Source organism: Glycine soja, chromosome 3 (genome assembly GCF_004193775.1).
Source record: "Glycine soja cultivar W05 chromosome 3, ASM419377v2, whole genome shotgun sequence".
In the NCBI taxonomy this organism is placed as follows: Eukaryota; Viridiplantae; Streptophyta; class Magnoliopsida; order Fabales; family Fabaceae; genus Glycine; species Glycine soja.
The window spans coordinates 4,621,998-4,694,086 of record NC_041004.1 but is presented as its reverse complement, the minus strand read 5'-3'; the positions used below and the strand labels follow the sequence as shown (position 1 = coordinate 4,694,086).

Genomic DNA, 72,089 nt, shown 5'->3' with positions numbered 1-72,089 from the left:
GTCAGACCTACCTCTAGTAAATTTTCAATTACTAGTGCATGGTTATTAGGAATTACCATTTTTTTTTCAATTTAATCTTTAAATTATTTTTTCCTCACTCAGTCTTTTCCTTTCAAATCGGTTAACTCACTAACTAGTTTTTCTTTTATAATTTTATTTTTATTAATTCATTTCATTACTAAAAAATATGCATTTAAAAAGTAAAAAGATATTTTTAAAATCAAATGAATTAAAATATAACCATCCCTATAAAAGAAATCCACAAAAGTGTGTGCTGATTACATTGTTATTTTTGTATGAATAACTTACTTAGTGTCCATCACCTTACACAAATTTGTATATATAAAAATAACACTATACTAGTATAAATTAATCATAACTTTCAAGAATCGGTTCAAAAAATAATTTTAACATTAAATGTTAATATAAATGAAATTTATAATTGATGTTGTACTTTGACCCCTCTGAATATCTCACCCAATGTTTTGTGGTACCATCTTCCTCAATGTTGTGAGTAAAACCCTCATCCTCCATTAAACAATCATGCAAAATAAAAACCCTGATATTTAAAGACAAGTGGGAAGACGAAAGCAGGGACAGCATATAAGACAGTATTATATATAGTCTATATATGGCAATTCATATCATGTCTTTAACTTTTATATGGATATAATATAAGGCATGACAGCTCAAATTAACTTTTAACGCTATCTTTCCCCCATTTATATTAATGATTGAAGTTTCAAAGGTTCTAGTTTTAATGTGGTGTCGAGTATAGAGAGAATGACATATCCCTAACAGAAGGGTTTCAGCAGTGATTTCCCAATGAGGTACGTAGCATGCTACTTAACTATATATAGTACCATATTTGTTGCATTATTGTAGGCAATTTTTTTATTATTTATAAATGCATTATTGTAGGCAATGTCAAAACATAATATACATTAGTTGATGACACAAGATAATTTGTGATTTGACCTTGATCTTTAGTCATCTCAACACTGCTATAGTTCCCCTATTCAGTGAGAAAAAGAATAAGTAAGTTTATCGTTTAAGTTGTACTTTTGAACAAAAATATTTGACTTATTCTATATATAGAACAATTATTCAGTAAAAGAGATGAAATCATGCTTTCCTTAGGTGAAATAAATGTGTATATATAAAATTACTCTACTAATGATGCGAGTTCATTACTCATACTTCAACACCGTATATAAAAATCACTAGAATATTTAGTTTGTTTCAACCAGTGATTTGAAGTTTAAGTTTTCAGTATAGTTAAGTATAACATTCTTCTTCATGATGATTCTATTTAATTTAAACAAAATTTTCTTTCAAAAAATATATATACGGTCTCTTTAAAAATTATATGTCAGTACGAGTGACAAGGAATTTGATCTCTTTAATATGTATGCTTTAGATATGTTTCAAAAATCATTTTAATTTATACGTAAGAGTGAGGAAGCGACATACACTATTAACATAAATCTCCGCCTTTAATGCTGGATCCCATGAAATTAACATGCCACCTACCGTATATTCATTTTAAGCAGTAGCAAAATCTAATGATTTATAAATCATAATATTCTTTTTTCATTTTTATCTTCTTTTCTTTTATAAAATAAAATTATTAAGAAAATGCTTGATTTATTTTTTTTAATGAAAGAAATTATCTTTAGAATATAAGTTCATATAATTTAATTTTGAAGAAATTTTATTTTTTAAGGTTTTGTTTATTAAAATATTATTTTATTTTTATGAAAAGAATTTTAAACCAAACAGCTAGGTAAATGTTGGGTCAACAGAAGACAGAATTTGTTCGAACATTCAACAATCCTAGCTAATTTAACTTCCCTGACGTCGTATGTATGGTGTTTTTCTTTGTTTTTTTATTGAATTTTTTTTTTTTTTTGCATGGTCTAATACGTGTGGTGTTATATATTAAACGAAACGTGTAGGAAATACAGTGTAGGCATATAATAATATTAGGGTGGTGAATGGTAACCAATTGACATTGGGAATCCTCAACCGTAATCGTGTCTCTTTAATTTTGCTTTTCCTACCATACATATACCAACCCAAAGGAACAAGCAAATAGATTAAAAAAAATATTTAACTACCTTCGGTTTTCTACCTACTGACCATTGACTTGTTTTTCTGTATTTTTAATTTATTATTAAACTATCTTTTATAATATTTGCATGAATAGCTTCTTAATTGGATTTTTTATAAAGTCTCTCACAATATACTCTACTAGGGGTTATATATATATATATATAGGAGAGTCGTTCAAAAGGTTTAAAGTCTCATTTTTTTTTTACTTCACATGTTATTAAGCCTTTATAAATTATACTTTTGCCCTGTTTAGATAAATTTATCATTTGGTATTTATATCAAAAGAAAATAAATAATTAAAACTTCTTCTATAAACTAAAATTAACTTATACATAAATTTTATAATAAATTAATATATAGTTTTCTTATTTATATAGCTTCTTCGATAATTGAATTTTAATTATGCATAAACTAATTTTGAGAAAAGCTTAATATATTTTATCTTCTTATTTTTTTCATAAGCTCGTATTGAGCAGTTTATTCAAATATACCTTTGTTTAGAGTTTACAAACAAGCTAGTAGAGGTGTGGTTAAACAACCTAGTCCTAAGCACAATTTTTGTGAACGTGATTAGTAGAGTAACTCTACAATTAGTAGTATGATCATGTTGTTGAGTTTTTTTTAAAGAACAATGATAGTTGTCAATTTGTTAGTTTTTATAGGTGAAAGATATTTGAATTTACAATCTCTCTCCTCCCCCCCCCCCCCCCTCATTCTTTCTCATTCTCCTTTCAACCACCAAGTCAACATTATAATTCCTCACGCTATTGTGTGATTTGTATAATTAAATGAACCAAAACTCCATTTTCAAGTGAGAATTAGAAAAAAGGATTTTCATGAAAATTGTAGTTCTATATGTTAGCTAATCAATGACTTTCATCTCACTCAATGTCTACAACTTTAGAAATGATTAAATTAGTAAACAAAGATCAAGTTGTAAAATAATTGATAAAAGTTGACTTTATCCATAACTTTAGGCATAATGGTGTGCTTCAAAATTAGATCTTAGGGAAAATATAAGAGTTGTAGATAATCTTCTTAACTTTTAAATGGGGTAAGAGGCGACTTAATTGAGCTAATATAACACTAGATATTATATTTTTAATTTACAAAAGTCATAGACACATAATAAAAAATGAAAGAGATAGTAATCCAAAATTTAATTTTGATGACCATAAATATCAAGTGAAAAGTTGTTATAATTTAGAGTGATGCATAATTATCATACATTAATTTGGTCTATGATTTTATTGTTGCTGAGAGAGAGATTCACCAAATTTTTTTAGGGGACCAAAACACTTAAATAATATTTATATGCTCAAAATTCAAAATTACATATAGTTATTGTAATTTATAATTATAGTAATTAATCACAACATCACAATTTGCAGAACAATATATTAAGGCAAACACAAAGACAAACTTGCAAAACAAAGTACATAGTTTTGGTAATAAATAATCATCAAACTTATTATATATATATATCTAAATTATTAGTCTAATATTATATATGTTTTCATTTTCTTACTATTGAATTTTCAATAATTAATAGATGACATATCTTTCTTACCGTTAAAGTCCACTCTTTTCTTTCGGTTTCTTTTTCACGGTAATAACTTAACCACTTTAGCTTTTTTTTTTATCAATAAATATTATATATTAGTTTATTAACTTTTTTTATAGCATATTTCTTTCTCCTTTAATTTTTTTACCATCAATCTTATATCGTCTTAACTTTAGCCTTCTTTTTTTTTTTTTTCTCTTCACAGGGTGCAATTCAATAAGCTCTCTTCTCTCATTTCTTCACAATGGTTGAAACTTGAATGTGTGAAACTTTTGAAAATTAATTGACTATCAAGTGTTCCGTGCGAATAACTTCTCGATGAAATTTCTATCCAAGGTTCCGGAATTTTTGTCATGCATTTCTTAAGAAACAATAATTATTATATTTAAAAATATATTACAAAAGCTTTGCCACTAAATATTACAAAAGTTTCAAAATACAGATTACAAAAGTTGTGCCACTTTTGCGATTGCTTCTTCATATATCATGATCCTCTCCTGTACTAATTCATATAAGTTCCGGTCTCTTATATATCTAACATTCATATCTAATTCTATTTACAATGAGAGGGGCATGTGTAAAAAAAATACATATATGCATACCTAGTAATAAAAATAAAATAGGGGGACGACTCCCATGCATGTCCCAAAGAAGATCTGCCACTAATCTTAATTAGATGTATTTTAATAAATTTGTAATTATAATTTATTAACTTACCCCTTCTAAAATTATAATGCTTAATTATATCAATAATTCAATTCTTGTTAGACCAAAGTTATATTAACAAAAGTAATATTAATGTTGAACATTTTTCTTATATATATGTATATATATTTACATTTTAGGTTACTGATTTGAATATATTCATTCTTTAATAACATACTAAAAAATAATAAAAGGATGATAAGACGTTTTCTGGCAAGATAAATGGACAAAGGACGAATGTCTGGCTTAGGTTTTCCAATTAAATTTTTTTTGCTAATTAGCATGGCTGAGACACGAAGAAGAGATTTGGCAGAGACATATAGGATCCAAAAATATTAGTTTGTAGGGCGTGTACGTGTCTGAGAGCCGCAAGAGGGGACTTTATCACAGGACAACTCTGACCATAGTTTGATTATTCAACATATAACACATACATGATACATGTATTTATATTTGTATATGGTCGAGTGACACAAAAAAAACATTATAATTATAAAAATCCGTAGATTCTGGGTTTGGTTTTGCTTTCATTTCTCTGTGGCCATGTCTCTCATTCATTTCATCATCTGTGGATGGCTGTGACGGTGAATGAACCACACACGCAGACGCAGCATGCAAATCAAGACAGTACTACTTACCAGAAAACCAAAAATAGAAAATAGTAAAAAGAAAAGACAATATAGGTGCATGTAGCTACTAGCTATAGAATATTATAGCTTTTCTTGGTATGGTAGGTATTAAATTTCTTCTACCAGCTTATTAAAATATTAATGCTTTTCAATTATTGAAGTTTGCTTTGCAGAACATGTCACGACGAAAATCCTGCACGTGTGTGTGTGTGGCTCCAGCTCTTGCCCTACATTTGTTGCACGCTTGATAATTCCGGCTTTGGCCACATTGCAATAAGACAAAATTAAGATTTTTCTTTGTGCAAGTTTTCTCGTGTGTGTGTGTGTGTGTTTTTTTTTAACTTTGACTGGAATAAAATGCATGTAGCAGAAGTTGTGTATTTTATGTGATTTAAAATATATAGTGCTTGTTAAAGAGACAGGGGCACATGTAAATTTTAATTTTGTCAAAACCCAATACGTACGTAATGGGAAAACAAATTTAATTAGCATTAAATATAATTTGTGTTTTAGCAACAAAGTTGAACATAGTTGATAAACAAATTTTTTATTAGAATACATAAAATTATATTGTTTATGATATTTTTTGTGTTCTTCCATATTTTTATAATAATTATTTTAGTTTTTTAATTTTTTAATTAATTAAAACATTGGTTAATAAGATCCTAAAAAAAAATATAACTCATCCAAAAAAAATAAAAATGTTAATTTAAGTCCTTATATATGGATGGGAGGACTTTGTGCACAAGTAATAAAGACTTGTCCATATCTGGAGAGTTCCTGGACCAAACTCTCTTAACTTTTTATTCACCGATAAAAACCAGTGTAACTTTGTTTTCAAATTTAGCAATAGTACATGAATAGTCTACAAAGTAAATCATGCATAATCAAAGAAATAAAAACACACACAAACAAATTAACATAATACTTATAACGTGGATTATGCAGTGGCCTAACCAGAACCCTGAGTTAGTGGAGGCAAGTTATACAAATTGCAATTAAGGGGTTCAAATATATAAATATAAAAAAATAAAGTACAAAAATATAAGATTTTACTTAAAAACAATTTGTAAAGGAAAAATTTAATTTACTTGTGAATTTATAAAATTGAGGGAGTGCAAGTGCACCCACCCCTGACCTTAATGTAAGTCTGCCGATGAGATTATCTAATAAAGAAATAGAAAGATTTAAATGGAAGTTAAGTTAATCAACTAAGTCTAATTTGGTTAGTTGAATAAAATGTATGAATGGCTATAAATTTTTTTAGTACATTATTTTACTTTATTCTTATTCTTATGGATAAAAAATAAGTGGAAGTTAAAGTGGAAAAAATAAAAGTAATATATTATTACATCATTATAAATATCAAAAAAGGATTTAAAACAAATAAAAATGTATTTTAATATTATTTTCTATAAAAGAAAAGTAAAAATATACAGGAAAGGAGAAAATTTCACCCTCGTATTTCTTCTTTCATCTAAATTCTAAATTAAATAAAAGAAAATTATAATAATTTATTTTTTCCTTCATTCTTTCTAACTAAGCATTATATTAAAAAAAAGTATTTCCTTAATTGATTAATTGTATATATAAGCAATATTTATTTTGTTTCTGAAAATAAGTACAGACCTACATTAATTGATATGTGTGGTTTACATACCCCTAATTAACTTCAAAGACTTTTAGCATTATATTGTCTACACTCTCCGTTTTCTTTTATAAGAAAAAAAATTCTCTTTTAAATTTTAACTCCTTTTACTTTATTTAATGATATTATATTCAAAATATCATTCTTTAATAGGGATTTTATGTTTAATATTAAATTCCAATAAATAGTACTTTAGGAAAAAAATGTTTTTTAATTAGAAATGAAACAATTTAATGAAGTTAATTAATTTTTTTAATAAGAGAGAAATTATTATTATTTTGTTTATAAAAAAGGAACAGAGGAAGAATTATACTAATAAATTTAAGTTTATTTAAACATTAATTCACTTTCACTATCTAATTTTTTTCTCATAAAATAAGAGACAGTATATCTTGTTCTCCTATCATTTAAAGCTTTTATGAGTCTGGCACTATCTCAAATTCTTCTATCCAATAATCAAATAAGAGACATATATCAACCGAATTTAAGAGAGATTCAATATACTCTACTTTGACCAACATGCATTGTACATTGTACAAGAAGTTACAAAGACAATTTACTATCATATCTACTGGAAAGAAAGAAAGAAAAGAAAGAAAAAAAAGAAGGAAATCATAGAAAAAGTTACTTGTTCCAAGTGACAACAAATTCCTACAAATTAAAGCTTGATGGTGATGAAATAAATGGAGGGCTAGGTAGCAAGATGCACGTGCATGCAGGGGACAAAAATCTTGTGAAATCTGAATCAGAGACGTCATTTTATATACAGGCGTATCTGTAATTAAAGGGATAAGATGACTTTCATGTAGCCTGTGTCCCTTTCTGGTTTAATGCTCACTACTACTACTATTCACTGTTAGGGTGTGTTGGTATGAAAAAAAAAAGAGTGAAAAAAAAAGAGATTAATGAATAGTAAAATAACTTAAGATTCATTATTATATTTTAATTTAATTTAAAACTTACATTTTTATTTATTTATTTTTTATTTCCTTTCACTATACCGAACAAATCCTTAATTTCAACCGTTAATGTGGTCAAAACAAAAAAAAAATGAATGTTTTATACTGCATGAAATTAAGGTCCTCATTATTTTCTACACCCACATGAATGAAATTCCGATCCCCTCCAGAACACACTGAAAATGATGTTGAGATCTAGTGGAAAGATCGTGTGCTGAATCATATATGGATGAGTTTGATTTCGGCTGCTAGTGCAGAAAATTAACATGGTGTGCGGGGTACAGTGAAAGCTATAGTATATATATAAGTTTTTAGATAATACCTCAGATTTTCTTTTGTAAGGAAATTTGGATTATGTAATGAGAGAGAAAGAACAAAGTTAAGTTGCCTGAGTGGTAAGGATTTTCACCCCTTAAGTAAAAAGGATTTCCAGCTTTTGACAATATGTACCGAAAAGAGTCTATCCTTTGCATTTCCTACTTCGGAGGAGAATAGGTCCTAAGGTTGGTGACTTGGTGGGAATTGGGGATGGATAGGGTTCATATTGTCTGTGGTCACTACACACTTATTGTGTCTTTTTCTCTCATAAAAAAAAAAAATCAAGTACAGATACTATTAAAAAAAAAACACATTCAATAATAGTCTCAGACGCATGAAGACGATTTTGTATTATTTTAAAGGTAACATCGTGAAATATATATATATATATATATATATATATATATATATATATATATATATCATTTTAAGATGATTTTCAGGTAAATAATCATCTTAGAATGGTACTCTAATCATTTTTTTCTTTTAAAAATAAAAAATAAAAAAATGAGAATTTTAAGACAGTTTTTCAAAATCCGTCTTAGAAAATAAATTTTTTAAGATGGTTCTCTAAAAAATCATCTAAGAATCCTCGTTTAAAAAACTAAAAAAAATTAAAGATTCTAAGACGGTTTTTTAAATAACCGTCTTAGAATATATATTTTCTAAGACGATTTTTTAAAAAACTATCTTTGTCAGTTACTAAGTAATCATGTGAGTCCTAGGGTGAAACCCATGGTTAAATTAATGAAGCTTGAAATTTCTCATACATTCACTATTTAAGTTTACAAAACTGTCTTTTGAAGATTACCATGAGTCCTTCCTTCAATGCCAACACCCTAGCCATGTTAACTGGATCTTCACTGCTAACCTACCAAATAATATAAGTTTCCAGAGACAATTAGGAGAGACAGACAAATGTAATTTTTTCATGATAAATATCTATTTAGAAGAATTAATATTTTGTACTTCAAGAACTTTATATGATGATGACCTATATATAAAATGACAACATCAGAGTTTACAATCTGTAAAGAAAAGAAAGGGCCTCCAAATATTGTAGACCATAGTGATTATTTTGGTTACTTTATATCCATAATTTAAGCCCATTTTACATTTATAATATTTTATCACTTCACTAATGCCAAAAATGAATATCAAAAGTAAACATTTTAGAGACTAGTATGCTCGCCATTTTAATTTTACCTTAGGCTGCTTGGAAGACTGAAAACATAATATTCAAGAAGAAATTATGTACAAAACTATCGCATAAAAAATCAAAGAAAACAAATTATCCTTACCAGGTTTACCACCATTCAGCACATTGCTTTCACTTGGTTGCTCTCCATGAACCTATTGTTTCAAAATGCACTTGCATTCTCATTTGAAGTCAATATATAAATAAATGCACCATTGTAAAAGCCAAGATTTTCATAACTATATCTAGTATTAAACTTAAGTATAATCAAGCATAACAAAAGAATAGTACAAACATAGTTTTGTAGATTTTTATTTCTTAGTAAAAGATTTGAAACAACAATAGTAATTTAGGTTCAGGTAACCTGAGTATTGGTGTTAATTGTTATTCATGAGCTTTTATTGCATTGAGAATAAGTGAAAAAATAGCAATGTGCCTCTAATTTACGATTTCTTTTGTGAAGATTGTAAATATTTTCATTCTTGTATGAATTTATAAAGTATAAACTCCATTTTTGTGAATTAATGTTGAATTTAACTCAGTTTGTAGGCTAAAGAAGAAAAGGTGTGAAATGTTGTTGAAGAACTCGATTAGCGAGACAGATTGGCTAAGCGAGCCTCATTCGCTTAGCGAGGCAGCCAGCTCGCTGAGCAAATGCAAAACCCTAGAAGATGTTAAGCGAGAGAGCAGCGCGCTTAGCGCGCAGCCAGCCCGCCCAACGAGGACTTTGTCTCTACTCGCGCTTAGCACGCCCAGGCTCACTTAGCGGATATTTACTTATTCTCGCTGAGCGAGACATGCTCGCTAAGCGCACCTTTGTGTGCTAAGAAGTCCAAGAGCCTTTAAAACACTGAGTTGGTGGAAAATGAAAAAAAAAAATAAAAATACAAGCTTCTACTACGTGAAATAGAAGGAAGAAGGACCTAGGCTGGAGAGAAAACATTTTCTTCATCCTTTATCATTTTCTTTCATTTAAATACTATTTTCCTCTTTGTATTAAGTCCTCCTTGTTAATGGAGGGCTAGGAACTTTTTTGTTAGGGAGTTATTCTACTGAGCACTCTTAATGTAAACTTCTAACTATCTATTTAATGTTATTTTCTAGTGTTCTTTGCTTTTATCTGCATTTATTTTACATGTTTGTGGCTTGATCATTCATTTGTATGTTTAGTTAGGTTTTTGAGTGTTGGAAAATGTTTGGAATCCTTAGAACTTGGTAGAACAGCTAGAGGTCTGTTTATCTAAGAATAGAATGCAGTAATTTAGTGTATTTTGTATTGTGTGTGTACTGGAACTCCCTTAGAACGAGTTTGTTGAGGAATCAAGAACAAAAAATAAGAGAATGAGGCTCATTCTTGTGAGGAATCATGGTCTGAGTAAATAGGTGGTGCAAGAGCGCTAGAATAACGTTAAATAGAGATAAACCTTTTAATACGGCAAGAGAAAGTTCAGTAGAAGACTCCCCGACGCTTTTACCTTGATATTTGTCACATTTTTTTACAGCCTTGTGTTTATTTCGTCATTTGTTAAGTAGAGTAGTTAATTACAGAAAATCAAATCATTGATGAACCTTTTATTTCATTTCCAAAGCTAAAAGTGTTTACATATTGAATATACAACATCTAAGTGAAGCAAATTCCTTGTGTATACGATACTCGGACTTACCGTTTTAAACACTACTTGTTTAAATTGGTACACTTGCCAATAGGTTAACAATTGGCAGGGTTTGAAAATTGTTGCAACATGTGGGCATTTAGAGTGTTTTCCAAAAGTTCATAAACCTTCTTTAATGTTCCACCCATTCCTTTGGCTGGATTAGTGAGGATTAATTCAGCTCCAAACACTCTCATGGTCACCCTTCTTTCCAAGCTTGTGTAAGAGGGCATGGTCAAAACCATCTTGTTTCCCTTTGTGGCGGCCATAAATGCCATGCTGATACCCATATTGCCTGATGTGGGCTTAATCAGAGTTGTTTGTAACATCAAATAAAGTGAGAAACACAAGCCACACAAGAAATTAAAGACATCACCAAACATATTATATCCCACATTCTTTTGCAGTCTTAGCAATAAACTAAATATTAAAGTTCTTAAAAGAAATTGAAATAGACACTTCACTGCATTTCACCACAATTTCCCTTGAGAAACTTTTAGCCTTTGGACTACTTTTCTTGGGATTAACACTTATACATGTTTAATTTCACTACTAATATATCCACCTGGAATACCATCGAAAGAGAAACAAGTACTTAGCACCTTTCAGAACTATTGTACATGCCTTCCCCATAACAACACCAGAAAAATGAATCAGTTTATCCTTGCCAATCATAATCTCCTCAATAAGGTCACAACGCCCAAGCTTAACAAAATAGTTGATACCATGACAATTATCTTCTGCACCTTTTCTCTCATTTCTCTTTCTGAGTTGCTTCAATTTGAGCAACTCTAGCCATAGAATCAACATGAACTCGTGCACCATATATTTTCACTTTGTCTGTGTCCATGAGTGTGAATCAAAGTGGGGATCCAGCGGAGGCGAAGTGAGTTGGGGGAGAGGAATCCATGGGGTTCTCTCTTCCATCATTGGATATACACACGAGGTGAAGGAGGCTAAGGGACATGGTCAGCTAGTAGGGAAAGCTCATAGTGGTGACAATTTCATAAATAGAGTGAATAGAAATTAAGACGGTTTTATGAAAAATCATCGTCATTTTGAGGTTTCAAAGACAGTTTCACCCAAATCGTCTTTGAAATGTTAACAATATTTATGAAAATGTCATTGCTACCTAAACGATAATGTTTGTTTGACAATCAACTTTAGATACGCATCATAAAAAATACTTTTTTAATAGTGAGAAAAAGAGTTTTATCCGAATAGGTATGAGTCTGGTTGAATTGAATTTGAATCATGATAATTTTTTTTTTTTGTTTCAAATCAAAAAGTTTTAAAAGGTTCAGTTCAAATTAGATTTTTTTTTCTTCTAGATTGAGTTTTACTTGAATTGAACCCATTAGATTATGACTAGATTGATTCGGGCATAGTGATCAAATTTGTTATTAAAATACTAAAAATTGAAAGAAAATAATAAGTTAAGAAATTTTTGCATGAAGTGTGAAATATGAACTACGAACCTAGTGTGTGACCGTGAAAGAAGGAAAAAAATTAAATAAATTGAGCTAAAACCTTAAATTTTAAAAGTTAATGAAAAATATATAGGATCAGTTTATTTAAATTTATTTATTAAAAAAATAACTTATTTTAATAATATAAGTAGCTTTTTTTATTTTTTTAATGTGTTTGTCTAAATTCTGTTTGAAAAACAGTAATTTTTTTATTTATTTTGAGAAATAAATTTTATCTTCTTATTAAATAAACAAATATTTTAAATTTAAAAGAACTTGCCCGTAATTGAATCGATCCAGTTCGTATTTTTTAAAATTCGATCTAAATCAATGATTTGAAGTACTAATCCAATTTATTTTTTTTTTATTTTTTTTTTATTTAGGTTGATTTGGATACATCGGAATATCGGATGAGCCGGACCCTTAGCCACTCCTAATGGGAACACTCCTTACAAAAGAAAAAAAAATATAGGGATAAAGATATAGCACTAATTTGTTGAGTTTTTTTTACCAAAAAATACAAAAAAATAAATATTTATACCTAAAAAATATTTATACCAATGATACATTTTAGTGAAAAATCAGTTTCTCGATTTCTCGAAACTGATTTCACTTGTTTTATATTTTGTTTTCAGTAGTTAAGAAAATTATTATTTTATTTTTTTCTTATACATATTTAGAAATCGATTTATGAGGAATCAATTTCTAAGTGTTCTTTTATTTTATTTTTTTTAAGATTAGGAATTCATTTCATAATTGGTTTTTTTAATGTTTTTTTATTTCTTTTTTGTTTTTTATTTCTTTTATAAAAATTTATATTTTTTCAATTTATTATTTGGGTAAATATTTATTTTATTTTTTTGCAAAAAACTCTTTACTTGAACTTTAACCCTTTATTTGGATTATTAAAAAAAGGATATTTTTAATTGTTTCTATTATATTTTTGTTCACTCAATAAATTAGGAAAATGTTTCAAACTATAAAAAAAGTTATTCCCCCCTTTAATATTAGCATAGGTTAAATGAGGTATTTAAATATTTAGATAATTATATTGTTTATATTTTTGGGATACCTTACTATCATTAATTATTTTTAAAATTACAGTAGAGCAATATGGTGTTTTTTTCATAAAAAAAATTGAAAAAAAACAATTACTCAATTAATATATAATTTGAGTTTAGTAATGTGAGAAGCCTCTTTAAATGTGTTACAAGCTTATCAAGGAGGTATAGTTCAATAGGTTGAACAAGATTTGAAGGTTATAAATCTCTTGATATCATGTTCAATTTCTATGAATAAAAAAAATGTGTTATAAGTTTGAGTTTATTTTAGCTTACCTAAAAAAAACTTGAGTTTAAAGAAAATGTTTTCATTGGCTAAAATAGATTATTTAGTAAGGATTAACCTAGCCAGTACCAAATTCTAGAATAATTTCTGAATATTCCCTTTCAAAATATTCTATTTTTATTTGGGCATTCCAAATATTTTTATGTTCAAAAAGTTAATGAGATATTTTGCTTTATGATTCAACTTAAAAGATAGAACAATTGAAGTATAATATTTGGAATTGATAAAAAATGTTGTTGGCTGAAATTAATTATATGATTATTTTTTTGGATAAATCATACTATTGATTCTTTACCATTATTACTCATTATAAAACAATTACTTCTTATAACATAATCCATAATATTCCTTTTGAAACATAAAAATATGCAATAACTTTTAATGCAATTTATTTCCTTTAATTCAAAATTTCCATTACAAATGCTATTGATTTGAAACATAAAAATATGTAATAACTTTTAATGTAATTTATTTTCTTTAATTTAAAATTTCCATTACAAATACTACTGAGGGGAAAGTAATTATATTAAGATTAATGATCGATGATAATTTGAATCTTGTGAAGGACGAAAGCGAGGAAAATTATGGATGAAACAAGGATGAGTATATATAGGGTTATAAGGAAAGATTTTTTTTAAAAAAATAAAAATAAATATTTATCCCAATAATGCAACCCAAAAAATTAAAAAGGAAAAAAAATAAAAGCCATTGAAAAATACAAAAACAATTTTAAAAGAAATAACAAAAGAAATAGAAAACAGTTATGAAATCCGTTTCCCAACAACTAATTTCATAAATGACCTTAAAAGAATATTTACAAATGGATTTCCAATAACTAATTTCTTAATTACTGAAAAAAAATAAAACAAGTGAAAAATCGGTTCGAATCTATTTCACACTTGTTACAGTAAAGTGTATAATTGGTGTAAAGATTTTTTTTGGTATATTATTTGAATAAATATTTATTTTTTATATAAAAAACTCCTAGTTTGTTACATATTTAAAATGGAAATTTTAATAGCATTTGTAATGGAAATTTTTTTAAAAAAATCCTATTAATTATTCATATTATTCAATTTAATCCACCTCGTATATGTAACAAACTCCTCGTATTAAATTTTATTTATTTTAAAATGTAATTTATTTGAATAATATGAATAATTAATAGTGATATGATTATTCTAAATGTAACAAACTCCTCGTATTAAATTTTATTTATTTCAAAATGTAATTTATTTGCATAATATGAATAATTAATAGTGGTATGATTATTCTAATATGTAACAAATTCCTATTAATCGCCTCTAAATGTAATTTATTTGAATAATATGAATAATTAAATTACAAATAGTGTAGATTAGTGTAAAATTATTTACAGTGAATGATTATTAGAAATTTTGAAATAAATAAAATTTAATTTGTTTGTTATGATTATAAAAATCATTTTCTTAAACAGGAATCTATGATTTTACTAGAATCTATTTAAATTATTTTTTTATTTTAATAAAATTTTAAATTCTTTTTCATTATTTTTGAAATTCTTAAATAAACTCATGAAAAGGTTTTAAAATTAAAATGATTCTTTACAAAAATTATAAGAAACAAGCCTATGAAAGAAATAAACAAAGTATATGAAGAATGTTTAATGATAGTTTAAAAAGATAAAATTTAATTAAAAAAATCATTCTATTAGTTCCTTTTTAACAAAAAACTATTTTTTTAGTTTTTTATTTTTACGTTATATTTTTTTTATTTTTTATGAAACTAAAAGTAGAGATATCTTCTACCCCACTTTGTTTTGCTAATTTGGACAGAAATTTTTCCTTATCAGTTGTGAGTCTATTCATACTTTGATATATATATATATATATATATATATCTTCAGTATTTACATATATAATTGTTTATATATTTCTTAAGATATGTTAATTTCTAGATAAAATTTGTAACTGAATATTATATTTTTGAAAAATTAGATTAAACAAAAAATAAGTCTGTCTATTATTCATGCTTGAAAAGCCACTCTGCAGAGTACTTTCCTTTTGGCACTTCATTCACACTTTGCTGAATTAAGTAACCAAAACCACTGTCAATATCTTTGCCATGTGTCAATGTCCTATCCAGTTCAGTAACATTCACAAGCCTACCCTAAACTAAGTCTATGACGATCCTTCATGACACTCATCAAAACAATTTAAAGCAAACAGAAGAAGGGTGTCGTATCAAATTTCCCTTCCTATATGGTAAAGAAAAAATAAATAAAATTATTACATGGTCACGTGAAACCATTGTCGGAGAACAAATGCTCATCATCATTAATATCATTAATAAATGATCAATTAAGTTGTTTGGAAATTACACTAATTAAATTAAGAATCTCAACCAGTGAAACATAACACAACCGGTTGCTTGTAAAAAAAAAAACATAACCTGTAAATCTTTTGACTATACATAACTGATAATTGATTACGTGAAAGTCTTTTTTTTTAAAAAAAAATTCTGTATTAGAATGTAAATTATGTAATGACTTAACTAACTAAGTAAAATCAAGTAGGATAGATTTTTTTTTTAAAAAAAAATAGCTCTCGATGTATTTTTTTATTTTATTTATAAGAGATGAATTCAAAATTATATTTAAAGAAAATTAAATTTTTATCATTTGAATAAATAAATATCAGTGATTATTACTGTGCTTAGAAACACATTTAGAGGCGTAAATCACATCCATTGAGTAAAAAACTTAAAATTTTCAACAGAAAAAATTCTGTTTGGATGTAAAAACCCACATTGTTGGGACCAAACACACCCTGTGCGACGACGATAGTAAGAGTTTGTTTAGTCATATCTAATTTTTCATTTTTCTTTTTAAGTTCGACACGTCCTCTCTAAAAAAGCATTAGCTATATATTAAATGAATGATGAGTGAGATATGTGTAAAGGAAAAGTCGGAACATTTATTATGTTAGATGCACTCATGTGATTAATGTTGGGCTAATTTTATTTAATTATTTTCCTTTTAAGCTTAAATTCATTAGCCCAGTCAATTGCTGTCACCTACTTATTATTACAAAATCCAAACGCATCATAGCATCTTAATATATTCCTCGTGATAGAATCTACCTAAAGAGAAGTGACCCAATCAATAATGAAATTAGTTGATAATAGTACTATTTTTTTCAATAATAATGTCCTTCGTTCTTGTACGGTGTGGTGTTTTACTGAGTTATTACAGATTAGGTAATAATTAAGATGTGCCTACCGTAATCTTATAGGAAGATTATGAAGAAATTTCTCTCTCTTCTTCTTCTTCATCCCCTCAATGCAAGGCACTACAAGAAATTTCAGTTGTTTCATTGCTAGATTCTAATGGGCCCATCAACTATGACATCCCAACCAAAAGTAATGGGCGATTTTTCACTTCTTTGCACGTAACACTAACTACCAAAAAATAGGTGATAAATATTTACCAACGAAACTTCACTCTTCCCTAACAAGAAATTACATTAGATATATACCTAATCCCACATGACTAATCTCTTGAGAAGGTGCCATTTGACAATGCTTGATTGCAACTTAGTGAACAGGAATATTTGGATAATGAATCATTGCATCACAATAATTAGTCAAATAGCAATGGGATTAGCACAAAAGCTCAACTTATCCTATACTATGTTTATGTTATACATAATATGTTTTCCACAAACACTTGTAGAAAAAGGAAAAAAAAATAACTTTTTCTACATGTTACAATTAATTTGTTTACCTTATCTTTTAGCTAAATAAGAGAATTTCTATAAAGGTTAAACACACAAGTTAATTTTAATTTATAGAACAAAAATCAATTCACTTATTTTTTTTCAAATTTCTTTTTCTATAAATACTTAAATATAAATTTATCCAAAGATGAGTCGTCTGCATAGATTAATTGTTGTTGTTTAACATTTTCGAGTAAACACTGATTTCTCTTCTTTTTCCCACCCCTGTTTTTTCCGTTTCTGTTTTTGAACATTGAAAGGTCCCCACTCTACCCCTGCAAACTCTATTCTTCGTAAATAACTATTTCCTCTACAAGCCCACAAGTACATTCACCATCATCTATTAATGGATACAAAAATTTAAGAGCAACGAACATGAAAGGTGAACTTTACTACTCCAAATCCAACGGAAGATGGTGGCTGTATAAAACAATTTCGGTCAAGTAACGCATTCCGTTTCTTATTAACATGAAATGCATTAAGTTGTATGCATACTTATGTTGTTTATGCACATATCTAAGAGTTGTTCATTTATCTTCACTCAATTTAAATTTGGATAAGGTAGAATCTACATTAATCTATATTCAAAATATCGATCATAATACAATTGCTACCTAGCTTGTGACTTGGAGATTACGGATTTAAGTCTTGTAAAATAGAATTGTTGACCCCCTTTGAGGTGTTTCAAATGATAATTCAAACACACCCTTAAAAATTAATACTGTATTGCTTGCTTCTATGTTGTGATATTTTGTTATGCATCTCAACACGATTGAACAAAAATCACGGATTGATGTTTAAGATTATGTTTGGAAAAGCGTTGGACCCACGTTGAATAGGAAAATCACAAGTTTTAATACAAAATCCTCAAAGCAACTAGACATGCAAAGACCTGATTTGTCTGCTATTCCTTTTTCAGTTGTCCCTGTCCCTTGAAACCCACACAATTTTAAAATTGTATCACAAAATTAAATATTAACATAACTACATAGATAATATAGGGACAACGGGAAAAAGAATAGCAAAGAAGCTAATTTCAGACATACAATTGCTTCTAAGTTAAATTTGGTTTGATGCCTCCGCAAACACATTAACTAGAATTTAAATAGAGAAATAACACACTCTAGTTGATAGATAAAGATTAATTTGTTATTATATGAGCCTATAAAAAATTTGTTATTATATGAAATTGATGCCTATGCTTTTAAGTATAAAATTAACATCAATTATCACTTTAGGCATAAAATTGTGCATTTGAAGTATCTAACTTTTTCACGGTAGACTTTGGAATAGTTATGGAACCAGAATGGATCTACTGGTTCAGGGTACGCTACAACAGTAACTTACCTCGTCCTAAATGAAAAATCTGACTTTTGTGGCTGTGAGTAAGTCAACCATCAACCATGGCATTCACATTTGCCAGCAAATAAGGTAGGCCACATGACTCCAATTACCTATCCTCGGCCCAAAGGTCCCATATGCAAAGTTGTACTCACAATTGAATGAGACTTAACCCAAAAACTTTGTTTTAAACAGTGAGGGGTCTATTTTGTGGACACGGAGACAATCATTGTAATAACACAAATCATTAAGTTTAATTATCTGTTGTGAAAAGATTGCTTTATTGCCAAAGCAATGTGCAATGTGCAATGTGAATGCATTTGAAGTGTTGTATTAATATAAGAGTGTTAGTAACAAAGTCTTTTAACACACTCTTTTTAATATAATTTTTAATAATTATTTCTTTTTACCAGAATACATTTTTTAGCATTATTTAAAATTTATAAAATCATAAGTGAAATTAACTAAAATAAAAAGTGAGTTTTACAAAATCATGTGATTTTCACGATGTTAAACTTTATCATGTCTATGATAACACTAAAGTCGAAAGGAGTGCCCTGAAACACGACATTGCCAACACATTGTCCAGGTAGATCAAACTATGTACTAGAAAAGATCACAACATGGTCAAGTCATATTTATATATACAACATTTTTTTGGGTGTCCAAGGTTTCCGACTAAAAGTAGAGATTGATCCTTTTTAAGCATGAAAATCTATTCAGTATGTGTAGAACTTTGAAACAATGAAATTGAAATTGTTACTTGTGTTTCAAACTGTAATCACTTGAGCCCCTAGAACTACGTCATTTGATAGGATACCCCTTTTGGATCGGACAAAATATTCAATGCTCAAGCTAGGAAGGTAGAAGCAGCATGACTGCAAAGAATCAAAATCTGACCTCTCCCAATACACGTTTCGTTTGATCACAATGTTGTTCGGGGGGTCCCTGTTAAAGTCCTTGGATATGACCTCTTAAAGTAAAGCTAATCACTTTTTCCCCTACCCCATCAAGTCTACTTGCAACTTCACCATATGAATTCAGAATCATATATAAAGCAAGTTAATTAGCCCTCAGAATCATATATATTTAGCTCCAGTAAAGAAGCTAGAGGCAAACAATATAGTAGCATTCTTTCTTCTTTAAACCTCAGCTACCATGTCTATAATCACAATCAAGGTTTTAAAAATTGGTAGCGGTTGCATTGCGATTTTGTTGTGTTTGCTGATATCGTGGGAAATCACAGACAAATGTGGCCGATGCAATCTCAATTGAGGTTGTGGACAGTTAAAAAATCTTAATGTTGCGGTCCAAATAACAGTCGCAGATCGTATGTCAAAAACTTGATCACAATTTCAACCCATAAGTGAATATTCAATGTTGAACCTATGTGTTCTAACATTTTTCTATAACAAACTGAAATTAATTTGTTGGCGGTTGGCCAGATGGTGCCTTTGTAAGTTGTAAATTTGAGACCTTTGACTACCCCTATTCATTCATTTAAACCTGCACTAATTAAATCCACATTTTTTTGTGCTTCATCGTCCATACCTCACATCTTCAGTGTTTGTAAATTTCTACATGGCTATTTATAGGTATGAAATAGGCAGTGTCCGTAGTTGAAAGTTGTAGCAAGCTAGTTGCTACTTGAAAAGATCGGTTCAAAAGAATATACTTCAATTCAATGTTTATAACTCAATTTTCATCATCTTGCATGGTCCTACTGATATAATGCTACTTCTACGAAGAGGACATTCCAATGTTTCAATAGCATCTTAGATCTGCTCTATTATTACCAATCTTAAGGCAGAGTTCTTCATTAAGGATTTTGGTTTTCCCATTTCCACCATTTATTTCTTGGGGTAGAAAATAGAAAAGAAAGCTCAAAGTTTCTTATGCGAATTACTAGATGAGACTCTAATTCTGATTAGAAAATAACACCAAAAGGATATAAGAAACTGCACATAAGTTTGTCACTTTGTCTTATATGTTATACTCCCACTTGCTTCTTAAAAAAGGATTATTTCAACAATTTACAACTTAAATGTGTTACCAAAGTCCTGATCGAGGAACTTGTTTGCTAACATATGAGAACTGAGAATTTGAGAAATCATGGTTAACTTTGGTCAAGTCATATTTTATGCATAGAACTTTGCAAAAATGAAAATGGAACTGCATCAGTTGATAGGAGACCTCTTTTGGATCGGACATAAAATATACAATGTTCAAGGTAAGTACAAGCACAAGGCATGCATGGCTACAGAATGTGTCCTCTCTCAATGCACTTTTTTGTAGTTGGTCCGAGTGGATGAAAAAAAGTGATTGAGAAGAGAAACTCCACTAAAAGTGGTCAGTTAGGTTCTTTGGCGATACAGATTAGTCATCAGTATAGCTGATGGATACTCTGCATCAATGTGTTTGTGACCAAAAAAATTGCTCCCTTCTATAAACCTCCGCTATCCTGTCTATAATCACAATATGAACCTATAACTAAATATTCAGTCTAACTTTTATTTTAAACATGCAGAAATCAATGTGTATACCAGATAGTGCTTGTATAAGTTGTGAATTTGAAACCATTGACTATCCTCAAGCATGCATTTAAACCTGCAGTACATACTGTCATCACTTTAGCTTTCAATGTATTTTTTTTCTTTCATGGCCACATGCAGTAGACTTCCTGTTTCACCTGTGGATCACATGTGCAGTAGGAGGCCACATGCATCAAATTTTAGTTTCCACCTATGCCTCATATTCTCAATGATTATAAATTTGCACATAGATATTTATAGGTATAAAATAGGCGGTGGTGTCCGTGGTTCAAAGTAGCAAGCTAGTTGCTACTTGCAAAGACTATTTCAGTGTGCAGAGAAGATACTTCAATGTTTGTTCATCAATTTTCATCAACTTGGTCCTACAGCTATTATGCTACTTTATGCAGAGGACATTCTAAATTTCAACAGCATCTTAGTTCAGTACTTCAGTTCTATTATTATCAATCTTCATGTTGGATTGGATGGGCACTTGAGCGGATCAAGATTGGAGATTCTTGGATGACTATGAGCTCTCCGACAAGGTTGTGACACCATGAAAAATGAGAAAATACTTATAAAAGACACTCTGATATTCAAATTAATAGATATTCCAATAGAGTGATTATTTTTGTATATATTACATGAGATAAATGCTCCAACTCTAGGATTCAAGGTCTTTTGTGGACAATAATACTATGTCTTGATATAGTTACAAAATAACTTTACTTTAGACCAAAGTATATATCTACTGTTCCCATATGTATAATAAGAGTCTTGTACTTGGTGTTAACATTGGTCAATGTCATTGCTTGTTACTTAGGTTAATCTACTTTAGGACAAAGTGAAACCATTGACATTGTTCAGATTGGCCCCAATCCCAATCCAAAACGGTACTCTCTCCACATAACCTTTGTTTTCACACTGCAACACCCACTTCCAAATTTATGAAAAGATTAAGAAAATCATTTGGTACCTGAAAGGGACTTGGTATATAGCATGGTTCTGTTTTGATCATTGGATTGCTTAGAAGCATAAACTAATTCTGATTGATACTAGATGTTATATATTTCACTGAATTTTGTTTTTCAATCCCTTGAATTCCACAAAAGCAACCAACCGACAATCACAAGATCCAGTGACGTGGCCAAATTTAAGCATTGGCATCCACCATAGAAGAATCACACAATGGATTCGTTTGTCTTCTGCATGAGCTGTGTCCTCCTTGTACTTCACCAAATCTTATCTTTCGTGCTAATCAAAATACTATTTTCATGACTTAGAATCAAGCACATTGAAATAGACTTTCACTTTCAAGAACACTACTAGTCAACATTTTCTTTCTAATGTGTCTTAACAAAGAGTCACTAATTCAACTTTCATCAAACTTAGAAGTTAGAACCAATATTTGTTTCCTTTCAAACACTGCCAAGGTTGAGGGAGGGTGCAACAGAATATCTCCTGGTGCTATCCAACCTACTTTCTGTGCATCTAGTCTAGTTTATCCGAATTTCATTTATGTTCAAACATTTAGTTTATTCTCCTCAGTTTTTTACATGCCCAAAGAGTTGCGAGGGTGCATCATGCCCAGTGGCTAAAATAGGGAAGGTCCATGTCTAATGCAGAGTGTTATATGTTAAGAGTTGTGCCTTTGTTAACAATTTAAGCTTTTGGTATAGTAGTAAGCTCTATTTGTCATACCAGTTTCTATAGTAAAACATCATTTGGCAAACAAATAGTTGGTCTGAAAAAAATTTGGATTAGGTTCGAGTCTTATAAATAGAAAAACATAATTAAAAAAAAGAACTCTATTAAAGGTGGTCAATCAAATTCTCTGTCACAGATTAGTCATTGGGTTAAAAAACATCATTTGCACTGTGTTGAGATCCTAAATTAACTATAAATATGATCAAAGTAGAGCTTATAAAGATTTGGACAATCTACACGACATAAACCCAATCCTAATTCAAGGCAATGCATATTTCAACATGCAAAAGAGAAATATCACAAAGAAAAGTCTTACAAACAAGCAAACATCTCCTAACATAAGCATAGATTAAAATATATTACAAGTTTTACTTTGCAATATTCAGATGAGTCCGTATGGTACACAAATTTTCACGGACATGTTATTTCATAAGGCAATACAATAATTAATAAACACCCCAAAGAAGAACAAATTAAAAAAAGAAAAAGAGCATTGGAACCTATGGAGATTGATGGAGTTTCAGTAAGAAAAACATCCATCTCCTTCTGGATCCTGAAATCCAATGTTCTCAATGGCACCAACCGTCTTGAACATCCTCCTCTTGTGAATCTCTTCCACCAGTGATCGTTGCTGTTGCTGTCTCCTCAGATCGACGAAGGAACGGATCCTGGTTAGCCTGTGCATTCCATGACACCTGTGAGAATCCATTCTCATGTTGCAAAACTGTTTGGTGAAATCAGATTCCATCACTTCTTCTCTAGGACAAAATCTTGTGTACTTTTCATTGCCTTTTGGTGTGTAGAAAAGGTGTTCTGCTCCTAGTGCTAGAGTTGGATCATGCTCATCTTCATTGCCGGGGTCGCAGCAATTGAGATTGAAACACTTGAAGGAGTTCATTGAGCTTTGTGAGCTCGCATCATCATTCATGAATAGTTCATCTGCAAAAATAGTTCAAAAGTTATGTTGAAATCAAATTCTTTACCTGCACTGAAAAATAATAGTAGTAGCATTTCTTGAGTACAACATCAACTATGTCCTAGAAATAGAAATTGACCCCACTAATCAATCGTTGTTATTAAAAGATGTAAATTTAATCATTAATTTTGCTAACCATTAGTTAATTTAGTTTCTAATATTATGAAAAAAACATTTTTATTTCCATTCATTAGTCATTAGTCACATTTTTCTAATGTTAGAGATAAAATTAACTAGTGGTGAGTTTTGGGGATCAAAGATGTTTTTATGTGTAAAGGGCCAAATTAATAGTTGGTTTCAATTTTGAAGAATCAAATTGATGTTTTACTTTCTTTTTATAAGATAAACTTACTAAACAACATTTCAACTCTTAAAGAATCAAAGTTGAAAAGTTACTTGTATTACGAGTTGAAAGAGGAGGAGTACCTTGAGGCCAATCTTGAGCAAAAGGGTAATGATTCTCACGATGGTGGGAACTATTCTTGTAGGAAGAAGAACCAAAAACTGGAAGTGAAGCATGAGAGGAAGAACGAGAAGTTGGTGAGAAGAAAGGGTGGTGGTTACTCATATCATATTCTTCTTCATAGCTAAAACTATGCTGTTTTTGATACTTAGCACTGCCCCAGTCCCTCCATGTTGGGACCAAAGCTGATATCTCTTCCTCAATCATTTCAGCAATCTCCAATGGTTCCAAGTCACTAATCTCCAGTTCTTTAACCATCTCCATTGCCACATCAATGGCAGTGTCGTTTATGGTATCGAATGGAAAGAATATGTTTCTCTTTTGCCCTGCATGCAAAACAAAACTTTGAAGCAAACCACTTTATGTAACACAAAATATTATTAATAGTAGTAGTATCTTGTGTTGAAATTTTATGTGCATACCATTTTTGTTAGAAATTTGTACTTTAAGGAAAACTGTGTCATTCTCTTCATTCATTGATCCAGTGATTGTCATGTGTGTGTCCTTTGTTTGGTTACTCTTTGGTGGAGGTAGCTCTTTGGCTAGTAATGCAGTGAAATTGAGTGTGGGGGTTTGTTTTTTGGGTAATGTTGGGCTAGGAAGTGGAGAGTCTAGTTGTTCCGTGGCTAAAAATGGATCCAACAAGAGCTCCTTTGCTGACAACCTCTCTGAGACATTTGCCAAACATTTTCCCACAAATTTTTGGGCTTCCAAGTCATGGATTCTGTAATACGCTTCTGGCAGCTTCCCCTGTTGAATCAAATCAATCAAGTATGTGAAATGAATCTTTTGTATTGGGAAAAAAATGTATATGATTATTTTGCTTCTAAGCATATAGTATATATCAATATTAGTCTTTAACTAAATTGAATGGCGTGGTATGATTTATGTAACCAACCTCACTCAGTCAGATGAGGCTTTTGCTGTAGTTGACAAGTGATATTTTGCTGGGGTTATTAATAGTGAAAGGACATAACTTTTTTGTTGGGGTTATTAAATTTGATTAAAAAATGTACTTTTAAGTCAAATTTTTTCAAACTTAACTTACTTCACTTTAAACTTTAAACTAAAATTAATTTTGCAAAATCTAGTTTGTAAAAAGTTGATCCTAAACTTATGTGAAGTGGAATTTGATTCTAGCAGGGCAAGAAAAGTTAATCCTAACTTATATGAAATGTAAAAGTTGATCCTAACAGGCTAAGAGAAAAAAAAAAGGTATAGCCTGTCCAATTAATAAAGCCTACCGAAGTAACTTTCTTGTATATCTGAGCAGGGTTGGAGCACTCGCTGTATGGGAACTCAGAAGTAAAAATTTCAATCATGCACATCCCAAAGGAGTATATGTCTACCAACTCATTGTATTCCTCTTCATACAACTCTGGTGCCATAAATTCTGGTGTACCTGAAGGTTCAACAAAACAAAAACTTCAGTTTTGTAGACACATTTTTTTAGCTCAGATTACTAATAATCATTGATAATTTAGGTACCAACTAAAAGAGCAAGAGGAATTGCCTATGACACTGTGTGCATGTTGGGAGCCACGGAGAATGGCTGCAAGGCCCAAGTCACCAATTTTGACCTGCCCCAAATGGCCATTGATGAAGATATTGTCACACTTGAGGTCTCTATGTATGACAGGAGGATCATGGCTGTGCAAATACTCCAAGCCACTTAGAATCTGGCGTGCCCAATTCTTCACTGCTCTTATATCTACTCGCTGGTACTTCTTTCTATACCTACATTACATATATAGTATTCATGTATACATTCATCTAAGAAAAGTAAAATTGTCTATTAAGAGTAATTTTTACATGGATACAACATTTATAAAAACCAATTGAAAATTTAAGATGTATATGAAGGAATTGGATTCAGTGCCGTCAAATGTGCTCACAGTCACAGTATTTGTAACAGTTGGATGAAGATTCGCCGAATCAGATCTTAAATGTGTATTTTAAACTTTTATTTATTGAGATAAAATATGAACCGTTTGATCTTCATCAGACAATTCTAAATTACAGAATGCCTGAAAAACTGAATGTTGCAAAGAATTTGGATTCCAAGAATTAGAATTAAAATAAGAACAAAATTTAGACACAGTTACTTGAATGTTTTTAGCGGTGTTTTTCTAATCAGAGTTAGTATTATTTCATCTCAATGAAATTCTAATTATGATGAGAAAACAGCAAAACAAAATACTTAAGAGACTAGATATTTTGTCTTTTAAATTTTGGTTGATATGCCTTTTGGTGGTTGGTTGTCCGGTGTCAACTTAGTTGGGATCATGACAACCTCCTTTCTACAATATCTTGTCTCTTTTGCTAAAAAAAATTGTCTTTAAAATAAGAATTTAATTATATGTGTTAGTGTAGAGATTTTTACACTATTAACTAATTAAAAATCACTTTAGGTATGAGTTTAATTCCTATATACATACGTAACTTATGTTCTCTAAAAATAAAGTCTATGCTGATGTTATTTTAGTATTAACTTGAAGATTCGATTAAGCACTGTATTCATGTGGAATTGCCCATTAAGTTAAAGGGTTCAAATATATGAAAATATTAACAAGTAATGGTTGATTATATTACTCTCTTAGGGTGCCAGAGGTGAACAATTCGGTGATGAAGTTGAAGGTTCTACAATGGACATCAATCCAAGAATCATGGAAGGTCATGATAGAGTCATGTTCCAAGTTCTTGAGGAGATGAACCTCTGAATAAAGCCTCGGAAGTAGATCTGGTGAATGAAACACATCACCAAGCTTGACTTGGTTCCAAGCCACTTCTCTTCCTAGCACCTCATCAAATGCCCTATACACTACCTTCACTGCTCCTTTGCCTAGAATGTCCCTGAACTACACCAACCAATAAACATAAACATAATAATACAGATTAGTTAATAATTAATAATTTAATACTATTAACACCAACCAGGCAACTAGATAAATAAGATTAATTTACATGTGCCACTAGTTTGCACTAGTGGTCAAACTTAACTGTGGATGTGTAACATAGTTTTGGCCATTCAATTTGGCTCCTTTAAAAATGACCCTTGGTGTATTAGGGAGATAATAAGATAACACTGTGTGTGAGTAAGGTGGTGCGTCACGAAAATAAACCCAGGACTTGGTAAAGGACAAAACCGAACATATGGTGCTTAATTAATTTCTTTATTTATAATAAATTGACTTAATCATAAGACGGCAACTGAAATATTAAAAATTAGGAAAAGAAAAATCTTCCCTTTTTTAAGCAAATAAATAATTAAGTTAAACATTACGTAATTCCACGAAACTGGCCAATAACAAAAGGCACTTAGAGAGTGAAACCAATTTTCATGGGCAGACTAACTTGGTAAAAATATTAAACAGAGAAAATATCAATTTAGTTTCTTGAAATTCCTATATCAACTGTCAAATTAATTTTTGTTATGATAAAAAGGCAAAAATAATCCCCACCTTGATAATTAACAATCATTTTGATTTTTAAAATTAGTATCATTGACCAATTTGATCCCTAACATTTCACAAATCAATCTAATCCCTAAATTTGACAACTATTGATAATCTGATCCCTATATTTGACAACTATTGTTAATTTGATCCAAAAATTTGACAACTATATGTTAATTTGTTTTTTAAGGCAGAGACAAATTGAATGATGAACAAATGAGTAGGAGACTAAAATGGCAAAAAATGATTAATTTTAACGACTAAAAATTCTTTTTTATAATTTCAAGACTTAAAGAATTTAAGAATTAATGATAATATTTAGTAACAAAAAGTACTTTTTTACCATTAATACCGAGATCACAAAAACTTAGTGATATTTTTATAAAAAAAAATACCTATAAATTGTTTCTTCACTAATTTTAATTGTTTTAGTATTATAGGTGATTATAATTTCAAAGTCAAACATGAATGTTTACGCATCTCAATCTAAGTCTAAAACAAGAGAACATCTTCATCAATCTATCAACTCACATATCCCTCCAACTCAATAACCATATTCTGAATATTGGACCAAATTAGTCAGAAACATAATGATCCATTAACAAAACAGGAAGCAGAAATAAGAATCAATGAGAAACACTTACACGTCCATATCGACCTGAAGGGTCAGTTTCAACATATCCAAGCTCAGCCTTGCCTCCAAATCTCCCCTTGTACATGGCTCTTTTTGTGGCTCAATCCACTAACCACAATTCTAACTTAACCGGCACAGATATCTTTCACAGAATTCTAACTTACAACTATGTACTAGTATTGAAAATTTTAGCAACAAATTAAATATTATATGTGACTATTATGTGACTCAACTGAAGGGTGTGTCCTAGATGATCCGAGGCTTCCATTCATGGTTCTCGTAAGAAAAGACACCAAACAATTGCCACAAGAGGCGTGAGTAGTCAACACTAAGCATAATCCAAGCCATTTCAACAACTCCACATGAAAGCTCGTAGAAGTGCTTGGGAACCATTGGTGTTTAACCTGTGAACAAATCTTAGTGTGTATATTGAAGGACTTAAAATATATAGGAAGAGTGGCAATAACAACAAGAGGGTGCCACTCCTTTGATCGAGAGAGATTTTTTTTTTTTTTGTAGTGAGACAAAGGAAACTGTGTTTGTTGTATGGATTATTATTAAAGAAGAACAATGATTATTGTGTGTTGTCCCGCAATAAGGTCACACCAAAGAAAATTGTTGAGTGTTGAGCCAAAAGACTAATGAGTGTTTTGGTTGAAAATTCTTGTGGATGATGATGAAGAGAGTTTGATGAGGGTGAATAGGTTATCAGAAATTGAAAAGACAGTATAAAAGACATGGGCAAAAAACCTGGCCTCTGAATTTGAAGAATCTACGAACATTCTTTGAGAAAAACATTTGTGGATGTGAGAGGATAAAAGTCAGATATAATTAGAAATTAAGAGAGAGAGAGAATCTAAGGAGGAAAAGGGTTCTACAGATTTTGATCTTGATTTTGGAGAGAAAAGATCAGAGAAGTGTAATCTCAAAACCACAATCAAGCTTTGTGGATTTGGTTCTGTGGATGGAGGAAAAAAGAGTGGTTGGTGTAATATAGAAGAGTCTACGCTTGTTAGAATGAATAATTCATTGCAGAGCAGTCAATGTTTGTGTAGTTATACACCAAATTAAAAATCAGTATCAATTATTTCAGGAACATCTTCTTATATATATATATATATATATATATATATATATATATATATTAAATTTTATTAATCTAATCATGAGTTTAAAAATTTGTATTGAGAAAATATAACTTTTATTAAGATTTTAAAACTAATTAGTATTTCATTAAATAAATTAAATTTAATATATAATATATTTTTAAAAATATAAATAAATATTAACTCTAAGATTATATAACTACAATATATATATATATATATATATATATATATATATATATATATATAATTATTGAAAAGAGTCAAAAGAGTACTAATTTCATCAAGATTTACTCTTACCAATAACTTGATCTCGTTTTTACCTTTCTTGTTATATATTGTTATCTTAATTTCGTTCACTTGAAAATTCCATAACTTGCTGCTCATAGACAGTTTTTATAGAATAATTCAGTCGTTTTCTCACACAAAAACTAGAACTGTAGTCGTATCAAGTTGTCAATGCAATTGTTCTAATGATGGTTGCGTAGGTAATTTGAGAATCTGTTTTATTTTTTTCACATATTTGAGAAGCTATACATTATTAAGAACTAACATATATCTTCTATGGAACCCAAACAAATAAAATATTTACTGCGTATGTATAACATTTTTTTTACAGGCATGTGTATATATTCTTATTTTTTTTTAACATGAAATAGGTATCAAATATCTGCTATTAATTTTTTAATAACTAATATTTGTCAGAAAGATCTGACTCACCATCATTAGTGGCTTAATGTCACTTTAGACCACGATGACAATGTTTTATGTTGCAAATACTTTCAAGTGAATTGTTGATTTGTGTATTGTGGATTTTTTGTTTCGCTTACTACATCTTCTCAATTTCTTTTTTCAAACTTTCAAATCCCTTGTTTTGGCATTTTTATACTGTCAAAAAATTTGCAACACCTTAAAACAACTAAAAAATATCTTGAATTGACAATATTTTACCACATATGATTGATACATCAAATTAGTAACCCACATGAAAAATCACATGACTATCACATTATTGATTAACAATAATATTGGATGGAAAGACTAAAAATAATAACAAACATTGTTGATGAGGAAGTAAGATGGGTCAAAATATTATTGAAGGATTAAAAGTGAATTTTGTGATGAAAAGATAAAATATTAAACTGGTCAAAAAATACTAAGAGACTAAAGTAAATTTTGTGAAAAATGAAAAATTAAAATAATAATTTATAAAAAAAAATTATGCAAGGATACCTCATCAAAATAGTGAAGATGTCTCGACTCATGTATGGCTAATGATATGACTATTACATCATCATTTAATGTTGATACTTAAAGATAAAGATAAAAAATCTAAAAGAAGAAAAAGTTTAAAAAGTAAAATTGATAATTTTTTAAAGACCAATAATAGAAAAATTTTAAAAATAGGGACCAAAAACATATAAAATATTATATAAAACAGTTTAATTTTAATTAAAGATATATTATATGAATAAAAACTAACACAAAACCTAATTTTTACTGTATGATATCTTTTAATGTTTTATTTGAGCTTTCTTTTAGAAAAATCTTAACCTAACTTAAGTATCACCCAATACAATCTTGTTTGAAATAGGTAGAATTATTATGAATCATAATTTTTTTTTCAAATTTTACACACTTAAAATTTGAACTTGACAACAATTAATTTGCGTGTTTGATGATATTTTTACTAATTATAATATATATATATATATATATATATATATTCAATTCAATTTTTATTGTAAATTGGCAAAACATGCCTTGGTTACAAATAACATACTATTATTTTTTTTCTTAACGTTTCGATTCATTTGGAGAAATGGACTTTGATTAATTTGGAATTGGGTTAGGAGGTAAGTAAAGTTTAATTAAAAATTATTTTTATTAATGATCAAACTCGCATAATACCTAAACAATTTAATTTTAACTTCAACACATATCAGTCACTTGTGCTGGATCATTGGGTTTTTTTTTTTTTAAGAATTTCACTAATAAGTGCTTTTAGGAATATACTAATTAAATAAAATGTTGTTTATTATTTTTATCAATTACATATGAAAACATTAATAATTATAGATTTTCAAGATGCAGCATACGTGTATTTTTTACACAATTGTTCTTCTTTTTTATTGTATTTTCTGAAAAGCAGGATTTTTATTTATTTATTTTTTATACATCAAGATTTTTATTTATAGTAAAACAAAAGTCTATTCTAGCTAGATTCTTTTCTGTCATATATACACAACTTATTGACGTGTTTAGCCACATCAAGAAAAAAAAAATACATACATGAAAGGATTGAAACTTGAAAGCTACAAGTCACGCAATAACATTCAGTGCCATCGACCTGTAACCAATAATACTCTATTAAAAATTTGGATAATTAGTATGCAGTTTATATATTAGTGCTTAATCATATGTACTATATCATTATTTATAGCATCTCTATTCTCTCTTTTCTTTTTCAGTAAAATCTCTATTCTCTCCTAAATTGATAAACGTACGCTTAAATATTATTCTCTTTGCAACGCATGCCGTAGACCTGGGCAACGTTGTTTTTTGATTTTGGGCGAACTTAATTAAATTTCATTATTGAATTTCTAAAGTGCGACCATATCAATAAAAAAGCAACCAATTAGATTTTATATTGCCAGAATAAAATGCGTTATATATTAACACAGTTAATAAAACTCTGCTTAACAGCCTATCCAAAAAAAAAAGTCGCGCGAAACAAATTTAAGCCAAATATTTTTATAGGAGAAAAAATTGATAGAAATATCATTGGGTTTGTGCATCACACCATTTAATCTATTATAAGTATATGATATAATATGCTAGGCTGTAAAAAAACTAGTATCTGATATAATATTTTTGAAAAAAAGTGTTTTAATTTAAAAATTATTCTAAATCTTCTTAATTACTTTTATAGTAATATTACCAAATAAAAATTATTAACTAAAAGTATTAAATATTTTGTTTTTAATTTAATAAATAAATTTATTTTCATTGAAATACTGTACTTTTGTATCGAATAATAAATATGTAAATAAATTCTTTCAATAAAAACATATATATAATTAAATGGGTGTCATGTACTACAAGTTCAATAAAAAAATATATATATAAATGGGTGTCTAAGAATTGAATTTCACAAAAAAAAAATTGAATTGAATTGACTCTAATATAGAACAAGCAAATCAAGATATTGACCTAAAGATGGTAAATTTTTATGATATTCGTTGATCATCATAATAATTGTCTTATTTAGTGTCTCGAGTTCGGCCGGAAATTATTGTTATGACGACGGTTATGGTATTAAGAAATCCTACAAAAGTGTATTTGGCGACGAGAATGAGAATCATATTCCCCACCTAACGAGAGAAAAAAGGTTACATTATTTTTTTCAAAAAAAATAATATTTAATTTTTTTTAAAAAAATGATAATTTATTATTAATTATTGGCTATTGTTATTTCAATTTCCGGATCTTGTGGAGGCCTGTGTAGAATCTAGAAATGAAAGTAGAAGAATTTTTTTTTTTCTAATGGTGGATATTGGGGACGAAAGTGAGGATATATATAAATATAATGGGTACGTATATGAGAAAAAGGAGCTGAGAGATACTCTTCTTCTCTTCTATATACACAGATTCCTATATTGACCTACATAATGTTTCTAAATTTATCAATCAAATTCTAATGAATTAATGTCAAATACGATAAGAGATAATTGACCAATAATCATATTTCTTTTTAAAATATGACTTTAGCCAAATTTTAACTTATAAAATTGGCTTATTGGTTAAGGGTTGCCCCAATCTATATGCACTATTTTGACCGGTTATATCATTAATTAATAGATGTAGAATTTTCAATGCATCTCCTTTCCATTGAGGGTCGGATATCTTAAATGTGAAATTTTTAGAATTAGATATTTGCAGATGATTTTATAGCAGACTAGTAATGAATGGAATAATAAGCCCAAAAATAATTGTTTGGTAGGATTAAGAGATCGAACCTTAAGTATATGCATATAGATTATGTGGAACAGAATAGTCAATTTTTTATTTTTTAAGTTAAAATGCAATTTTTTTCTCTCTAATTTTTTTAATTTGTGTTTTTTGTCTTCTCATTTTTTAATTGGGATATTTCATCTCCATTTTTAAAAAGTTTAAAATTTTAATTTTTTTATTTTTTTAATCTTGACATTTCATTTATTATACACGTGACAAATATTTTTAAAAATTATTTAATTAATAATGAACTTAATTTAATAAAAAATAAATACATAGCCAATAAGTTTGAGATTGATCAAGGGAATTTATTAAAATTGTACATTTTTTAAAATGAAAGATAAAATGTTTCAATTAAAAAAATAGGAAACTAAAATTATGGATTTTTTAAAAGTGAAAGAAAAAATGTCTAAATTAAAAAATATAAAAGACTAAAGTCGCAAATTTTTTTAAAAAAATGGGGACGAAAATTACATTTTTAATCTTTTTTTTATTTTTTGTATTGTTATTAGTGTGGGAAATATGGCTGTAGGGAGAGATGTAATTAAGTTGAAAACTTGTCCCCTGAGTATTTTTTAATTTTAAATTTTTTAATATCTAACTTTGATAATTTTAATATTTAATTTAATTTTAAAAATTTTCATATATAATATTGTTATATTAATAAATTTATTTAGTGAGATTTGACTTTGCAAATAATAGTATTTAAATGTTATTTTTCCTTTATAGTTTTATTGTAAAAATATTATTTTTTAGACAAATATTCTATTTCTCTTTACTGTTTTCATCATGAAGATGAAAATATTTGAGCATTATTTTTTTTATTTTTAATAGTTTTCCTCTTATAATTTGTACATTGTTATTTTAAAGATTATAAATTATTCATTTGCAATCATATGACTTTATTGGTCTTTGATTTATATTGATTTTATTTTAATTGATTTGAAATCAATTTATTTATTAAGCTTTGCTAATTAGAAAAACTTATAAATATTGTGTAAATGCAAAAATCATAGGGAGGCGGTTGAATTATTATTTAAAAATATATATAATGTTTTTTACAATATTGGTTATTGTGTGATAGACAAGAGACTTTTACAAAATAAAATTTCACAAAGGTAAAATCACAAGTCAAGTGAGTTAAACATATAAAGGTATAAAATCATAACACAAAATTTTATATTGATTTGTCTCTAGTAATAAAATTATATTTAGTTTTGACAATCCATTAAGTTTTCATCAACTTTTAACATAGTTAGAGTTACTTTTTACATAGACAAAATTAAAAGATTTGTTTAAGGTTGGATACACACAAATAAAATTTATAATTTTATAGATGGATTTACAAGATAAGCATTATGTCTTTTTTCTTTCGGCCTTTATAAAGTGTTTGAGAGCTTTATAACTTAAGAAATATTTGAATTAGAGAACTCCAAGGTTGGAGAGAATATTTTGTTCAAAATTCTTAATTTCAACACTTCAACTCTATTGGTGTATATATATAGGCTTTGGCATCAAGTAACCCTAGTAAATGACCTCCTATTTGTATTTGTTGCATCGTCTAGAGCGAGTAAGCATGTGTCTATTGAAGCATTAAATGCAACATTTAATGCTAGTCCACTCCAAGTTAATAATGAACTCTACTTTTCTTTTTTGAGATAATCATCTTTTGTTCAAAACATTTCTCCACATTAGAGTGATATCACGTCTTTTTAGGTGAAAGAAAAAGTTCAAAACTTGACTTGTCTCTTATTTTATTCACTTTGACATATCTTATGAAGTATAATCAAGTATTACATCCATATAGGATAAAACAAACAGAGCAATAAATTGTCTTTAATGTTTTCACAAAATCAATGCTTGTATGTTATCTTTATTTCATCATATATAAGCATATATGTGTAAAGTTTCCATTTGTTGACATTTCAAATACAACTTTTTTAACTTAATATTTATTTGTATGAAATCAAAATTTTTTATGATTGTGATTCAACTTATAATTCAACACATTATATTATTAATAGGATATTTTTTTTAAGAATATCTTCAATTCTCTTCATATAAACAACACACTTTATGACGCCTCAATTTTAAGCAATCTAATTAATCTTTCCTCCCATGAAAATTTTTATTGGTAAATTTTTTAACTCACAGAAATGTTAAGTAATTTATAAGAAATACTTGCTTATAAAAATAATTCTCCCTAATTTTAAGAAATGTAAAATTATATGTGGCACACTAAGATACTATTTTATTAATAAAGATATAATATAGTTAACTATCTCATGGTACGTAGATACTCTAAAAGTTCATAATATTTATTATAAATTCATAACAAAATCTTGGTTGCATATATATAGAACTGAGATTATACTAAATGACTTAGTCCAACATATGAAGGTGATTATTAATATTTCCGAAATTCTTCAACATTAAATAGTATTTTCCTTTAAAACTTGGATTTTTTGTATCTTTATTTCCCAATGGCTACTGTTAACAAATTCCTTGATTATAAACTTGCAACGAGAGGTTAACATTGAAGGCCAACCTTATTTTGACTCTTATTAGGTGCAACAAAAAGGATAATTATTACCAACCGACTAATGGGTGAATTTTTGCATAAGTAATAATACGCGATCTTTTCAACCTCTTTTTCGTTATCTCTCTCTCTCTCTCTCTCTCTCTCTCTCTCTCTATATATATATATATATATATATATGTTATAATTTCATTTTTAAATACGTATTCTTAAAATTCTTATCCATATATTAAAATGATGTTTGTTATTTATTCTATTCATTTAATAATATTAAATTTTTTAAATAATGAATACTTATTTTTCAATATTATTAATATATTTTTTTATATCTTAAACCACGTTGAAAAGACCGTATAATTATATTACAACAGACTACTGGGCAAAACTACTCAGAAATAGTCTCACCCACTTAAGTATTTTATTCTTATCGTTTCTCGATCTGTTTAAAGTTCTTCACAAAATTCAAGCTTACCATCATCATTCTAGTCGTTCAAAGAGAAGTTTTTTTCAAGAATCTTATTGAACGCAGGTTTCTTCATATATAACATATAGTATTTGCACAATATTTATCCATATTTATTTGACTCCATAAATTACTATTGATCTCATAAACTTAATTTTACTTCATGTATATGTAGTCATGTGATGAATCTTCAATTAATAACCAATTTAAGGAATTAAACAACTATTTTAGTCAGTGTACTGCACATAATAATTATTTATTTTATATAACTAAAATTATAATAAATAAATACTTAAATATATAAATTATGTTATAATTAAAATTTACAATAAATATTTTTAACATATTAGTTATATTTTAGGTTTACAATAAATAATTTATATTGTAATACAATGTTATTATCGATTACGAATAGTTTCTTTTAAAAATATTGAAATTCAAGTTAAAACTCTATGTATCAAAACTGATAAATCTATAAGACAGAAGAAAAATTCCTAAAACACTCTTGTTGAAAAAAGCTACTAAAATGTTCTTGTTGAAAATTGTCAGCTAAAAATGTTTTCGTTCAATATGACTATTCTATTTTATAGAGAGAGGTAACAAAATCATTAAAAATATCACTCAAAAATGATTAAAAGATATTAGAGTATAGTAATTCTTGTATGCGATCCATAGTCAGTAATAGATCTAGAATTTTTCTTTTAGCGGAAAACAACAAAATAGTTTATAATGTTTTCACAGAAAAAATATTATAATTTTTTATTCAATACATAATTTTTTTAAAAATATATAAAATAATTAAGTTTTTACAAACGGTCTTTTGTGTATTTTCATATTTTGAAAAGGCTGTATAATGTTTTCATTATCAATTATCAGTACAATCAAAAGCATTTTTCTATGTAAAACATTAATCATTCAATTATTCATATTTCTCCTTTATCCCCTATAACTTTTTACATTCATTTTGAAAAGATGTCAGATATCATGGAATTAAAACCTATATTTTTATTGGTGTATTTTTTTTTTTAAATATAAACAAGTAAAAAGAATTTCTTGCAGTTGCAATTATTCCCATAGTCCTATATACATGGATTCATTTTAAGGAAGGACTCAACTTTGTAAGGTGATATATTATCCGTGAAGGATTTTTTTTAAGTTTATTGGTAATTTGTAATGTTTGTTTAAGATAATGAATATTTGTTGCTAAAAATAAGATATTTTCATAGTAAAAGTTATGAGATTAATTATATTAAAATTTAAAGATTATCAAAATAAATTTCACCTCTTTCAAACAAAATGTTCAAACCTCTAACGGAATAATTAAGAAATCTTACTATCTAACAAGTATACCAAATATTTATTGACATGTTTTGATATACATTGATAAAAAAAATGGCGAACCATACGTTTTCATAAAGTTTTCTCCTATTTCGTTCTTCGTAAGTATATTTTCATTTCTGATCTTTATTGTATGTGATTGCTGCTGTTTGTTTTCAATTGACAGATGATGCAATTTATTGGTATTATAAATTCCTTTAAATCAAAATTAAAATATTTGTAACATCACATTCACTTTGATTAAAAATGTTATAACTGAGAAACAATAGAGGGTACGTTGCTAGCGGGATTAACTATAATATAGTAATAAACATAATGTGCTGGCTGTTTTCTTTGCTTCTTCTTTCGCGTTTGGTTAAATTTCTATGCAGAGAGTGATTAATTATAGATGTCTTTTGCATAGATAGGCTAAAGAAAACATAAACAACATATACTTGTTTTCAGAAGTCCTTGATGACCAATTAATAATGCATATTTTCAAAATCATTCACATTCTCCAACCCAAAAGGAAAATGTCATGTACATTTTTAATTACAATGATTGAAAGTTGAAACACAAATTTAAGCATCATGCTTTGAAGATCTATTCCAAATTTTTCAAGATGATTACGTGGGTTAGCCACGTTGGGGAGAAACGTGGCCCTTCCCTATGCAGCTAAATACATGCACCGAATTGCTTCTATATATACTCTATTCATATTTTTTTTTTATTCACAGTAGAAATAAAATATTTCCATTATCAATGTGACAATTTTATATTATTAAACAAAATAAATAAATGTTGTCGGATTTAGAACTTCTGAAAAAAAAATAATCTAAGAAATAATGCTAAATATTTTGATTTAAAAGATAATATAGAGTTTAATTAAAATACATTAATACTATAAAATCTTTTTATAATATTATCCAACTTTTGATCACGGTTGACATATATGCAAAATTTCTCAATTTTTATAATAACAACTTTAAAAAACTCACCTCAACAATAATTTATAATTAATTAACAAGGTAAAGATTTTACACTTAAAACACATACTAATAAAACTCAATAATATGTCAACGACTTCAGGTTCCAAGAGAAATAAATAAAATTAAACCGTTAATTGTTGTATAAAATTTATCATAAAATTTCTGATTATCTAAAATGTAGCAATCCTTTAGTTTTTTGGAAATATATATGGCGCAGTCCTTGACATGTGTATGCTTCTAATGGACTAGATTACTTTTCTGTAGCAGACTTGGGCCTTTCCATGTTATGTTATACCGTACAATTTTGGCATTAGGCTATTTTAATTTGAGAAATATTTGTAATAAGACAAATGGTTAGTTTGTTTAAGTTTGTATTTTAAAATAAGTGATTTTTTAAATAAAATAAACAGTTTTATGATTTTTTATGTATTTATCTAAAAATTTTATTTATTTAAAATAAACAGTTTTATGTTTTTTAAGAAATAAATAGAATTTATTTTTAAAAAAAATAATGCTTATATATAAAAAAATTTAATTTTAAACAAACTGGTCTAAAGTCTCTATGGAACATATATTATTAGATAATTTGCTGGATAAAATTCATGCAAGCTATATTGAATAATGTAAGTCTCACTTATTTAGTAATTTTTATACAATAATAATGTCTTGTTAAAAAGAGTATATATTAAAAATTTCCTTTTAATTTTTATGGAATCATTTTTCAAGTAAAGTTTTCTTTAGATACTAGAGTTTGCAACTTGATAGCAGGTTTTATCACGTGATTGGATAGGAGAGGGAAATAAAAAGGAAAAAGGAAATTTTTCTTCCTTATAAAAAAAACTAATTATAAATATTAGTTCTTAGCACCAGATTATACCAAGTTATTATATTGGAAAAGATACTAATAACAAAAACAAATGTAGAGAACTCTTCTATATTATATTCACCACTAATTGTAGACTGAACTATAGTTGGAACGTCGTCAAAATCTCAATGGGCTGTGATATTGAGGACTTCATTTTTTAGGTCCAAAGAGGACTCTTCCTTTAGGATAAATGACATTGACATTACTATTTGCATCTCCAAATTACTATTAACAACTCCATATAATTTTATTTTTTGCAAAGATCAAAATATCCCATCTCCAAATTACTATTTGCATTGAAGCTCGCACTACTCCCATTTTCTTCAAAGTCGAGCTCTCTCTCAATCTTAGGTAACATATAATTTGACTTCTTTTCTTTATGATATGACAAAAACTTATTTTCATTGTTTATTCAAACTAGATACACAACAAAAATTTGTTTTCATTGTGTGTCTTTGAGTTGAATTGAAATCCATGCACGCATTTTTAATATGTTGATTAAATTTATATTGATTTGCAAATTTATTATGTTACATACACGATATATGATACACACCAATCAAGTGGGCCCTGGGTAGGGGCATATATGTCCATCTCAATATATATCGATAGTTTCGATTTGTAGGCAGAGAGATATGGTAATACTAAAGGAGTGACAAGCTACCATAACTAATGGTGTAGAGCCCGAGGTTGTTGTTGCACTAGGGTAACAAGGCAGTGAATAATATTTAAACTAATTATTACAAAAGTCAATGTTTCCATACTTCATGATGAATACTATCAGATCATAATATAAAAAAATATTTATTTTGTCAGGGCATTTTAATTAAAATCTTATTCTTCTTATTATTATGAATTACTATACATAACACACATGAAATTTTAAACTCACTTAACAATCATTTCTCACATAAACACTCCTTATGAGGTCAATCTAATAATTCATTTATACATAGTAATAAACTTTATTAATTGTTTTAATATAATTACATATTAATATTTTTATTTTTATTATAATTTTTTAATATATAAATTATTTTTATTCTAATTATACAAATTAATATGCAAAAATACTAATTATTAATTGTATTTTTTTATTAATTTTTTATCTTTATTTTATATAAAATAAATTTTACATATTACAATTTTATTAATATGTAAAAATTCCATTCTTATCTTTAAGTGAAATTTATTTATTAAATATTTTCATTTTTTATATAAAATAAATTTTATATGTGAAAATATTATATTAAAATAAAAATATGCGAAATTATATAAAAATAAAAATAAAAAATATTTAATTTACAGATTTTTATTTTTATACACGTTTACATATTGAATACTAATAAATAAGTTTTTACATATTGTACAATAAAGAAATTTGTCTGATTTATAAATTTGTATAATTAGAATAAAAACAATTAATAACTCGGACAGCAACGATTCATATTATATATTGTTTATAATATGAACTATACAAAATAATTGTCCTAGTGATTTAGTGCATATTCTTTTTACAAGAGGGCGTGTTTGAATTCAGAGATGGGAGACAAAAATTGTGGATTGAAAATTATAAGGGGGAAGAAAACCATTTTAGCCAACAATTTTCATATTCGTAAACAAATTTCAAAATCTCGATAATTTCAACAAACCTAATCTTGTCATCATTCCTCTAACATGAGGGAGGGGAGTTTGCGAGATAGAAAATTACAGGTTGGGCTAAGTTATATTAATAATAAGATTTGAATTCTCTAAGTGATAAGATATATATAAAGTATTACATGCCATTATTATTATAGCATATCCTTCTCCACGGTATTATGTAAGGCAAACACTAACGAATTGTCCGTACGATTAATTAACCTAATCATGTTATTCTTTTCCAATTAATTTTTTGGTTTGAACGTGTTTGCCACCTTTCTGAAGAACCAAAAACTACGATTAATTCTTGCTGAAAAGTATCAACAGCAAAGTTAATTAATTGGATAAACGCACAAATGAATTGTAAAATAAATAATGAAAGGGTATTGATAATAAGCGTCATTTTGATTAAGAAAATAAAAAAAAGAAAGTGTGCATTGTAAAAATCATAAGAAAATAAAAAAAAAAGTCACTCAACATAATTTACATATGTCAACAAAAAAATCTTCTATTAATTTCTTTGTCAATATCCTAAAGGTACTAGTCAGCATATTTATCATAATCAAAAGTAGAACCAATTCCACTTTTTTCTTTATCTTTTTTAAATTATTAAGAAACGGTTCATAACTACTGTATAAACTAAATCTTTGTTCCAATGAGCATTGGAAGCTTTTTGCAAACAGATTAATTAAATCATGACACCGAGATTGGGTACTAAAATTTTAATGTTGGGCAATGCCCAGAAATGCTAGCATATGCTGAAGATCTGGTTGGTGATGTTAAGCATCTTCGTACAGTGGAAATGCTGTTCAATTAACTGGTCCCAACAAATTAATTAAATGCTAATTAACGTGAGGATGGCATATTCTCATGGTACGCATGCATAACTAAAGGTCAAGACCATATTCTTTGAAGAAAGTACACATAAAAATCACTTAACATATAGTGCAGATTAAACTAGTAAAAGGATTATGTGGTCTCGACTTATGAATCAGGAATAGGTAAACCAGAATAGTAATCCACTAAATGCAGCAGGCGAGATTACATTTCTCCCACTAGAATATTTTTCAATAATTATGCCAACCTTGCTAATAATTAAAACCTTCCCAGTTCTACAACATTTAAAATCTATGAGAACAAGTCAATCACATAAACAAAAATTAATCCAATTAACAACAAATACGTTCAACAAGGTGAATTTAATTTTTGTTGTCGATTTGAAAATTTTATTGATAGATAATTTGTAAATATTTCTAGAAACACTTATTGAATCTTAAAATCTGTTTTAACATTGTTGAACTTCCGGAATCTAAACTTTCCCCATAAAAAAAATTATGACAACAACAAATCATAAAAAGAATGTTGCTAGAAAAATTAAAATTAGTAATGAAATCATTTTTTTTCAAGTTTTTTAACAAAATCATCAGTAAAATTTGTGACCCCATGACGAGTAACCAATTTTCGTTACTAATTTTTTTCATTAATTCTTTGATTTTTTTTTTGTGTTATGAATGGTTTGTCAATACTCTTTTTTGGTATAGGCAACAAATATTTTTTAGGTAGATAATCCTGCTCAAGCTAAGTGGGGCAAGTGACAAAGCTCTTGCGTCAATTGATCTACAAATATTCTGTGTTTTTTCAATCATACACTGAGTGACTACTAACATTTTTTTTATAGGCGACAATTTTTATACTATGTGAGGAAGATATGCATGAGTGCAGAGAAGCTGATAGAGGACTGGGATCAGAGAAAAAGGGGGAAACTACAATATGAGCTAAGTTCAGACTTCAAACTTCTTATTATTTCTTTGTTGTTTGCGAATTTATACAAAATGGAATTCTAGCTTAAGCTTTTACAATTTGTTGTACAGGGGAGGGGACTAACGAGATTATTGAGCTGAGATTTCTTATACAACGACTAACACATACTCCTGCAGGTATGCGGGTTTTCTTATGACTTTCCTTGGCCTGTTACTGCTGCTAGCTAATGCCCTGTTCCCCGTTTTCTGATCTTCATCTAGCCTAGCATTGCTATCAACACACCCATCCCCGAAAGCAACCTTGTCCTCAAGGTTGTGGATATGATGGAGCTCGTCTAAACGCTCCCATGTGGATTCTTCCAGAGCGAGGCCTTCCCACTAAACGAGCGCCTGTGTGAATAGCGGTGAGATAGAATGATCAAGTTTCCAGTCCAGAACGTGAAGTGGTGTAGGGAGTGGGTGATTATCCGTGGACGCAGCTGGAAGAGTCGTCGGAATCTCTGGTAGGGGCCCCTTGTGGAGTTTGAGGAGGGAAATATGAAAGACGGGATGGATGCACGAAGACTCGGGCAAAAGTAACTTTTATGCCACCGACCCAATACGTTCGATCACTTCAAAGGGCCTGTAGAAACGTTTACCCAGCTTGTTATATGAAGGGGCCAACGAGGTTTGACGATATGGCCGGAGGCGCACGCAAACCCAATCACCAACAGCAAAGGAAAGATCCCGACGATGTTTGTCTGCCGTGAGCTTCATTGACTCCTGGACCTTGCGAAGGCAACGTTGGAGAGACTCATGCATGGTCTGCCAAGAAGCCAATAAGTGATCAACAGCCTCGACGGAAGAAGAGCCCTGCAAGTATTAGATGATCGACGATGGGGATTTGCCATAGACCACCTCAAATGGTGACAAGCTCGTCCCGGAGTGGATGGCCGTATTGTAAGACCATTTGGCCAGGGATAGAAAATGAAACAAATGGGAGGGGTTCTGATGAACATACGCACGAAGGTATTGCTCCAAGGTCCGATTGAGTACCTCCGTTTGACCATCGGTCTGCGGATGATAAGCGGTGCTCATTCTGAGCTTGGTGCCGGACAATTTGATCAATTCGCGCCAAAAATTGCTAACAAAAATCGGGTTGCGATCCAAAACAAGGCTACGAGGAAAGCCATGTAGCTTGCAAATCGTGTCAAGGAAAAGGATGACGACTTTATACGTAGAATAATACGTTGGAAGAGCACCAAAATGTGCTGCCTTGGAGTAACGGTCAACGACGACCATTATAATGGTGAACCCATGTGAGGAGGGAAGGCTTGTGATAAAATCCAGCGCCAAATCTTCCCTGATAGTCAGCGAAATTGGAAGGGGTTGAAGCAAGCCTACAGGTTTCCTGGTTTCGTACTTTGTTTGTTGGCATACTGGGCATTGAGCCACGAATCGACGAACGTCAGCATGGACTGTTGACCAGTCGAAGTTCTGTCGCAGACGATGAAGTGTCTTGGTCACGCCGGTATGGCCCCTATTAGGTGAAGATTGGAATTCGCCCAGTAACACCTCTGTAAAGGAGCAAGGAAAAGGAATCCAGATGCACCCCTACTGGACAATAAGGTCCTGGTGAAGACCGAGACCGAAATGGTTCTCCGGCTTTGCCTGAATGTCCTTCAGAAGGTTGACATACCGTGGATCATGTAATAGTGAATGTCGTAACTGGTTTAGGAAAGTGAAATGCGGCATAGTCAAAGCGAGGCAAGTGGCGTCTGTCGGCACGATGCGAGATAGAGCGTCAGTAACAACATTAGTGGTGCCAGGCTTGTATTTGATAGTGTAATCAAATCCAAGAAGTTTAGACAAATATGTTTGTTGCTCCGAAGTCTGAATGATTTGCGTCATGAGATCCTTCAGGATCCTATGGTCCGTGAGGAATGTGAATGAGGTTCCTAACAAGTAATGTCGCCATTTCCTAACAGAGGAAGTAATGGCGTGGAGTTCCCGGATGTAGGCCGAATCCTTTTGCAAGCGTGGGCACAAGACTTTGCTATAAAAAGCAATAGGATGATCCTCCTGGAGTAACACGGCTCCCAGTGCCGCCACCGATGCGTCTGTTTCTATAGTGAAAGGCAAAGAGAAATTGGGATTAGACAAAACCGGGGCACTTACCATCGCCTGTTGGAGAATGGTGAAGGCTATGTGACCTTCTGGTGACCAGCATAACTTGTCCTTGTGAAGAAGGGATGTGAGAGGAGAAGCAATGACTGTGTACCCTTTGATGAATTTACGGTAGAACCCTGTTAGTCCCAGGAAGTCGCGAAGGGCCGTCGGAGACAATGGTATCGGCCAAGCGAGCATGGCGGAAATCTTGTTAGGGTCAGGGGCTATACCGCTAGACGAAATGATGTGACCCAAATAATTGAGTTGGTTTTGGGCGAATAGGCACTTTGATTGCTGGAGAAGAAACTGCCTTTCCGATAAGGTAGCTAGCATTGACTCCAGATGTGTGACATGTGAAGCCAAATTGGAGCTGTAAACGAGTATGTCATCGAAAAAGACTGCGACATACTTCCTCAAGTAAGGGCGGAGGGTATCATTCATGGCGGATTGGAACGTTGACGGAGCGTTACACAGGCCAAAAGGCATGACTCTGAATTCGTAATGACCTAGGTGGGTTCGAAAAACCATTTTATGTATGTCATCTTTCGCCATTCTTATTTGGTGAAACCCTTGACGCAAGTCAAGCTTCGAGAAACAAGATGCCTGGTCCAGATCATCCAGTAATTCATCTATGGTTGGCATCGGAAAACGGTCTTTAATGGTGACCGCGTTCAAGGTCCGATAGTCTATGCAACATCACCAAGACCCGTCCTTCTTTTTCACTAAAAGAATGGGAGAAGAGAAAGGGCTATGGCTAGGTTGGATGAGATTAGCATCACGCATGGCCAAAATCTGTTTCTCTATTTCCGTTTTCTGGAAGTGTGGATATCTATAAGGGCGGACGTTGACGGGAGTGGTTTGGGGAAGAAGATGAATGTGATGTTGAATGTTTCATGGAGGAGGCAATTGAGTGGGTTCTGCAAAAATGTGCGGGTAGCAAGTCAGGACAGTGGTTATCGGGGTTGGGATGGAGGTGTTCTCTGTAAGGGATAAAGAGGGTGATGAAGAGAATGATGGAGGTGAGGATGGAAGCGGGGTGGTGGTGATATGAAACAAAGCTGAGATGCTATGGGTCTGGGCAAGTCGTTTTATTTGATGGGCTGAGGCTATGGACGGAGTGGAGGGTGCGATTGCGCTAAGGGTAATGTTTTGGCCCATGTGAATGAAGGTCATGGTCAAAGTTTGGTAGTTGGTAGTAATTGGGCCCAAAAGCTTTAACCACTGGACGCCCAAAACAATATCTGCGCCACAAAGAGGTAAGTGGTACAGATCAAGGGTGAACTCATGGCCTTGAATCAGAAGCGGAACCTGGAACGACATCATGTTGCAATCGAGGGTGTGGCCATTGCCCACCATGACTCGCAGAGCTGACGTCGGAGTTGACGGCAGGGCGGGGAACTTGGCCACGCGCGATTAGATGAAGTTGTGCGTGCTACCTTCGTCCACTAGAATGACCACTTGGTGGTGGCGCAGAGAACCTAGCAGGCGGAAGGTCTGCGGCGCCAGGGTACCTTCCATGACGTTCAAGTTAATTTATGGAGGCAGAGTGGTGTCGTTCTCGGACCCAGGATGTGACTCGAGGGCTGACGGACCTGGTGAAGTGTCGAGGTCGTCACCCGTGATGAGAATGTGTAAGTGTGGCTTGCATCAGGGACCATGCGACCATTTCCCATCGCACTGGTAACAGAGCCCTTGCTCACAATGGATCGCCATTTCTTCCGTCGTGAGTCGTTTGAGTGGGATCTTAGGGGGGGGGCTGTGAGGGATTGTGATGGTGTTTTGTGCGAAAAATTAGGGTTTAGTGGAAAGGAAGATGAACGATTACCACGGCGGCAATCCATCATTTTATCTTCTTGTAATCGCGCGAGTTCAGTCGCCTGGGGTAAGGAGAGTGGCCGGAGAGCCTGAACCTTGCGGCGCAGCTTCGGTATCAATCCAGACACAAAGCAGCTCAACATACATGAGGGGGGGAGGCCGAGAGTCCTGTTTGCGAGTCTCTCGAATTCTGTGAGGTATTCACTCACGGTGCCGATCTGCTGGAGCTTGAACAAAGTGCCCTGTGGATCGTCATAATAGGATGGAGCAAATCACGATTCTAGCGCCTGCAACATCGCCGACCAGGAATGGAGGAAACCATTTCGAGCCATCCACTGGTACCAAGACAGCACCGGTCCGTCCATGTAGAAAGACACAACCATGAGACGCTCGTGGTCCGGGATCCCTTGATAGTCGAAGAATTGGGATATTTTGAATATCCACCCAAGCGTGTTTTGGCCGTCGAAGCGTGGCACGTCGAGCTTCATGTGGTGGCGGTGCGCTGGTGGAGGAGGTGGAACGGGTGACGACGACGACAATTGTGTAGGTACTGGTATGGCGGAGAATCGCTCGACGAGGGAATCAAATTTTGCAGTTAGCAGGGTCTGAATTGATTCGATTTTGTTGTCGAGGTTTTTTTGGCCAATGTTGAGGCGACTGATAGCCTCTTCGAGTTTATCTGTGGTAACTTGGTGCGTGTGGTGTTTAGGCATGGCGGATGTGGTGGTTGTAACGGTGGCGATTGGAGGATGTGGTGGTGGTGGCAAGTCGGACCAGTTGATAGAGGACTGGGATCAGAGAAAAAAGGGGAAACTACAATATGAGCTAAGTTGAGACGTCAGACTTCTTATTATTTCTTTGTTGTTTGCGAATTTATACAAAATGGAATTCTAGCTGAAGCTTTTACAATTTGTTGTACAAGGGAGGGAACTAATGAGATTACTGGGATTTCTTATACAACGATTCACACATACTCCTACAGGTATGTGGGTTTTCTTATGACTCTTCTTGGCCTGTTACTGCTGCTAGCTAATGCCTTGTTCCCCATTTTCTGATCTTCATCCAGCCTAGCATTGCTATCAGAAGCGTAGTTCAGTGTTTGGGAGGCTCAATTTTTTGTCGAGGAAATAGTTGATTGTGGTGATGTCTATCAGTCTATGTCCACCTACGTACATGCCACGCTTTCAATCGCATTTCTTGAATAGGTTGGGTCAAGTGTACTGAGGATCACTTAACAGAATATTATGAAGATAAAGGCTAAAAACAAGTAATTTTCTATCTATAATATACAAACAAGGTCCTGACAATGCTGACTTGGCATTGCCAGGGCTAACGTGTCGGCCTGTGATGCTCCCAAATTCCCGCCCAAAAATGTTGTTATCATGATGCATTTATTAATTTTGGCCATATTACTTACTTGTCGCTACGGTTATCGATGCATTAACCATTCCAACGACATTTATTGCGCTGTTGAAGTGACTGTTTGCTTTTCGATTTCCAATTGGCTTTCCATTGTATTTGCATTTCCAATGAGCTCTAGGGTCATGGAAGGGTTATGGGGTTAGATAGCCATTTGGTATTCCACTAGTCTTTGAGCAGCTTCCGATACTGGTTTTCTTTTTTCTCCTTGTTTTCTCCATTTTTCATTTTCATTTTCCACTATAGTTGCATACACATAAGCCTTCGTAAGTTTTCATTTCCCTCCTCGTCTTCTACGTTTTTTTTTACTTCTATTGTGTATGATTCGTATAGGAACTTTAACATCGTATTGTCATTGTATGCATTTTCGATGCTTAAATCCGTATGTTTCACTTAAATTTTATTTTGGTTTTTTGTTTTTTCAAAATGTTTTGTTGCGGTGAGAATTTTTTGTATGATTGGCTTAATTTTTGCATGTTCTGCATTTTTTATGAATCACTTTTGTATGCAGAGAAGGTGAAAGAACACACTAAAGCTGCGATTTTTATCTCAAAGCTCCATGAGTACAGGTTCATTTTCTTTGTTCTTTACTTTACGGTTTAACTCCATGAGTAGCGGTTCATAAACACACCAAAATTGTGATTTTTATCTCAAACTCCATGAGTAAATGTTCCTTATCTTTGTTTCTTTACTTTAGGGTTTAATTCCATGAGTAGTTGTTCATAAACACACCAAAGCTACGATTTTTATCTCAAAACTCCATGAGTACAGGTTTGTTTTCTTTGTTTCTTTACTTTACGGTTTAACTCGATGAGTAGTGGTTCATAAACACACCAAAGCTGTGATTTTTATATCAAACTCCATGAGTACATGTTTTTTTTTTCTTTGTTTCTTTACTTTACGGTTTAACTCCATGAGTAGCGGTTCATAAACACACAAAAACTGTGATTTTTATCTCAAACTCCATGAGTAGATGTTCCTTTTCTTTGTTTCTTTACTTTATTGTTTAACTCCATGAGTAGTTGTTCATAAACACACCAAAGCTGCGATTTTTATCTCAAAACTCCATGAGTGCAGGTTTGTTTTCTTTGTTTCTTTACTTTACGGTTTAAGTCGATGAGTAGTGGTTCATAAACACACCAAAGCTATAATTTTTATCTCAAACTCCACGAGTACATGTTTTTTTTTCTTTGTTTCTTTACTTTACAGTTTAACTCCATGAGTAGCGGTTCATAAACACACCAAAGCTGCGATTTTTATCTCCAAACTCTATGAGTACAGATTCGTTTTCTTTGTTTATTTACTTTACCGTTTAACTCCATGAGTAGCAGTTCATAAACACACAAAAATTGTGATTTTTATCTCAAATTCCATGAATACATGTTCCTTTTCTTTGTTTCTTTAATTTACGGTTTAACTCCATGAGTAGCGGTTCATAAACACACCAAAGCTACAATTTTCTCTGTAAAAAAAATTACACTATTCTCAAGTTCCTTCCTCACAAATGTGTTGATATAGGATATCTCTCACGCATTGCAGTTTTGTTATAACTATTTCACTTTTTTTTAATTTTCGTCATTTTCGTTTTTGGGGTATAATGGATTTCTTGTTGTTTTTCATATAAGGAATCAAGATGTTTTCTACAAGAAGCAAGAAGCCATGGGTAAATGTCTATTCTCATCCATCTTTTTTATGATTAAAAATCTGCACATATTGTATAATACAACAAAAGGTCAAAATATATTGATAATGTGTCTTTTGTTTAATTTAAGAAAAATAAAATTATAAAATTATGAGTGTACTCTAAATTTCTTACATGATTTATAGCTACATGAACTAATTAAAAATACACTTCTACTTGCAATTATTCTTTCTCAATGTTGTTGGTGCTCAGCCGAGTCTGTTATGAAGGGAAAATTTGAGTAGTGGTGGTGTTGGATTTATTTGCAATTTGGCATTAAGTATTTTTCATTATTGAGTTTGTGTAGGAGTAATTATTGTGTTATTTTGTTAGGACTAAAATACTCAACATAAAGTGACATTATGAATGCTCGAAACTTTATTCCAATAATTACATATGTCAAATAAATTTAAGAACATGTGATTTTACACTATTCTCAAGTTCCTTCCTCACAGATGTGTCAATATAGGATATCTTTCACGCATTGCAGATTTGTTACAACTATTTCATATTTTTTTAAAAAATTTCTTCATTTTCGTTTTTGGGGTACAATGGATTTCTTGATGTTTTTCATTTAAGGAATCAAGATGTTTTCTACAAGCAACAAGAAACCATGGGTAAGTGTCTATTCTCATCCATCTTTTTTTATGATTAAAAATTTGCACATATTGTATGATACAAAAAAAAGGTCAAAATATATTGATAATGTGTCTTTTGTTTAATTTAAGAAAAATAAAATTATAAAATTATGAGTGTACTCTAAATTTCTTATATGATTTATAGCTCTATGAACTAATTAAAAATACACTTATACTTGCAATTATTCTTTCTCAATGTTGTTGGTGCTCAGTTAAGTCTATTATGAAGGGAAAATTTTAGTAGTGGTGGTGTTGGCTTTATTTGCAATTTGGCATTAAGTGTTTTTCATCATTGAGTTTGTGTGGGAGTAGTTTTTGTGTTATTTTGTTAGGACTAAAATGCTGAGCATAAAGTAACATTATGAATGCTCGATACTTTATTCCAATAATTACATATGTCAAATAAATTTAAGAACATGTGATTTTACACTATTCTCAAGTTCCTTCCTCACAGATGTGTCAATATAGGATATCTCTCACGCATTGCAGATTTGTTACAACTATTTCATATTTTTTTAAAAATTTTCTTCATTTTCGTTTTTGGGGTACAATGGATTTCTTGATGTTTTTCATTTAAGGAATCAAGATGTTTTCTACAAGCAACAAGAAACAAGAAACCATGGGTAAGTGTCTATTCTCATCCATCTTTTTTTATGATTAAAAATTTGCACATATTAGTATAACATCTGAATTGACTTTGAGTAGAGACAAGAACCTTCAGATGCTATCAAACTCTTGCTTAGATGGATAGCTTACAAATGTTGATTGGACTGAATTATTGTGTCTACCTTCATGATGTTTGCACTCTGAACCACGAGAGTGTCCTAATCCAAAGTCACTACTTGCTGCTCTAATACCTCTCTAAAAGGATTCTGAGGTTAGACAGACTTTATAATTTTAATCGAAGATAACCTATGCAAGGATAACATATGCAGGAGTGATGTATTGTAAGCAGGTCGTACATTTTGGTGACAAGTTCATCTTTGAAGAACCAATTGAGAGATATAGTTATTTGATATCAGCTTTTGTTTTTATCTACTGTGGATGAAGTTTGATGTTCATATAAGGGTGGTTGAAACGAAGGAGTGGATAAGGGTGGCTGAAACTTTTAGGAGTGTTTGGTTTCATTGTTTTCTGTTTTCATTTTCACTGAAAACAGAAAATGGTGATAAAAATGTGTTTGGTTGGATTTCTGAAAACATTTTCAGTGAAAATAAAGACAGGAAACAATCAGAAAATGAAAACAATAAAATTTCATTTTCAGTGTTTTCAATTGAAAACAAAAATCTCTTTTTGGGTAAAATGAAATTGTGGTGGTAATAAATATAATTTTAAGCAAATCTAAAAATACAAAAAGACAAGAAATCAATATATCAGTATTTTTATTTCATGAAAATAAAAAAAAAGTCAAACCAAACATGTTTCCAGAGTTCTAATCTTTTAAAAATGAAAATAGTTTTCAGAAAATGAAAATAGAAAATAAAAATACAAATCAAACACACCCTTAGCTTTTCATTTGCATCCCACGTTTTCCTTTCATTTCACTATCATAATTTAAATTGAGCATATTCCTGAAACATCTCAATTACAAATTATTGTTTCACACTCACCATTGTTTTGCATCCAACGCTACCATATATAACAAATCTCTTAAATCAACTATTTTAAGCAATTACAAATTTTTCGCTTTAATTCAACACTATTTCATAAAATTTAAAAACAATATGTTGGGATATATTCAAGACTATATTTTTTCATATTCTCTATATTCCTTTATATAATTTTATATGGATATAGATATTTTCTTTTGTTATATATTTTAGTAGTACTGATTAATTTTTTAAGGCTTAAATATTTTTTTAAAATTTGTTAATTATATTTAAAAATTCCTTCAAATTTTTTTATTAGTCATTCAAATTTTCAAAAATTTATTTTTAGTATATATATATATATATATATATATATATATATAACAGTAGTAAATATATAAAAAGTATATAAATATATAGAAGAGTAGCCTAGCAAAACCATCATTTTAAACATATAAAAAGTATAGATAGGTTAAATGATCAAAACAAATATTTTATATTATTGATACCTGACTTGATCAAGGGATAAAATGAGAGTTTTGATTTTAAAAAATTAACCTTTTATTTTTTTTATTTCTATTTCTAAACCAAATACGTATTGAGAAAGAGAGAGGTGATATGGTAAGGTAATGTTGTATGGGTTCTCCTAACTAAAACTTTTTTTTGGAAATATGTGAGTAATGATGATGACACATTAGTTTTTATATTGTCGCATTGAATGCTACTTCTGCTACGACGCTTCTTCTACCATAGCCTGCTCTCTATCGTCATCGCTATGCACTCTCCACTCTACACGCTCTTTTCCTTACAAACACTTTGCACCCTATCAACTTTTTTGCTTTTAAAATATATTGAATAAAAAATATGTTTAATTTTGTCTTAAAATATAATAATAGATACATCAATTTTCATAATATTATAAATTTTATATGAAAGTTTATTTAAAAGATTAATTTATGTAAACATTTTTATATCATTAATCAATCATAAAATTTGTCAACATAACTTATAAAATAATTATTATAAAATTTAATATTTTTTTTCAATATACTTACTATAAAAATTAATAAATTTATCATATATGATAATTTTATAATTAAATAATAATATAATTTGTACACATATTATTTATTTATTAAATTATAGTTGGAGAGGATAAAACTATCAAAATTTATAAGTTATTTTCATTCACTTTAAAAGAATACATAGATATATATGTAAAAGAATATAGTTTGATGAGACCTTCTAACAAGACATTCATATACCATGGGGATGACCTCCTTATTCAAACCCAAATACCAAATATAATAATTTTATATGATAGATACAACAAGTAGTTTATAAGTCATTTTCATTCATCTTAAAAGAATATATAAATATATTAAATAGTATAGTTTGTGGAGATCTTCTAATTTCCTAGCCCTTCTACCACCACGCGATGACCTCCTTATCCTTACAAACTATAATATAATAATAGATACAACAGGTTTTAGTGGTATAAGAAATTTTATATAATAGATGCAACAATTTAAGTCGTATAAGAAATTTTATATGAAAGTTTATTCAAAAGTTTGATTTCTCTTCAAAGTTTTTCTATTATTAATCAATCATAATTTTTTTAGTATAACCTATAAAATAATTATTATAAAAATTAATAAATTTATCATATATGATAATTTTGTGATTAAATAACAATATAATTTATGCCCAATATATTCATTTATTCAATTATAACTGAGAAGAGTAAAATTATTAAAGTTTATAAGTCATTTCCATTCATTTTTTTAATAAATAAATTGTTGGTCCAAGTATATGACTCCAATAATCCTATATTGTCGATACATCGTTTAAACAAGGATAGACTTAAAATTTTAAAAATTGAAAAGAAAAAGATAATTAGAAATAAATACATGCAAGTGGGATTGTTTTAACAGTGACTTCAAGTGTGATTGCTTCAATATTGTTGCCCGGAGGTAGAACAACACATTTCAAGTTTGTTATCCCAGTGCCTGCAACACAAAATTATACATGCAACATTCACTAGGGGAGTAACTTGGTTTAATTGTTGCACATCTCAAAACTAATAATTTGGGATAAAACTCCAATGTGTCACAGGTACAATATTGAGGCACTTGACAAGAGCTTAAAAGACATCATGCACAACGATAAATCTTTTGGAGGAAAGGTCATTATTTTTTGTGGTGATTTCTGTCAAATACTACATGTTGTGCCAAGAGATAATCGCTTTGATATTGTCTATGCAAGTCTAAATGCATCATACATTTGGGACCATTGTCAGATTCTTAAGCTGACAAAAACCATGCAATTGCAATCCAATCCTGCTGCCCATACCAACTGTGATGACCTCAAACTATTGTTCAAGCAACGGAGATGAGTTTCTTATCAAGGACTTTCAAGATCCTATCAAGGCAATTGTTCAAGCAACATATCCTGATTTATTAAATAACTATAGCAACAGAGATTTCTTGCAAAAAAGAGATGTTCTAGCCTCTATGAAACATGTTGTTGACAAAATAAATGACTATGTCCTATCTTTGATTCCCAGTGAGGAAAAAGAATATTGTAGTGCTGATAGTATTGATAAATCTGATGAACTACTAAGTCCTGCTTTCGGAGTACTAACACCTGAATTTCTAAACTCATTGGAAACATTAGGAATACCTAATCACAAGCTCAAAATCAAGGTTGGTACTCCCATCATACTACTATGGAATTTGGACAATGTTGATGGGTTATGCAACGGAACTAGGCTTATTGTGACAAGACTTGGTTCAAATGTGATTGAAGCAGAGATTATTACTGGACCCAATGTAGGTCATAGGACATACATATCAAGAATGAATTTGTCTCCTTCTGATTCTCCATGGTCATTCAAACTAATTAAAAGACACTTTCCATTCATGGTTTCATTTGCAATGACCATTAAAAAATCTCAGGGACAGTCGTTGGCACTTGTAGGATTGTATTTGTCAAACCCAATTTTTTCTCATGACCAACTATATGTTGCATTTTCACAAGTTTAAAGCAAAAAAGGACTCCATATTCTTATTCATGATAATCAAGACACTTCAAAAAATACTATCATTAATGTAGTATACAAAGAAATATTTGCAAACTTATAAACACAGTATGCTTCCCAAATTCTTATTTCTACATATGCATTATCATTAATCAAATTTATTTTCTATCAAAACATTATTTGTTGATTTCATTTTCAATTTATCAATTTCTAATCATATAATTACAATATAGTACGTTTTTTTTTACTTTACTGTTACTTATACTTTGTTCAACATCAACACTCTATTGCAATTTCATTATCTTCAGTTCTCAATTTAATTTGATATAATACTTTTATTTCTTTACTATTGCATGAGATCAACAACAACACAAATGATCAAAATTTGTTATGGAATCACACCCACTAATGCATATTCATTTCAATTCACCCCTTTTCAGGTTAGTATTGATGCATATAGTAGCAAATTCCTACTTGGGATTTTTAAATATTCACTCACCTTATCAACATATGCAATCAATTCATTCATTTTTGTTCATTGTCCAACCTCGCATTCACTATATCAACATATTACTAATGATAATCACACCAAGACCATCAAAAGCATTCTACAATACAATGAGGTTAGTTTCAAATACATACTTAAATTAATATATTTTTTTTCTATCAATACTTCAACATTATTATCATCCCAATAAACAAAATTATCAAACTGTATACATGTAGTCATAATTTACATTTATCAATACTCAAATAGGAATATGAGTCTGTGCATCAGCACAGACGTCTTTCTAATTTAAGAAAAAAGTTGGATAAATAATAAAGATATAAAAATATATTAAAATTAAAATTTTCACACACGTGCTAACATTGATGTGACATTTGGCTTATTACATCATTATTGATGGCATTGATTAAAATAAACATTTTAATAAAATTTGGACCAAAATTAAATAAAAATTATTTGCAAAAAAGCTGAAATAGAAAAAAAAAATTATAGAGATTAAAAGGACAACAAAATTGGTTAATAATATGTTCCTCCCCCCAATTTTCTTATGAGTCATCCCCAATTATATGCAGTACATGATATGGCAATGTATCCGTGATAGGGAGCCCCACACATTCAGTGGTTCAATAATAATTCACAGCCTATAGAAAGTGCACGAGTGGATGCCAGTGACACAATAATTAAGTAGTGACAAACTTGGTTTGAGTTATATTGAATCATCATAAGCAAAATATATAAAAGCACCCCCTATATGTTTATTCTGCTAGCTGAGGCTGCAGCATACATAGATTTGTTGATGAACTTACCTAACATGCCACTTTTCAAGGTCAAGTAATCCAATGAATGAAGTCTTGCTCCCTTAATTAAATTAAGCAAATACATCTACAGTGTTAGTTTGGCAAGTGCTTGAAAAAAGGGAACCTAGAGCACAACCACCCATTATTTCTTGTTTCTTCCTACCACATATAATTGAAGTCTTGACAAGCTACATATTAACAAATGAAATGGAAGTGATGTATATATCTAATAAACGTCAAACTTTTACCTTTTTCTGTCTCCTGATCTTTTCACTTTGATGGAATTCCTACCCGCACACTTATTCATCATTGAAGTTTCTTGATATTCCAATTGATGAAGACCGAAAAGGTTCTTCAACAGTGAAAGGTGTCTAAAGTTTAATTTTAAGAATATTAAAAACATAGAAGTCATATCTTTTTTTTTATAGAATCATGTCCTTTCTCTAATTTGTATATAATGTGGTATCACCTATAGAAGAATAATGAAGTGCAGAAGTGGAAATATTCTATTTTCCTAAAACTGAAAGCATGCATGGAAAGTAGCTAGATTACACACACACACACACAGCAGGAACCAGTAATAGTGGGAGAATGGGTGCTATGCATACCTGGCAGGAGCCACCTATATATGAGGGTGGGCTACATTGACTACGAAAGAGACACAACTCATACTTTTATGCTTCTTTTAAGGGTGTCGTTACTTTTATTGGTACTTCTTGCATAGAATATGTGTTGCGATTTTAAAACTAGATTATAAGAGGAGAAATATTCTTTACTTATATATTGTCTTTATATTATTTCTAACATAAATGAGACTTGAATTTTTTTAATGCACTCCATTATTTTCAATAATTTTTGCTTGTTGCATGAATATTATGATGGGTGATATTTTTAACGGATCTAGGATAAATTTGGATACCATCTTAAAAAATAAGATGTGAACTAACTCAATCTTATAAAATCAACTTATAAAGATAAAAAAAATTATATTATATATTGGTATTATTTTCAGTCAATCTAAAATTTTGTTTATTCTAATATTCTTTTTGTGGCAAAATCCATGATTCAATGAAAAAAGATAAGTAAATTTTTATTTATATTTGGGATTGAAACCATGACTTCTCATTTTTTTCCCAAGCTACCACTTGAGCTGGTAAAGTTTTTTTTTAAAAAAATAAAACAAAATATATAATTAAGATGACAAGGGGTACTTAAACCTATCTACTAACAAGAAAAATAATTTTGGAAGGGATACTTAAACCTAATTTTTAAAAGCAAAATGTATTAAAAACTCATTAAGTTACACCAATTGTTGATAGTGACAATAATAAAAGATAAGGAAGATGCTAATGTTTGGTCAAAGTGCAAACATCTATACCACTTTCATGTCACCAACATCATTTCTATCACTTAATGAATTCTCAATATTGAATCCATTCTCATCTTAACACTCAAAGCAAGACCAACTTATGATCGCTAAATAACACATGGTTAACACGTACAACATAACATGAAAAAAATTGAGTTTGAACTATTTTATAACTATAATTGGTTTTTATGTGTTGTATGTCATTTAAGGTCTTATATTGTGCTACAATGTTATTTTTGTCTTTCCTCGATTGTAACTCTTTCTTGGCTTCTAAAGCTTGATCCAATTTCATGAATGAGTTGCATGATGAACAAGGTGTAAATAAGGAGGCCGTAAATGAAATCAAGAAGTGTTGTTACATGCTTACATCTTTGCATAAGAAAATGATTTATTTGATAATTAAATTATAGAGTTTAATTTAATCAAATAAATACTTTAAAAGAATATTATTGTATTCTTTGTTAAGACCAAAAATATAATTAATATAAACATAAAAATATCTTTTGTTAAATGTGGAAGTTATCCATAAAAATAAGAATTGAATAAGATTTTATTACTACATATCAGGATCACATAAGATGATTAGTTATCATAATTAGTCTATACTTATTTGGAAAATATCTTTGCTTAAATCAAGAAGCTTATTAAAATAATGAAATGAGATTATGTTAAATCAAATCTCTCTTCTGAAAAGTCTCAAATTCATATATCTTTAACACTATAAATATAAGTCTCTAAGAACCAAATGCACCAAAGTCAAACTAAAAAAGCTCAACAAGCGATAGTTGATTGCATAGATTGGTCTAGCTGTAGATACATGTAGAGTGTAACATTGTGTTTTTTTAATTGATTTTTGAAGTGATTTAATTAAATTATAAGAGAAATTAAATTAGTTCAAGTACTTGAATGAATGAATTGATAAATTTGGTGATTTGATTGTATGTGTGTATGTGGTTAGTGAGTTTTAGTGTTTTGAGCTTAAAAGGATGGTCTATAGTTTATGGTTTGAAGGGGTGGGTGCGTATAGTAAGATTTAGTTGTGACAAGGAGAAATTACAAGAGTCATATATCCTCTTTTGTGCTGAAACTCTCTCTCTCTCTCTCTAAACACACTTTTCTTCAAAATTCTTTCTTCTCCAAGAAACCACCATTATAGAACCTTGAACTTTGGTGTTGTGGAAAAAAAAAGCTCATTTTTCCTCCCTTTAATGGTTGTTGACTGGCCCTAGGTAAGATAATCTCTCATTTTCCTTTCTTTGAGTTCATTTCTGTTTCCCCTAGAGCAACCATGAACTTTCATTGAAAAGCTTGGTTTTAAGGGATTTTGATTCTATTTTTGGTTGGCTTTGGTTGATGCTGGAATAGTGCCGTTGTTGTGGGATTGAAGGAAAGTTCCTCACTTGGACCCAAAACTCATTCTTTTTTCTTTTCTTCTTCAAAGAGTCATCATCTTGGGTTTGATAGGTAATAGAAGCTTTATCCTTTTTTGTGCTTAGGTTGTTGTGAATTGGTTTCAAGATTGCTGGAAAATGAACCACACTATTAAAAAATGGAAGTTTTAGCATTAAAGGTTTTGAGTTTTAAATTTTGGGTTGTTATTTATTTTATAAATATTGATTAAAAGTTCCTACTTGTGAAGTGTTTTGATGTTGTTTATGCATTTGAAATTGATGGGAAAGAATTTAAGTTTGTTTTGGGATGATCTAAAAGCCATGAGAGGAAATTCTATAGAAAATTTGAAATTCTGCAGAATTTGCATCTAGTGACTATTTTCGCATCTAGTGACCATTTTCACATCCAATGTCCAATGATCATTTTGCGTCCAGTGATTAATTTTTGAGTTTAGTAAACATTTTGAGTCTGATAATCAGTTTGAAATCCAGTAACCATTGAGTCTGATGATCAATTTGAAGTCCAGTAATCATTTTGAGTACAATGATTATTTTGAGTCCAATGATCAATGTTGAGTTCAATGATCATTTTGAGCCCGATGATCAGTTTTCAATCCAGTGACCATTTTGAGTCTGATGATCAGTTGAGTCCAGTAATTAGTTTTGAGTTCAATGACCATTTTAAGCCCGATGATCAGTTTTGAATCCAGTGATCATTTTGATTCGATGATCAGTTTTGAGTCTAGTGATCCATTTTGAATCTAATGAACAGTTTTGAGCTCAATGACTATTTTGAGTATGATGATCAATTTTGAGTCCAACGACCATTTTGAGACCAATGATCAGTTTTGAGTACAGTGATCAATTTTGAGTCTAGTGATAATTTTGAGTTCAGTGACCATTTTGTATTCGATGATCAGTTTTGAGTTCAATGATCATTTCGATTCCAATGATCAGTTTTGATGTGGATGTGATTAATGTTTGTTTTCCTTGCATAAATTAACTATTTTGAGATCTTAATGAATTTATGATGATAGGAGATGCGATTGAGATGATGTTATTTTATTATTAGAGTTGACTTTATGTTGAGATCATGAGATTCACATTCATATGAGTTTTTGGTGAGTTATTTGCAAGAATTCAAGGTGTTGTAATATCTTGCAATGCTTATTGAACTATATGTGGGTTCATGAGTGTCATGAACATATGAATGGTAAGTCTATGATGTTGAGATTGGTGAATAAATTTGTGATGACATTTGATATTTATTTGAATGATCATAATATACATGCATTGATGAATGACATGATATGTGAGTAGACACTGGGGTGCTAAGAAGACCCTCAACCTAGTGTTGGAGATTATCGTCGTGGCTAACGTCGAATGGGTCTATAGAATGGATGGTTAAGCGAATCCCTAGATAGATTAAGGTCTTTGCAAGCCTTAACGAGGTAAGCCACTACCCACGCTCATTCATTTTCAATAAAACCACACTTCTTTCAAAGGATTAATTCGAGTCTCTCCGAATGGTCAGATCATAGAGTGCAACTATATAAGGGATGTGCTTGGGTTAATTGCTTAAAAGATGAAATCTTCCAAGAGTAAAAAGTCAGCATGACATATCATGATAGTTAAACATGTGCATTGATAATTATGACTTAAGAATAATGTGTTACTTAAGGAGTTGTATTAGTTGGCTATTGAAAAAATGGAGGATTTCTATATCTTTTTTTAACATCTTGATATCATATTTCTTTTATATGTTGTTTTCTTTTAAAATAAGTTTACTCTTGCATTTTCTATGAAACTGTGATGATTGTGTCATTTGATACAAGAACAAATTATGATGTAACCTTTTAGGAGCATGTCACTCGTAATTGATGTGGACTTGGTATTAGACTTGGGGTGAGATCAAACCCTTTTCTCTTAGTGGGGAACAACTTAAGGTTTATAAATCTTCATGAATCTATATTGTATTTATTCACTGAATGAAATCCTTGAGTTTTGTTTGTTGATTTATTTATGATGTTTGATGATGTAGTGTCGTGGGACACACATATCTTTATGTTTTATGATTTGAGAATATTTTATGGATGAAGATTATATGACACACTTGTATTAAGAAAAGTTAATGTATTTTCATTAATTAAACTTATTCAAGAGTTTTAAAAGGACTAAAAATGAATTTTTCTATGTTAAAACCTTAGTGTTTCATGTAATGACATTTGAAGTTGTTAGATAGAGTTTCACATAATTGAAAAAAACATTGTTATCCAAGTACATAATTATAAATTTCTTTATTTATTATCGTTGTATGTTTTGAATGCAAAATATATAAATCATATTATTTTGTTGCAAGTGTTAAGAACACTCCCTTATAACTATCACTTCTAATGTCTTTTTAATCAATTTTAATTCTTATAACCAAGTTTAACCCATTGTTAATAGTTGTATAATAATATAACGTTTGGCTGTTTTAAGTTAAACTTTTTTATTAAGGTTTTAGGGTTTCTAAACCTCTCATAGGTCATTAATTAAATCCTGAAGCAAGTGTCATAGTCCTCATTTTTTGTCCAAGACAGCGCCTTTGTAGTTCCACGTAGGATCGATCAAGTCTCCAATGGAGAGGGTGTCACTCACAAAAACTTGATGAGTTACAAATTGTGATATGAGCAAAAATTGACCTCTTACATTTTTCTCCAAATCATCATGATCAATTTGAAAATTTTAAACAAAGTTAATATGACATCAAACTTATTCCGAGTCTGGATTACTAATTCCACGTTCAAATGATGTGAAAACACGAGAGGAAAAAAATAGCTTAAACTTTTTTTTGGTGAATTAAAAATAACTTAAACTAAAACGGAAGTCTTTGTGTGCTAATTTTCACTCTGTGACCAGATGGCTGTTATTGTCCTATTAATATTATCGCCTGCTAATAGCCTCATAATTAATTATTCCACGTGTTTCCTTTAAAACATTTTAACGGTTTACAAGTATCTGGGTTGTGGGAATCTACATGTACCATGATGGATGTTCAAGTTTTTCTTTTTTTCTTATAACCTACTGCTATTATATGCTGTTCAACAGTTCAAGTTAACATGTGATTAGTGTCTGACCAAACATAATCCCTTTTATCTGGCAAAAGAGCACGTATGAACATTGTGTATAGTACCACACTTTTGCCAAGTTGACGCAAAATATTGAAAACAACCTAATGATACACACAGTAATGCTACTTCAAGTACATCTTTTTCTTAAATTTCATATATATTGTGTTCATTTGCAACATTTTTTTATCACTTTTCATTTTGAGGCACAAATTTTAAGACTTGCCTTTTGCTTTAAAAAATTATTGTATATGAGTTGGCTTCGAGTAATTGAGGTAGATATAGGAAGTATGATAATTAAAATTTACAATATACTCTTCATCATTGTACCTAAAATGTATAGTTTACATTAAAAATGTTTATGGAGAAAAAAAATAATTTTAAAAATTTGTCACTAAAATTTTTTGTGGTATTGATGAAGAAAAAGAAATTAAATTTTGTCCCTGATACATTAAATTTTTGTACAGTGATAAAAAAAAGTCATGATGACTAACAAAATTAAATAAAATCACTCAAGTTCACTCTTTGTCGAGTCAGATTTATTTAAAACTCAGTCAATAATTATAAAGATCGAGCTAAAATAAACGTGTCCAAGGCTATATATTATTAATATTTCATATACTTTCACGCGATTAACATTAGATTAATGGAGGGAATCATCAATCTAGTTCCTGAAAATTTGGTGCTAGTTACATTACATCACTCCCTAAAATATGAAAATACTACTTATATATATATATATATATATATATATATATATATATATATATATATATATATATATATATATATATATATCTTAAAAATGAAAAAATACACTAAATATATAGTAAGCTTTTCATCTTTTAGAAATGAAAATATTTCAAATCTCTTGGGGACCAACATTTAATCAATACTTATAACTGCTAGGGAGTGAAATAAGAAAAAAAGGTGTTGGATATGAAGCATGTGGAGTGGCTATTATTTTAAGCAACTACAAACATTAGGTACAAGTATAAAAAGAAAGCACAAAGGTAGAGAGAATGTCTCTGATTTAATTAAGTTGGAAAAGTGTAAGGTTCTACAACTGTTTTCCAAGTCCCAAAACGCCTCTGTGCCAGTATCCATGTTCTTTTGCAGTTACACTTAAGGAGAGTCGCAAACCTTAACTACGACATTCTTCAGTGACACAGTACACTCATCTTTCTTGAGATACCATACCAAGGTCTGATCAACATTTTTTTTTTAACCTAAGTTTTAATTATATCTACTCAATCATTTAAAATCCAAGTTGATAATTTTTTTTCCTTCTCATCACCACTTTTAAGACCATATTAGTTTATTTTTTTATTTTTTTCCCTTCGTCTCTTGGGGGGAGGAAAGGATCAATGTGTTTGTCTCTGAAGTGTTTAATTATATTTATATGTATGCATTGGTTTTCAAATTTGTACTTTAGATAAACATGTGCACTGGTGCTGAATCTCGAGGAGATATAAATGGTGATCCTGTGATTTCAAAGGTTGGAGGAGGAGACTATGAGGATAGAATGAGAACCATAGAATTGGAAGGTGGTGGAGAAGAAAGAGCTTGCAACTGTGGCACATTTGTTCAAGGGCTTCTTCAAGGCATACACCATCATCTCACTGCCCTTAATCTCCCTACCCTTTCTGCTTCTGAGGTTGGTATAATCCCTCTCACTGTTCTTTTGTTCTTCAAACCTTTTCTATCTTGCTGTTTTTCTAACTTCTTTTTGCTTTAAAAGGTGAAAGTTAGTATAAATATATTTGAAAACCTCATCATACAAATGAAAATTATGTATGAACACTCCATAAAATAAACATTCAAAACAGAGGTAGAAGCGAGAAAACTGTAAATATACAGGAAATATAGCGTAATAAGAAAGAGAGAAATACAAAATAATAATGAATATTAGCAAAATATTTACTCAATTAAGGTATCCAAATATACACTACCAAATATGCATTTGACATCGTCCAAATTGACATTGGTTATATTCACACTTAAGGCCTTTTTTTTTTAGTAGTGATAGTTATTCTCATTCTCATACTTGATGGTAGGAAGGAAAGTTTTAAGAAACTATATTGATATTGTATAATTGTATTGTGAAGTAAAAAACAAATGATATGATGCAAACTAATAAAGATTATGTTCACGTGAAAGGAGGAAAACGCCGAGACATCTATGCAGACAATTTTCTTGGAGCAAGTATTTCTTTAATTGGTTTGAGCTTTTTGTCATTTTATTATAGTGATAAGCGGCAGTTTCAGTTAGGCAATCGAAAATATGTTGGAAAAAAATGTAGTTTTTTTTTTTTTTGGAAAGAACAGCTTTTCAAGAAGAAATCAGAAAATTTTGTAACAAAAAATTTTGAACAGCTCAAAATAAGTTAATTAAGCACATACTTCTTTTTAGTTTAATTTAAATTAAATCTTTTTAATCCCTTTAGTTTAGGCACAAATCAAAGTGAGTATTAGTTAATGTTTCTTTAGAATTTGTTAAAAAATTGTCATTGAATTATATTTAAAAGATATTTTTAAATTCATTTAGACGTATATGAAGACATTTAAATTCTATAAAATAAATTACACAATATATTAAAAGAAAATATTATCTTTTGATGACTTAAATAAGAAATAGTGGTGACCATATCTTAAGTGACCCTTTTATGTAAGGTATTTTAAGCTTCATTATTCCATCATGTAGGGAATTTTCCATTATTCTGGATGCTGAAACCTTCTATTATCAATACTAAATTGATCTTTTAAATAACCCATCTAACCTTTATCTACAGTATAGAGTACAGACATAAATTGCTTGCTTGTCAATTTAAATCTATTGTGCTAATAATTGAGGCATGCACACGTGGGTGACCCTCTTTTTTTTTTCTTTTTTCTTGTAACTTAATCATTGATTTCTCTTCTCGTTAAAGTGGAATATAGATCTGTAGTTTAAATAGTAACTATTTATTTAATAAATTTTTATCAAATAAATAATAAGTTAAATTATAAAATCATTATAATAAATTAAAACTTGACAATTTTTCTTTACAATATGTAGATAAATGGGCTTAGTAAAAATTTATAAGGATATTATAAATCACTTTTATAAATATAAATAAACTCTTTTAAATACCATATATCTAAACCCTAAATAAAAAACATAGGTCGTTTGATGCTTTATTTGCTTTCTTTCCTAATCTTTCACTTAAAAATGGTACAAATTCACAATAGTTGATGATGTACGTACAAATTCACAATAGTTCTTGCCCTAAAATATTAGATTAATTGTTCATACTGAAAACAAAGAATAAACAATCAAGCACTTGCTTTGTAAGTAAGTTTGTGCTACATTTACATATGCATGGTCATTGTTCAACAATATGACGACCAATTCATTTTGTTTGTAATACTACTAGTCACTTGTAGCAAAAATTGCGTAATTCTCTGTACATAACCTTTGATTGTGTTCTTGACTTTGGTTAAGTATAGATATTGGATTTCATTGTCTAATAGCATAAAGAATTTCTCTTACTCTTTTTCTGAATGGTTAAGGAATCTCAAGGATTGTTTGAAAGGGTTATAGGGAATCAGCTTTTTGAATGAAATACACTACAGCTCTACAAGAATATAATTGATGTTAGCAAGAATATAATATCATAAAAAGAATTAAGCACTAACCATGTAAAAAAGTTTACGCAATTATTCAATCATAATTTAATATATGTGATAAATTAATTTACTTTTAAAATAATTATTTTAAAATAATTCATAAAAAATAATTTCTTTACTACTCCTTGTACGCGTATTCTTTTCCGGTTAACAAAAAAATCGAGTAGGACAGAATTATGAAAGTACCAAAAATCTAAACACAAAAGACAAATAAAATTCTTTATATATTTTTTAATTTTCAAATTTAACAATGGCATACTGTTTAATGTGTTTTTTTAATTTCTCAATATACATTTAACAAAATTTATCTAATGTTGAAAAACCATTGACATATCATTATATACTTTAAGATTTTGACGGTAAAAATACTCGACATAAAGAAATTTCTTCCTGAGATATATTTTTTTGGATAAACAAAAGAATTTATTTAATAGGAAAATTTTCATTTCAGGATATGTATGAACACGTACTTTGCTACTTACGTTGCAGTTTTGTCCCTGCTATACTAAGAAGAACATGATAGTTTTCAAGTACAACTGGAATATAATCTATCTTGGCTTTCTTCTCATGCCATATATTTCAACAATCTATACTAATTAATTAATCTTGCTTGAGGCTAGTCAGTGATATATGGGAACTGAAAATCTAAAATATGTTACCATGCCTTAGGTTATTATGGCCACGCACCTCCTCTCTTGCTCATCATCATTGTTTGATCCTGAGTAATTGCAAATGTGTCTGGGGTCAATATGATATAATTTGTATTCTTCTGCTTCATCCAGATGAATCGAGACCGAAAATATGGAGGCTCTGTCTCTTAGAAATCACTTGTGTCTGTTTCACACCACAAATCCTTTTTTGCCATATTGCATGGCACTTTTCAGTGTCGTGTCGTAATTATTATTATTATTTTACCTTTATCATAACATTGCACAAAATTTGGTATCGACTATCAAGTGAGATTCGAAAATCATTCATGGAACTGCTAATCGCTGATATACATATAATTAATAATTTTTTTACTACATAATTAAGAATATCTTGATTTTGTGCTAAATAAATTATGAATATAACCGTGATGTTCAACATTACTACGTCTATAAAGCATAATTCATTGTTTATATAGTAGAATTTTGGTAAATAATTCTTGGACATTCTTTGGTGTAAAAGATAACAAAAATAGAGAAAAATGATAGATATTTCTTATTTATGAGTGTTCAAATATTTCTACCCTAAAATTTTATATAAAATATGCAGAACCTCGTGGTATAGAATATAGATTATTTTTTGAAAACAATATTATGTTTTCAAAAGCATTTTCAAAGCATTAATAAAAAAATAATTTTTTTTTTCATAATAACCTAAACTATATGCGCACGTCTGTGAGACATGATCATAATCATAATACCGCAGTTTCTGTTGGCGGCTTGTCCTAAACTAGACCCTATGTCTGTTAGATCTGGAAGCATTTTTACATTTTGTCATTTTTTCACCTTTTTTTTAGCTTCCTTTTTCCAGCTACACCATTAATATATAACACCTTCATATTTTATACACCAACAGAATTATGGCAGTAACTTTTCTTTTCAACCACTTGCCTGTGCTTTTCTTGCTAGGAACCTGACTAATTAAATTGAACAATTTACAAGCTTCGATGTTCCAACTTTTTTTCTTTTCTACTCATTATTTTATCAATTCTTTTAAAACGTCTTTACACTTCTGAACAAAAAAAAATAAAAATTAACCCCTTTTTCTTTCTCTGTCAGGTGATTTGACATTTTACAGTGCTGTTAAAGAAATTATGTAAAAAAAACTTTTTTCTTTATGAATAAAAATCGGGGAGAGAAGGATCTCATCTGAACCTTGTTTTGATATTTTACAAGTTTTGACGTGTTAAAGTGTATCGATATTTTTTTATCAGCATTTTCTATAAGTTGACGTGCATTTTCTAATTCAAGTATTCTTTTAAGGGTTTTATGAGTGTTATTTTGCGTTTCTAATTTGATTTGATCCATTTGTGAAAAATATTAAATATGAAACAATTCAATCCAATCTTATAAAGGAATAGATTGAATTGATTATTTTAGTTTTTGTCTTATTTTTTAAGGGATAATCTTTTTATTTTTTATTTAAGAAACAAAAAATTTATTAATTAAACATTGATTAAAAAAATGCATTCATACTTGCAAAATAGAAATTGGGGTTGTAAAAATTGGTTCTAATTTGAAAGATCTCATTATTCTATGGTAACAAAATATAATTTTTTATGAAAAAATGATAATTTGTTAGTTTTGATAAAATCAGTTGGAGAAATTCCTTCGTCATTCTCCGATCACTGAAATGAATCTTATATCTCCACAATATATGTATGTTAACTTGGCTAATATGAAAAATGCAATTTGTATGCAGTTGAAAGAAGAGTTGCAATCTCTTGCAAAGGTTGCATGTCCCATAATAATGACTAGCCTAATGATGTACTCTCGATCTGCTGTGTCCATGTTGTTCTTGGGTCGGCAAGGGAAAGTAGAGCTAGCAGGAGGCTCACTAGCACTTGGATTTGCCAACATCACTGCAAATTCAGTCCTCAAAGGCCTCACTATGGGAATGGACCCAATTTGTTGCCAAGCATATGGTGCAAAGAGATGGTCAGTTCTCAACCAAACCTTTCTCAGAACTCTATGTCTCCTCCTACTTGTTGCCATACCAATTTCAGTTTTATGGCTAAACATGGAACCAATCCTTCAAATGCTAGGTCAAGACCCTGAAGTCACAAAAGTTGCCCAAGTTTACATGGTCTTCTCTATTCCAGAGTTGCTAGCTCAGGCTCATCTTAATCCATTGAGGTCTTTCCTTAGAACTCAAGGCTTAACCACCCCAGTTACTATAGCTGCTTCTTGTGCAGCACTCTTGCACCTTCCTATTAACTATTTCTTGGCCACATACTTAAACTTGGGGGTAAAGGGTATTGCATTAGCCACTGGTTTGAACTCAATAAACATGACTTTGGGTTTGTTGCTATATATTTTGTTCTCAAAGAAACCACTTAAGCCTTGGCAAGGTGCTACACTTCTCTCAGCCTTTCATGGATGGAAACCACTGCTGAGTTTGGCATTGCCTAGTTGCATCTCAGTGTGCTTGGAGTGGTGGTGGTATGAGATAATGTTATTTCTGTGTGGCTTGCTGAGCAATCCACAAGCCACAGTTGCTACCATGGGGATCCTCATTCAAACACTAGGGTTCTTGTATGTGTTCCCATTTTCACTAAGCATAGCATTGACAACAAGAATTGGTCACTCACTAGGTGCAGGGCAAGCATCCAAGGCCCAAAGCACAGCCATGATAGGGTTTTTCACAGCATTCACCTTGGGGATCACTGCCTTCATTTTGCTGTTTTTTGTGAGGAAATCATGGGGTAAACTTTTCACTAATGAGACACAAATTGTTGAGTTGGTCACAACCATACTTCCCATTCTAGGGTTGTGTGAGGTTAGCAATTGGCCCCAAACAGTTTCATGTGGGATTTTGTCAGGCACTGCTAGGCCTTATTTGGGTGCAAGAATAAACTTGTGTGCATTTTATCTAGTTGGATTGCCAGTTTCTGTTTTTGCTACATTCATATACAAGTATGAATTGGTGGGTTTGTGGTCTGGAATGGTGGCTGCACAGGCTTCATGTCTTTGTATGATGGTTTACACATTGATTCAAACAGATTGGGGGCAACAATGTAAGAGGGCTTTGGAGCTAGCTCAGAAAGCAACAGAGCAGGAAAATAAAAATGATGAGGAAAGTGGGTTGCTTGGTTCTGATCAATGAGATTTTTACAAATTCATTTTTTTTTTTGCGCGGTGTTAGTTAATTGATTAACCATATATTGTTCATTTCAGTAACCATTTATTGTTGATTCATTATTAGGATGTACAAAAGAAAAAAAGCTTGTGCATTGTGAACAACTCATTCACAATCAAAGCTTTATTTAGTTAGCAATATGCCATAGATGATACGAAAAATTGCTTAGTGGCATGGTCCACGTACAATTAATCAAATTTTTGGACAGTGTTCAAAGAAGTATCCATGCCAGACATCATAATATTTGTTGTGACTAGCTTACATAAATCGTGTTTCTTGTAATCTATGACCATGGATTTCCGACACGAACATGAAACATCATCACATAGACAGAGACGCTTCAACGTGATTAATGTTAAAAATATTGAATAATAATGAGACACCACATACATATATATAGTAACAAAAAATTAAATTGATCAATTTCTATGATCATAAAAATACTGAGAATTTTTTTATATATATTTTATGTTATATGTTAAGCTGATTATTATTATTATTATTATTATTATTATTATTATTATTATTATTATTATTATTATTATTATTATTATATCAGTATTTACGAAAATTGTTTTTTATAATAATTTTAGTGTTTTGAAGTATCCATTTATATGTAAGGGTTGGGTCAAGGATGCAAGCTACGTGGAAGTTATAGTTCATGTGTTTTAAACTTTATTAGAAATCTAATGAAGGAGTAGTAACGTGTTATATAGGTGTCAAGGAGGTATTAATATTAGAATTTTTTAACATCAAGAGGCCTTTTTAGTAGGGAAGAAGTTTTTTTAAGTTTGAAAATCATAATTATTAGGACAGTAATGTTTATCTCCTATGAAATGGCCCCTAGAAGTTAGATGATTGGCACAGTAATGTTGTTGAATAACGAAACACCAAATAAGAAAACAACAAAACATATTGACAATTGAATAAGAGCTTAATCAAAATAAGAATTCCATATCCTGTCACGTACATTACAACATTTTATGCTTTAGGTAACGCCAATGACTCCAATGATTGGAAAATTGTTGCCTAAACACAGAATAGGCAACACTTTTATAACTGTTGACGATAATATATTTGCTTTTTTACTCTTCTATTAAACTTTTTATATGTAATTGTTGCTTATTTATATCAAGCCACAGCAAAAATCGTTGACAAGCTAAAGTCTATGTTTTCTCAGTTGTTGATGATCTATTAGGTCGCATTGTGGAAATGTTGCCTTTAAATTTTAATATATCCAACACTTGAGAAGTGTGGCCTTTAAAGAATAAAATTAAAAAAAAAAATGGAACTGGGAAAACATATGAACTCGTGTTACTAGACTAAAATTAAAATTTAAAACCCTAAAATATCTATCATCTTTTAGTGAAAGGACTTTCTATGTGCAGCACAACACAATCCCATTTGTCGTCTCTTTCTCATCCCATGTTCCTCGTCTAGCATTGCCTCTCATTTCTAACTTTCTATACAAGTAGGTCCCTCTTAACATTTATTTATGCATCTTCCTCTCAATCTCTTTGATGCATTTCTTTAATTAATTTTGTAGTATGCTTTCAAAGAATGGGTTGTCCTTGATTACCAGCGTCAAAAGTATGGTGCCTCCAATTAGTTTAGGCAAGCAACAATTGGAGTGGGATCTTGGTAGTAGCCGATGGTATGGTAGACGGCGTAAAAATTTGATGTGACATATTTTTCTCTCACAATAATGAATAAGAAATTTAATGTAATATATATATATATATATATATATATATATATATATATATATAAAAGAGTGATTGATCCAAATCTCAATTCAATCTTATATTTATCAAATCCTATTTGATATAGATAATTATCTTATCAAATCTTATTTCATTTAAATCCTATTTGATTTAAATCTATAAATAACTAATTAAATTCTATCTAAT

At 30.1% G+C, this 72,089-nt stretch overlaps 3 protein-coding genes across 3 annotated transcripts; 2 read left to right on the top strand and 1 right to left on the bottom strand.

Annotated features, from left to right (window-relative positions):
- Positions 1 to 23,193: 23,193 nt before the first annotated feature.
- Positions 23,194 to 29,497, bottom strand: LOC114405979 (probable serine/threonine-protein kinase WNK5). Its single transcript, XM_028368513.1, has 7 exons — positions 28,477 to 29,497; positions 26,970 to 27,235; positions 25,891 to 26,114; positions 25,622 to 25,779; positions 24,800 to 25,127; positions 24,341 to 24,703; positions 23,194 to 23,877 (listed from the first exon to the last, which is right to left on the bottom strand). The coding sequence occupies exons 1-7, from the start codon at positions 28,549 to 28,551 to the stop codon at positions 23,459 to 23,461; spliced, it is 1,833 nt and encodes a 610-aa protein (XP_028224314.1). The 5' UTR covers positions 28,552 to 29,497; the 3' UTR covers positions 23,194 to 23,458.
- Positions 29,498 to 54,810: 25,313 nt separating this feature from the next.
- LOC114404837 lies at positions 54,811 to 55,494 on the top strand. The gene has a single exon (XM_028367591.1). The coding sequence runs from the start codon at positions 54,811 to 54,813 to the stop codon at positions 55,492 to 55,494; it is 684 nt and encodes a 227-aa protein (XP_028223392.1).
- An 8,233-nt stretch (positions 55,495 to 63,727) lies between these two features.
- LOC114405977 (protein DETOXIFICATION 53-like) lies at positions 63,728 to 70,351 on the top strand. The gene is made up of 3 exons (XM_028368512.1): positions 63,728 to 63,869; positions 64,101 to 64,322; positions 68,743 to 70,351. Exons 2-3 carry the CDS (start codon positions 64,107 to 64,109, stop codon positions 70,144 to 70,146), a joined length of 1,620 nt encoding a protein of 539 aa, XP_028224313.1. The 5' UTR covers positions 63,728 to 63,869; positions 64,101 to 64,106; the 3' UTR covers positions 70,147 to 70,351.
- The last annotated feature ends 1,738 nt before the right edge of the window (positions 70,352 to 72,089 follow it).

Coding starts and splice junctions, on each gene's coding strand:
- LOC114405979 (XM_028368513.1), bottom strand. CDS start 28,551: ATGTACAAGGGGAGATTTGGAGGCAAGGCTGAGCTTGGATATGTTGAA. Junction 27,236..28,476: donor CTTCAGGTCGATATGGACGT/GTAAGTGTTTCT, acceptor TGGTTGGTGTAG/TTCAGGGACATTCTAGGCAA. Junction 24,704..24,799: donor ACAAATTTCTAACAAAAATG/GTATGCACATAA, acceptor TTTTGCATGCAG/GGCAAAAGAGAAACATATTC.
- LOC114404837 (XM_028367591.1), top strand. CDS start 54,811: ATGACCTCAAACTATTGTTCAAGCAACGGAGATGAGTTTCTTATCAAG.
- LOC114405977 (XM_028368512.1), top strand. CDS start 64,107: ATGTGCACTGGTGCTGAATCTCGAGGAGATATAAATGGTGATCCTGTG. Junction 64,323..68,742: donor CTACCCTTTCTGCTTCTGAG/GTTGGTATAATC, acceptor ATTTGTATGCAG/TTGAAAGAAGAGTTGCAATC.